This window comes from Castanea sativa, chromosome 1 (assembly GCF_040712315.1).
Source record: "Castanea sativa cultivar Marrone di Chiusa Pesio chromosome 1, ASM4071231v1".
NCBI classification, from domain to species: domain Eukaryota; kingdom Viridiplantae; phylum Streptophyta; class Magnoliopsida; order Fagales; family Fagaceae; genus Castanea; species Castanea sativa.
The window spans coordinates 63,663,244-63,734,207 of NC_134013.1; the positions used below are offsets into that span (position 1 = coordinate 63,663,244).

Consider the following 70,964-nt stretch of genomic DNA (forward strand, 5'->3'; position numbering starts at 1 on the left):
TTGGAGTCAATATCTCTTATATTTGCTAAGGGCTCGGCCTCAACCCAATTAGTGAAATAGTCTGTTCCCACAAGAAGCCATCTTTTATTGCCGGCAGCTCTCGAAATATGGCCCTACAATGTCCAAGCCCCATTGTGCGAAAGGCCAAGGGCTGGAGAGAGGTTAAGAACCCCTCCGGCTGGTGAATATTAGGAGCAATTCTCCGACACCGATCACACTTCCCGGCATAGTCTTGGGCCTCCCTTTGCATATTGGGCCACCAATAACCCCGAGTCGAGCTCGTGGGCCAAGGACCTTCCCAGGTGTGGGCCACAAATCCCTTCATGCAATTCTTCTAGAAGCCCCTCCGTTAAATCAGTGTACACACAACAAGTACGGTCCCGAAAAGGATCGTTTGTACAATTTTTGATCCTCGGACGGCTGAAACGTGGCGCCTTTCGGCGTATCTTATATCCGCCGGATTTGTCCTCGGGAAGGACATCGTCCCTAAGAAAAGATACGACCAAGTCGATCCAACTAGGTCCAGGCCTTATTAGATGGATACGAGGCGCGTTGGTAATGACAGAGAGGGCTCTAGCAAATCTTCAACGAGGATAACCCTAGGTAAACCTTGAGCCGAGGACGTTGCCGGCGTGGCTAAGGAGTCTCGCATGGGTGTTTGGCTCGAGAGATATGAGTTAAGGCGAAGGAGCCAAATTGAGTTTGCTAACGCTTAACCCGGGCCAAATATTCCCGCATCCTTGGATCTCTAGCCTCCATGGTCCCCGTGACTGTCCGACCACCGATTGAGAATCCTGAGAAGATGTGGATTTCCCTTCCACCCATCCTATGCACCATTTTCATGCCTACCAAGACTGCCGTACTCGGCCTCATTGTTAGTAGCCGAGAACGCCAATCTCAAAGATTTTTCGAAGACAATTCCCTCGGGGAGATAAGAACAAGTCCAACACCGAGATCCTCTCCGATTAGCGCCCCAATCCCCATACATTTTCCAAATCGGAGGCATGGCAGTTGTAATCACACCAACGATTTTTCATCCATATGTGCTCCTTTTAGAGTTTCTTCCAAGAATGGCTCGGCAAATTCCGCCACCAAGTCGCGAGGACCCTGGCCCTTCACCGAGGTGCGAGGCTTATACTTTACATCAAAAGCCCCAGGATGGTCCCCCACTTTGCTATCCTTCCCGAGTAATCGGCGCTACGCGAAGCGCTTTGAGGGGCAATTGGGTCAGAACGACCACTGTGTGGGACTGAAAATAATGGGGAAGCTTTCGCGTGGCATGAACCACAGCTAGGAGCGCTTTCTCTAAGGGTTGATAACTTACCTCGGCATCACCCAAAGACTTACTAACATAATATACCGGTCTTTGCACCCCGCTATCATCTCTTATCAGGACAAAGCTGACCGCGTGAATGGCCACTGCCAGATAAGCAAACAAAATCTCATGTGCCTCTGGACGAGAAAGAATGGGTGGTCGAGATAGATATTGCTTAAGCTGTTGAAAGGCTAACTCGCAGTCCTCGGTCCATTGAAACCCTTTCCACTTATTCAGCAGTTGGAAGAAAGGACGACAACGGTCAGCTGACCGAGATATGAACCTGTTCAAAGCGGCAATCATTCCCGTCAACTTTTGAATTTCTTTTGGGTTCCGAGGAGGCTGCAAGTCCTGAATAGCCTTGACTTGCACCGGGTTTACCTCTATGCCTCTATGTGTAATCATGTATCCTAAGAACTTTCCAGATCCCACGCCAAAAGAACACTTGGAGGCGTTAAGGCGCAACTTATACCTCCTTAGCACCTGGAAGGTGTCGGCCATCTACCATGTGCGAAGGTACCGTCTTACTCTTCACCACCATATCATCCACGTATACTTCTATGGTTTTCCCCGATTCTTTGTTCAAACATTCGGGTCATCATTCTTTGGTAAGTAGCCCCGCATTTTTTAACCCAAATGGCATGACCTTATAATGATAGTTCCCGGTTGGAGTAATGAAAGCGGTCTTCTCCTCGATCCTCCAATGCCAAGGAATGCGGTGATAACCCCGGAAGGCGTCTAAGAAACTCATCCGAGGATGTGTGATGGCATCCACCGGTTGATCAATACATGGCATTGGGAACGAATCTTTGGGACAGGCCTTGTTCGTATCGATAAAGTCCACACATACCCTCCACGTTCCATTTTTCTTTTTAACGACAACCGTATGGGCTAACCACTCAGGGTAGAAAACTTCTTTGATAGCCCCACTTTTGAGTTTAAGCACCTCTTCCTTCGCAGCCTCGGAATGTTCACCTGGAAGATCGCCGAGGTGGCTGCCTTCTCGGAATGATAGCCGGGTTGACATTTAGATGATGACAAATGAAGCACGGATCCGAACTGGAGCTTCATAAGGATCCTATGCAAAAACATCAACATTATCCTTCAAGAACTCTAACAACTCCATTTTCTCTTGGTGTGGTAAAAGTACACCGACTTGGAAGAATCTCTCCGGGTCATCGGCCCCTGGAAACTTCTCTAATCCCTCGCACTGTGGCTCATCTCCTGTCACCACTCCAGATGAATCAAGAGCCGTTAACTGCTATAAACCCTTGTTGATCAAAGCCGAAGACTCGCACGTACGATGCGCACGGCCGATATGCACCTTTGCCCTGGCTACGGATTGGCGAGGATTTCCTAAACACCGTCCCCCGAGGGGAATTTCACTGTATCATGCAAGGTAGAGGAATCGGCTCTGGCGCATGCAGCCAAGGCACTGGCAAGGCATGTATGGAGAGTACGCATCAACCACGATGAAGTCCACCTCCACCGTTTCGAGCCGGACTGAACGGCGCAAATGGATCTGTCCTTCGGCACAACGGCTCTCCCTTCGAAGCTTATAAGTGGCGAGTCATAAGGAGTAAGGTCTTCCAACTTCAACCTTAACCCCTTAAACGGATCGGGGGTACATGATATCCGCACCATTGCCACGATCTATCATCACCCTTCTCACATCATGGTTCCCGATTCGAGGGTAACCACGAGAGCATCGTCATGGGCTGGATAGTCCCTACCTTATCCTCCTCCGAGAAATCTAAGACGGGCAAAGTGCCCCTTCAACCTCTTCGGCTGTGACCCATGTCCTCGGTCCGTTGATAGGAAACCGCCATCACCCTGATAGGACACACGGTCCTGCCCGGCGAGCGGAAGATAACATTAATTGTTCCCAAGGCTGGCCGAGATGTATTGTTCCTCCGGTTGTTTGAACCAACTTGGACCGACCTGCCAGTGAAATTGACACTGAAATCTGCTTGACTTTCCCTCAACCGACGAGCTGCTAGATGGTTCCACAGTGGTCCGAGTTCTCGGTAGTGTGGCCTACATCCCGATGATACCGACAAAAGAGATTTTGGTTTCTTTTCGCAAGGTCCCCCTTTGCCATCTTGCACGGCCATACGAAGAAAGGCTCTTTACGAACTTTCTCTAGTAACCGATGCACCGGTTCTCGGAACACGGTATTTGCTCGAGGTGCCGAGCCGGATTGCCGTAATCCCCTCCTAGGCTTGTTGTTGTGGTATCTATCCGACCTGAAATCCCTTCTCTCCTGCGGGATAACCTTTTCCTTTCCCTTCCCTTGCTGCTGGTCTTCTTCTACCCTCTTGTACTCATCAATACGATCCATAAGACGGCGTACCATCGGACGGGCTTTTTCGTCAAAGACTTCCTTAGGGTCGTGGTCGGTAGGAGACCTACCTTAAAGGTATTAAGCGCCACCTCATCAAAGTCGCCATCTATCTCGTTAAACATCTCCCGCATCGGTCGGAGTATGCTTTCGGTGTCTCCCCTTCCTTCATGGCCATGGATAGCGGATCCAATGGCCGAGGGACTCAGCTACACGTAATGAACCGCGAAGCGAATGCCCTAGTCAGCTCCCCAAACGAGCCTACGGACCCAGATTTGAGACCGTTAAACCATCTCATAGCCACAGGTCCCAAGTTGGAGGGGAAAACTTTACACATCAGAGTCTCATTGTAAGAGTGCACCGCCATCCTCTGGTTGAAGTGACTCACGTGCTCCACCGGATCAGTCCGGCCATTATAAATGGTGAAGGTGGGCTGGGTGAACCTCCTGGGAAGCCTCCCCCTCTCAATCCTCCACGAAAACGGAGATTTAGAGAGTTGGTGCAACGCCCTACTCATGGTATCGTTACCTAAGCCCCTAGAACGAGGCTTCTTACGTCTGCGAGTTGGTTGGCTGCCCTCCTCACTGGAGATTGTTGCACTGGTGGAAGTGCGCGACCTTGAGCTGTGGCCAGCTCCCCTATCCTCCTCTGAGGAAGAATTAGATGAGGATGATGAAAACCTATGCTTAGCGCGGCGTAGCTTTCTCTTTAGACGGTTGATTTCTTTCTGCATGGATTTAGAACCCTCATCATGGGTGGTGCTACCCCCTTCATGAATATGGCCAGCACCTGGATACTCTGTATGGACACTCCCCTCACGATCTCTTTGATGTTCCAGACGTTCAAAATGATCTTCCGGGCGTGATCCCCTGTGACTCGGCATGGTGAGCACCCAAGCCTCGCCATAGTACCTCCGTCGCTTCTAGACTAGATTCCCCAGACGAGCGCCAATTGTAAGTGCACAATTGCACCTGGCCCCAAAGAACAAGATTACGGGCTCGAGCCCAACGAGCCTTAAACAATGTAATTTGTAGAGTGTGGGCTTGAAACCCAGGTTAGAAGTGTTTGAGAATTAAATAGCAAGCCAAAGATTATAAACACTTAAAAACAACAAAGAATGCTATAAGTCAATCTGCTCGGACGTAAGCCGAGAAACTGTTCTTATATAATTTCTCTCTCTTTTTCTCTTTCCTTTAGGTTACAAAGAGGGAGCCCCCTTTTCGTCTTAGATTGCTCTTTAAATACTACTCTTTTGAATACTTTGTACACGTGTTGCCCCACCTCCCCTTAGCCTAGATATTTCCCCTCTCAAGTGCCTTTGAATAGTAACCGAAGTTTCTCTCTTGTTGAGGTGTCACTTCCCCATAAATGCGGCCAGGGTGGTAGGTGCAGGGTCTTTAATGTGGAGGTAGCAGCCTTTATCTTTGACATTTCTTCAACATCGGTACTTCTGGGGCGTTCTAGGGTTCCCCCCTTTTAACCATTGGCCTTAACCATGTCATCCCCTAATCTTTACTATGAAATCCCGAATTCTTCGGTGTTCATCCGAGGATAAGGTCACCCTCGGCTGTATCCTCGGATCCTCGGCGTATGGGCCGACCCATAGTACTAACAATTTCTAACCCCAAGATCAGGTCGGCCTTCCTTAACACGGCCCAAAAGGCCCACGTTCCCATCAGGATCTTTTTGCCCCCCACAAAAAGTATACATAGATAGTCTCCAAACCAATTCAAAGCTAAACTTTTTCTAATGTATATTATCTTAAGATTCTTGGACGTTGCCAAGAATCTCGTAACTCAACTAGCACCTTTTGATAGAAACATCCAGAGTTCAAATCCCTTTACCTTATTGTAACTATTGAATTTAAAAAAGAAAAGAAAATTAGAAGATATTCTTGGACAAAGATCGTATGTTTTGATCCAACTCCAATTCAAGAAGTCTAAAGTCCAAATGGAATTATAAACAAGTTGAGCCGAGTATTAAAAGTTTAGATTTCTTTATTTAATTTTATTTCGAACATGATCCAAGTTAGAGCTTATTACCAAACAAGATTACATGTTTGAGTTTGGTTCTTTTTTTTTTTTTTTTCAAAACAAGCTCAAGTTTGTTAACGAGCTACATGATTAACTTATTCTTTTTCTATATATTAAAACTATGACTAAAATTTCTTATCATTTCACAAATCTATGAATTTTACCACGAAAGATTTGTTTATATTATCAACAAACTACATATACAAATTTGATATTATATGAATTTAGTTTTAGACTTAACACATTCCATTCACAAGTACACTTTTAGTCAAATATACATATAAAACTATAATATTATATTATAGTTAAATCTGTTTATGTTCACACATACATTTTTACATTTGAACTAAACTTTATTTAATTGACTTTAAACACAACCTATCCCAAATTAAGTTTGAGATGTTTATAAATAATTTGGTTCATTTACTGCTTAGTTGACACCCAAACCTAGTGGAATGATCTTAGAGACTAGGGCCCGTTTGGTACGTGTATTTAAACAATAATTTTCAATTTTTTTAAAAACACGTATAATATTATTTAAAAACTAAAAGCATGCCATTAAAATCCAGCGCTATACCTCTTTAATATGTTTGTATTTTTCTGAATTGGCTCCTCGCCTGTTACTTCAACGCTAAAAATCCAAAGGAAGAGACACACAGAAAGAGACCCGGCGTTTGGCAATTACTCTAGCTTTTTGCCCATGGTCACCACAAGTGAGCTGCTTCTTTTACTTCTTATTATTATTATTGACACACACACTCTCTCTTTTTTTGTTTTGTGTGTTGTTTGTAGTTTCTAGATTCTGGAATAGTATCTTTTTTCAATTTAACGTTAATTTTCTAAGAATATTGTTAATTGTCCTCTTGTAAAAGAAAGTGGGAAACTAGCATCTTGAGTTTTAAAAACTCGAGTTCAAGGTTGAACTCGAGTTTTTAAAACTCGAGACTCAAGAGGTAAAAGCTGAGGTGGAAAAAATTCCACGTAGAAATCGAGTTTTAGAAACTCGAGTTCCACATTTTTTGTCTTTCACGTAGAACTCGAGTTTTAGATACCTGAGTTCTACCATTTTTCCCTTTCGTTTATGGGTTTCTTCTTCTTTTCTTCATCATCTTCCATTCTTCCTAAGTTCGGGCTTCATCTTCTTCCTGGGTTCAGGCTTCATCTTCAACTGGGTTTCTCTCTTCTTCATGTTCTTCTGGGTTTCTCCTCTTCAACGAAGAATGTTCTGCATTTCTGGGTTTCTTCCTCTTTTCTTCATCATCTTCGTTCTGAGTTTCTTCTTTTCTTCTTCGTTTTCTCTCTTCTTCGTGTTCTACTGAGTTTCTCTCTTCTTCAACGAAGAATGTTTTGCCTGGGTTCTCTTCGTTGGTCTTGCATCTGTGGAACTCGATTTAGATCTCGAGTCTTACAGACTCGAGATCTTTGTGGCATTTTCTGGAATTTCCTGTCCACGTCATCAAGTATAAAGCGAGTGTTTGGGACTCGAGTTTTAAAATGGAACTCGAGTTTCTAAAACTCGAGATGCTATTTTGTTAATACTTTTCAGATGTGTGTTAACTTACTATATTGCCCTCCCTCACACTGTTACTTTGAAAATTGCCTCTTCTGGAATAATTTAGGCTCGTCAATTTGAAGCTTACCTTTTTTTTTTTTTTTAATTATGTATTTATATGAACATGACTTGTGCAAGAGAGAAATTAATATAATATCAAGGATTTATTGTTGATTAGCATATGACGTATAAGCCTTTCCCAACAGTTTCATTACAACCCATTGGCCTAAGTTTGCTCTTTTGTTGGCTTGTTCATGATTTTGTTGGGTTTGTTCATGGTTAGGTGTGGTTTCTGAGAAAATGTAACCAGTGTATATATATATATATATATTATGACACATGGGAACTTCCCTCATATTAGTTGCACATCTAGACAATAATACTCACTATTAATCAAACTCAAACAGGCAACTGACCTCACCTGCCAGAATTAGTTCCAGGTAATTTAGGGGTTTTTCACCCAAATGGGCTAAGCAGTTTATTCTCATGCCTAGGAGGCAAGAAAATTTAACAAAAAATGATTATGGGTTTTAGAGTTTTGTTGGGTTTGTTCATCATTAGGTGGACAACTCCATCCTTAGCAAAATTCTCTGTGCAAATTGGGGTATACTTGGATGAATTTGACTGTGTTGTTCTGCAGTGCAGTATTTGAACTTGTGTCTGAAGTTGAGTTTGTTTAGACTCTTCATTTGTGTTCTGTTGGTTTGGATTAGCTGGCTCCCAGCCCTGGAGCCAGTTTAGTCTTGGGTTGTAATCTTTGTCCTTAGTTCAATGAAATTCTGAATGGTTCAGTATGCTAGGTTTAGAAGATTGAGTTTGCCTGTGTTGTTAGTTGTTAAAAAGCAAGTTATCATTAAGAAAAGTGGTTGGAAACATTGTTATTTGTATTATGTTGTTTGTTTGGGACATTATGTATGCTTGTGGTGTTAGATTTTTATTTCATTCATATTATACAATAATGTCATAATCAAATTTTTACCTTTATCATTATAAAAATTTAAAAAAAAAATGATAATTTCATTGAACAATGAACATCAAGTTTTGTTTAACTTTTAGGGCAAAAAAACCTGTTTGGTTCAGAGGCTAACAATGAAGAAAACTGATTACCCAGTTTCCCATTCAACCAAAACAAAGTTCAAGGACAGTGATGAACACAAATTGTCCTCTTCTGAACATGTGAGAAACCATAAACACCTGCATATTTTTATTTTGTCAATAGTCCAATTTATTTTACTTCTCAAAAAAAAAGTTCAATTATTTTTAAAGAATTTAGAAAAGTTTTCATTAATAACGCTTTGAATATTGAAAAAGTTTGTTTTTCTTTTTTGAATGATAGGAGGATAGAGATAAACATGAATTTTCGTCTTTGGAAGATGTGAGTAACAGTAACCCACACAAAAAGTTTTTAGATTTCTAATTTAAATTATTTTAAGTTTAATTATTGAAAATTTTTAGTTTTTAATATATTCCTTTCTTCTTTAATAATGATTTGAAGACTAGGAGGAGGAGATAGAGTGTGGACTGGTAGATGCGACATTTGAACAATTGCAAAAAAGTGCATTCAGATGGGTCGCATTGGGTCTATAAAAAGCCAAATCAAGAAAAGAAATCCGAGCAGGCAAACAAGAATAGGTAATGATTTGCTTGTGGCTTGGTTGAATTTTTATTTTGCTATGTTGGTTTGGTCATTTTTTAAGTAGTGTGTAGAATCAAATGCTTTTAGGGATTCTAGTTGTTATCCTTTGTAGAATAAGTTTGTGTCAATGGTAAAGATTCAGCTAGCAGCAGCAGGGCATTTAAGGCATGTCCACCATTGATCTATGTCTATCCCAAGATTGTATATACCTAAATAACTAGTAGGCTGTCAATGGGTAGCATTGTTCTTGGATTTTTTACGCCTGGAGTCTAATGCTCATTGCTCAAGAGCTTTGGGTTTGCTGTGGACTTGTGGGTTATGCCAAGGGGTTTGCTGGAGCTTTTAGCTAGTTGGCAAGGCAGGTTTGGTAGAAGCGGTGGTGTGATTTGGAATGTGATCCCTCACTGTATCATGTGGTGTCTTTGGTGGAGAGAAATGCTAGGACCTTTGAAGGATGTGAAAAATCTAGTCCAGATCTCAAGCTTTCCTTCCTCAAATCTTTATTTAAGTGGATGAATACTTACTCTTTATTTTCTTTTGCTAATATGCTTGACATGCTTGATAGTTTGTTTTGCGCTTATTGTTGGTCTTTCTTTTTCTAATATGTTTGAGATACACATCCTGGGTACATGGGTTGCCTCTTTTATTTATTTATTTAATGAAGTATTTAGATATAAAAAAATGCTTACTTTTTAGCATGCCCGTAATGATACATGTTTTACTAGTTTTTGTTTCTATAAAGGGTCTTACTCTCCTTATTGCTATGATGGGACTGGTAAAAATTTGTAGTCTTGAAATATAAGATGGACATAACATCTCATGTTCCAAATAAACATCTTTTAGTAAATTAGTAGTTATGTTTATAAATGCTCTTCTACATTGATGTATGCCAGATGACACTGATATTTCATTATCTTCAGGTTGTATGTGATCCCCGTTTTGAATCTTTATGTGGTACTGGTACGTTTGATGATAAGCAGTATGCCTCTGTGTGTGTGTTTGTCTTTTTGGTTTTTTTTTTTTTTGTCAAGTAGGCCATGGTCTTTCATCCTTCTCCCCCGACGGTGGGCAATTCAGTGACTAGGCTCTAATTAAATATTTTCTGATGTGAGGTTTTCAGTACTTGCTAATTTTTTATTGTAGATCATGCCTATAAGCTCTTATGCGAAGGAAACCTTCTCCCTTTTAAGAGCAAGGTGAGTTTGTGTGTTCAAGACCCCTTGGTTATTTGTGTAGTTACCAATAAAGAAAATATTGTAAATCATTTGTGTGCTGGTTGTCTTCTTCCAAGCACTGTATTTTTTTTACTAAAATGGAAATCTACATTTCCCAATTATTTCTTTAACATTTCTTTGTAAGAACTTCTGTTGTATGGATAATATATATTGGATCTTACAGGTTTAGGAGCAAATATAATTTTATGTTTAAGAAATATCTTCCTGATGAAATAAAGGTAATCTTTTTTTTTTTTTAAATAAATTTATGATGAATATGAAACTTTCTCTTAATTTATTCTGCTTCTTGATAATTACTCCTCCGTGAAACTTTATTTTCAGTGTAACAGGAAGAACAGAAGAAATTAGACAAATCCAAGGATCCATATGCCATCAACAGATTTAAACACAGCATAATTTGGATAATAAGTGCCTAAACCTTTTGGAAAATATGTAACTCTGATTCTAGTTATTTATCTCACCATGTTTTTCGATTAGTAACTCACTCCATAGTGCTTGATCCCATGATCATACCCCATTTTTATGGGTGGTGGAGTGTCCTTAATTTGAACTAAAGATCATTGGCCTGTCATTTATCTCGCCATGTTATATATTCCTTTAAATTTCAATTTGTCCCCTACGACTTTTAGTGCATTTACTAATATCTTCTTACTGTTCATCATGTGCTGAAAGAGAGGTAAGATTTTGAATTTATGAAGTATGGGAATTTTGATTTCAATTTCTTATCCTTGTGTGTAAATTTCTCTTTTTTGGATATAACAGAAACTGCGGAAGCAATTAGCAAAATCAAATGATGCAGAAATCGTTGATGAATTAAAGAAAAACATCTCTTGGATTGTAAGTGCTGGCCCTTTCGGGAAAAAAAAAAAGTTCCACTGATTATGGTTTTTCATTTCACAATTTTATAATTCCTCTAAATTTTGTTTTCTCTCTAAAAATATTGTGCATTTAAATATTAATTTTCTTCCTGTGGCCCTGTGGATCACCTGTCTTTTCAGGATAAGCAGTTGAAGTCTGAGTCAGTTCAGCATACTGATGCAGCAATTCTGGCTGAGCATAAGAAGAAACAAAGAGAAGCAGCAAAGAAAGGGAAACAACCATTTTATCTCTCAAAAATTATAGTCATCCTTCTATCTCCACCTCTCTCTCTATAAATATATATATGTTTGTGTGTGTGTGTGTGCGCGCGCATGCATTTGTCTATGCTTCTTGAAAGGATATCTAATTCAATCAGGAGTCCAATGGGACAAGGATTCAATTTGATTGTACATTGAAGCCTTAGTTTCTTACAAGGAAATAGGGGAAAAACCTCTTCTTGGGTTCTTACTCAAACAAACCCCAAGTTCTTAAGAGAACCTTAAACCCAAAAGCAACTTAGTCCTATGATTTAAGCCATTGGCATATGTTGATAATTCAAGCTTGTGAATCAAAGCTTTCAGACTGGTTAATCTGAACTCTTCTCTTCTTTATTGCTGAGAAATAAATAGTTTGATGAAAATGCATGTGATGTGAGCATGGGTCGAGTAGTGTTGGTGCTGATGATGGTATTTTAATGGCAGTGTGGGGCATTGCGCTGGAGATATGGTGGTGGTTAAGATGTTTATTGTTGAAACATTTTGTCTTTGGTTTTGGAAAAGTGTTAGCGGTGGCTTTGGGGTTGGTGATGTTAGTAAGCTGTGCCAAATGAATAAGTTCTGTTTTCTGAGGCAATAATTCATATAGTAGATGGAGAGAAAATATGCAGTGGTGCTTAGTTACTTCCATGTTGAAATACCACATGAATGTATTTGTATTTCCTCCTCCTTTTTATATTTTTATTTTTTTAACACTTCTAAGATGATGTGCTAATGGTGCGCACTAAAACGAATAGACAAGCCTACCAGTGGTCTATTTAATTTGACTTGGGTCTGTTATTTGCAGGTGTAATCCGGAAGCAAAGCAAAGGCTTATCGGAAAATATGAAGATCTAAAGGTACCTTTTATACTTTTTATTATGATATGAAAAAGAAATTGTATGAAAAAGATAGTTTACTAATTATTACTATTTTTTTGGTCAGGCATCTGGCAAGCTTGGCACCTTTATTGAGAAAAGGAGAAAGAAGAATGTGGCAAAGGACCATAGATACATGCCATTGCCATATCATAGGTCGTAGGTCCAACAACAGCGAGCAACGAACTTAATGGTCTCGCAAGCTTTGGAGATGTATATGTGTATATCCTTCCATCTTGGTTAAGGCGGTAACATCTCCACTCTGCAGGGGGAGTTGGGTTTAGGTTTTTTAGGTTTTGTCACTGCAATTTAGGTTCCTTTTGCTCCTTAATTTTTTTCCCTCATAAGTTGGATTGATGCAAGAATCATAATCTAGTTACTAAGTTGTTTTTTTTTAAATGTTTTTCCAAATTTAATTTTTGAGTTATAACTTGTTTTCTTATTCAATTTTAGTCTTTGTTGAGGATTTTAAAGGATGTAATTTTGGTTCAATATAATCCCTTAAGTCCATTAAAATGAGGCTCTAGGAATGGAATAAAAAGATGGTTCTCCAAGCTTGGCAGTGATTCCAACTTCCAAGTACCCTTAGGTAGTGAAGTCTAGAGTTTTAGGTAGACAATTTGGTTTTAAGGATGTAAATAAATGCCATAATGTGAAATTTTGATTTTTAGTGTAGTTTCAATTTGGTTTTAAGGAAACCAGAAAAGAATAATATTGATGAAGTATAAATCGTCAGTCGAGTGGGTTCGTCGAGATGATTCCGAGACTTCATCACTGTTCCTGCAAAATGGGACTAAGGCTTTCTTGAGATGGACACCGGTGTGGCGTCTGTCATAACGTCTCCGATGCCTAAGTTAGTATATAGAAATCATTTAAGAAAAAATGAGAAGAGTAAAAGTATTTCTTTAGGTCGGAATTATGTACCTTCTGTGTTCCTAATGAGTGTGTATATATAGCTTTGTGGTTTCTAGCCGTTGGGGCCTTTGATTGTAGTTTTATTGCTCTTCTTGTAATGCCTTAGGGCTTATTACTACAGGTCTTGATGAGGCTCCAACGGTCTGACAACTGGTTAGTAATTGTCCGTGGCATTAAATCTGTCCGTGGCATTGAATCCGCTTATTAATGACTTGCTCTTCCTCGTCCATGCCACTTTGTGGGTGGACGAAGGTGTTTCATGAGCTCGTCCAAGGGAAGGTATCTCGTCAGTCCTATTAACTGCCCTCCCAGGTTCCGTGGTCATCGTGGTGTGTCAGGACGACCATTGGAACAAGAAAGGTTTTCTGACTAGACGTGGCTCTTGAGGTTTTGCTTTGCATTTAATGCGAAGTGGCGGCGCCACACACATCGTGGCCATGTGGCGCGCTCTGGTCAGTGCAGTTAATGTGCCAATTAGGTGACTCTTGGTTTTCCCGCTGAATTTCAGTTTTTTGTGCCTAGTTTTTAAACTTCTCTTCTTTTCACTTTCCCCTTCACTTTCTCCAACTCCCAATCATTGCTCTAAGCTTCTTACTCTCCAAATTTTCTCTGTGATTTTCTCCGGGCTGGTGCGTTCTGTGGCTGAGCTTTCTACATTTTCCTTTGGAGGTATGCCTTTTTTCTCTTCCCTCTTTTATAGCATGGACATAGATTATGACAAATTTCTGATTTTCCTTTTTCGCTCTTTTTTGTGTGTTTGTTTTTGGTTTTCTAAGGTTTTTTAGGATTCATCTCTTTCCTTCCATTTTCTGGTTTTCATGGTCAATAGTACTAAGGTGAGGGTAGCTTGCCCCTTGGTTTCCTTCTTTTTTGCACGCTTGGGGGCTTCTTTAGGTACTTCCTGTGCTTTTCTCCCTTCGGTTGAGAATTTTGTTTTTGAGGGTAGTGGTTTAGGCGTTGTATTGGGTGAGTTATCCCCAATGCTTTGTCAATCGATCAATTGGTTTGAGAGTTTGGTGAGTGAGAAAGGGGCAATGTCTGAGGTGATATCGAGCGAACTTGGGACTGGACTGTCATCCAATGACGACCCCGTGGAGGGGAATACCGCCGTCTCCATCCCTCAAGTAGTTAGGGTTTTTCACGCCTTTGAGGAGGTGTGTGGTTTGGACAGGGAAACACTCTCCAGATTTAAGGATAAATTCCAATTCCTAGATAGGGTTAGGGTTCGTCTACCTCATGAGGAGGAACAAGCTTGCCACTTCTCGCTTGGGGAGATGTGCTTCTATGAAGTTGCCTTCCTGAGTGGGCTTAGATTACCCATCCACCCCTTTATTATGGAGCTTCTAGGACATTTTGGTATCGCTCCTAGGCAATTTATGCCTAATTCGTGGAGGATAGTGGTTAGCTATATGGAGATATGGCTGACTGCTACAGACGGGGACATGATTAGGGTGGACGAGCTTGTTTACCTTTACCGTTTAAAGCCGTCTAAAGAGCATAGGTACTACGAACTGGTGCCTTGGGAGAGGAGGACTAGGATCGTCCGGGAACTGCCTTTGTCATTCAGATACTGGAAGTCCTAGTTCTTTTTTGTGTCTGGGGATGACTGGGAGACTCCCTCTAACGAAGTTTGAGGTGATCTCCCTAGGCTACTCTGTCAGTGGAGAACCTCGATTTTAGGTGCGTCGTTATTTCTTCCAACCTCTTAATCTTTAATCTTCGTGTTCATTTTATCGTTACTAACTCTTCTGTTCATTGTCTCGTGTAGTTAAGAGACGGCCCAAGCTTAAGAGCAAGTATAAGGAACGGGTTGAGAAAGCCATCGAGTACGCGAGGACGATCGAAGATTTTGACAATCTGGTTGATCCGCGGACCCTAGCTTTTTTTAGCCTCGGCCTAGAGCTGTCTGCCTTTGTCCTGCGAAACATAGACATCGAGCAGAAAAAGAGTAAGTGTTTGTTTGAGCTCGTCCATGTTGACCTTTTTTCATCTTTCTTCCATTTTTTTTACAAGTATTTTCCTTTTGCAGGGATGATGACGAAGTTTAATCAAGGGATGTATGCACGAATAAGGGCCAAGAAGAATGAACCCCTTTCTAACATCAGGACCAGGGCTGTGTGTGTGACGGATAATAGGGCCTCTGTCACTTTAGGTACCCCAGTCACTCCCGGAACTGAGACGATGAGGACAGCCTCCCCGGCTACCTTGGTCGAGGAGATCATCCCTCAACGAAAGAGGTTGCAGATTGGCGACAAAGGGAAGGAAAAAGCAGACTCTCGTTCATCTAGTGTCTAGGACGATGCTAGGGTTGCGCTGGCAAGGGCGCAAGAGACCTTTACTACCGAGGATATGAAAGTATTCTTTGGCTCATCTCCCAACGAGGTTATGCGCTGTCACCTCCACAAGCTCGTCCAGGTAATGTACCTGTGCAAATTCATCCTTTTTTTATTTTTTATTTTACATTGTCTTAAGATCTGGCTCCTCTTTTGTAGGTACTGGGGGAGAGCCTTCATATTACCTCGGAGTTTCTTACTTAGGAGGCGAAGGTGTCATCAGCGGTGTCACGGGTGGAGGCTTTAGAGGCATAAAGTTCCAAACTAAAGAAAGATTTGATCACCGCTATGGGAAAGGCTAACACCGCCAAGGAGCAAGTTAAGGGTCTTTCCGACGAGTTAAGGGTGGAAAAGCAGCTAGTCTCGGAGAAGGACGAGTAGCTCTTGGCAGCGAAGGAAAAACTCAAAACAATTGTTACGAAGTCCATGGAAGCCTTCCAAATGACAGAAGAGTACAATACCGTTCTCTTCACTTGGTACTTCAAAGGCTTTGAGCTCTTGAGACAGTATCTCGTCATGCATCCAGCTAGAGTGGACTTAGAGAACCTAGACCTTGAAGAGGTGGACAAAGGGATGGCAGCTAACGAAGCTTCTCAGTCCACTGCTCTTGAGGGTGATGCTTCTGGGGATGTCCTTCTGCCTCCTCTAGACGCTTGAACCTACTTTTTCTTTATGGCTTCTTTCATATATATATATTGGGTGCTCAGTGTGTTTTGAGCTTTTTAATTCCATTTTTAGAACAATATTTCTAATTTAAGAACAATGTTTTTAGCCCAGTGTTTATGGGGTTTTAATTTTAGTATGAAAATAATGGTGTTTGCCCATTGTTTTTAGGCCTTTAATTACATTTATGATTGTATACTTGTCTGTACTCTTGTTTTTGCGTGATCTTTGTTTGCCTCATTCCTTTAGTTACTTTTTTTGCGTTAGCACCTTGTGACTGCACTCTTATTGAAGGGGTTTTTGTCCGTCAGTATCTCATCTTCGTCTAGGCAGAACCTAGTTATTTGGCCATTCTTCGTGATTTACCCTCTTTTAAGGGATTTTGTCGTTCATTTGCCTTCGTCAGTAACTTACATCCATTTAGGCGGAATCTTGTTACTTAGTCATTTTTCTTTTTGTGACTTACACCCATTTAAGGGATTTTATCATTCTTGGCTTCGTCAGTAATTTACATCCGTCTAGGCGGAATCTTGTTACTTAGCCATTTTTTCTTTTTGTGACTTACACCCATTTAAGGGATTTTGTCATTCCTAGCGTCGTCAGTAACTTACATCCGTCTCGGTGGAATCTTGTTACTTAGTCATTTTTCCTTTTTGTGACTTACACCCATTTAAGGGATTTTGTCATTCCTAGAGTCGTCAGTAACTTACATCCGTCTAGGTGGAATCTTGTTATTTAGCCATTTTTTCTTTTTGTGACTTACACCTATTTAAGGGATTTTGTCATTCTTGGCTTCGTTAGTAACTTACATCCGTCTAGGCAGAATCTTGTTACTTAGCCATTTTTTCTTTTTATGACTTACACCCATTTAAGGGATTTTGTCATTCCTAGCGTTGTCAGTAACTTACATTCATCTAGGTGGAATCTTGTTACTTAGCAATTTTTTCTTTTTGTGACTTACACCCATTTAAGGGATTTTGTCATTCCTAGCTTCATTTGTAACTTACATCCGTCTATGCAGGATCTTGTTACTTAGCCATTTTTTTTGTGTGACTTACACCCATTTAAGGGATTTCATCATTCTTGGCTTTGTCAGTAACTTACATCCGTCTATGCGGAATCTTGTTACTTAGCCATTTTTTGGGCTTTTAGGCTGCTAGGTTTGCTTGTATTAGGTCATTGGCTGAATAATCCTTTTATTACTTCTCAAAAATGAATACAGTTGTTTGTTACATCTATTGATGGTACTTCTCCAAGTGCTCAATGTTCCATGGTTATGGAAGTTTCTGTCCGTCTAAGGTTTCCAGGTGGTAACTGTCTTGTCTTGAGTAATGGACAACCCGATGTGGTCCTTCCGAAGTTGGGCCGAGTTTCCCTTGGGCTGGGTCCTTGGATGCCGGGGTGACTTTGCGCAGGACGAGGTCCCCTATGTCAAGTTGTTTGAGCTTCACTCTTTTGTTATAGTACTCGGCTATCTTCTGCTGATACTTCGTCAATCTGTAGGAAGCTTCATCTTTGGTCTTGTCCAAGCAATCCAGGTTGACCTTTAATTGATCGTCGTTGCTTTCTTTGTGGAATATCTCTCGTCTGATGCTGGTTGTTCCCACCTCGACCGAGATCAACGCCTCAGTGCCGTAAGTGAGTCTGAAGGGGGTCTCTCCTGTCGGGGTTCTTGCTGTAGTCCTGTAAGCCCACAAGACATTGGGCAATTCCTCCGACCAGGCTCCCTTAGCATCGTCCAGCCTAGTTTTGATGATTTTTAGTAGTGTTCGGTTGGTCACCTCTGCTTGTCTGTTTGCCTATGGATGTCCTAGGGATGAGTACTAGTTCTTGATCCTTTGGCTTGAGCAAAAATCCCTGAAGCCTTGACTATCGAACTACCGCCCGTTGTTTGATACGATCATCTATGGAATCCCGAATTTACAGACTATATTGTTCAACACGAAGCTTTGGATTTTTGCTTCAGTGATGGTTGACAATGCCTCTACTTTAACCCACTTTGTGAAGTAGTCAATAGCGACTAGTAGAAACTTTACATGTCCCTTACCTTGTGGTAGTGGACCGATGATGTTAATTCCCCATTGTGCAAATGGTCACGGGGAGGCTATCGTCGTCAGTCTCTTGGCTAGAAGGTGTTGGACATTCTCGAATCTCTAGCACTTGTCGCACTTCTTGACGAGCTCCCTTGCGTCTACCTGCATAGTAGGCCAGAAATAACCTGTTCGGATAACTTTGCTTACCAAAGACCTGAGACCTGCATGATCTCTGCAAACCCCTTCATGGATCTCTTCCAGAATATACTTGGCTTCCTCTTCATCGACGCACTTCAAGTAGGGCATGGAAAAGCCTCTCTTGTACAGGGTATCATTCAGGATCGTGAATCTGGCTGCTCTCTTCTTGACCTTCCTGGCTTCCTCAACGTCTTGAGGGAGGTGTCCATCTTGGAGAAAGGATATGATCGGGGTCATCTAGCTATTTGTACTCTGGATTGCAAATGTCAAGACTTCGTCAATGCTGGGGTGTTTCTGGACTTTCATCTCTATATCCATGCTCGTTGATCCTTCTCCCGACGATGCTAGGTTCGCAATCTCATCTGCTATTATGTTCTAGCTTCTTGGGATCTGCGCGAATTCTACCCTGTCAATCTCGTGTTAAGTGCTTCATCAACCGAAGGTATTTTTTGCATTCTCTCTTCCTTTGCTTCATATTCCTCCTTTATTTGCCCTATTACCAGCTTAGAATCACTCTAGAGGAGCAAGTTTTTTGCTCCTAGTGCTTTCTTGACCCTTAGCCCCGTTAATATTCCTTTGTACTCTGCTTCATTATTGGTGGCTGGGAATTACAACTGGACTCCATATTTAAGCATTTCTCCGCCTGGGGTAATGATGACAACCCTTACTCCTCCCCTCTTTTGGGCTAACGAACCATCGATCTGTATCGTCCAACGTTCTATATCGTCGGGGTGGTTGTCCTCGTCTGGGAGGGTGAACTCGGCAATGAAGTCCGTCAAAGCTTGCGCTTTAATTGCTATCCTAGGGTGGTACTCAATGTTAAACTGACTAAGCTCAATCGCCCACTGGACCATTCTCCTTACTGCCTCGGGCTTGTTCATAAACTTTTTAATGGGTTGGTCCGTCATTACCAAGATAGGGTTCGCCTGGAAATACGGTCACAGCTAGCGCGAAGCTATTATCAATGTGAATGCAATCTTCTCAATTCTTGGGTACTTGGCTTCTGCCCCTTGGAAGACTTGGCTGACGTAGTAAACTAAGAGCTATTTTCTGTCCTCTTCTCGAATTAAGGTTGTTCTTACAGCTGTAGTTGATACTGCCAAATACAAATACAGGTTTTCTCCTTGCTTGGACGGGCTTAGGAGGGGTGGATTGCTTAGGTAACGCTTAAGTTCTTGAAATGCTGCCTCTCGTTCGTCAGTCTAGGCAAAGGCTTGCTTCAATGTCTTGAAGAAAGGTAAGCAATTGTCCGTCGCTTTAGGGACAAACCTGTTAAGTGCCGCTATCCTTCCTGTGAGCTTCTGGACTTCTTTAACGGTCTTTGGTGATGTCATGTCGAGTATGACTCGCACCTTCTCTAGGTTTGCTTCTATTCCCCTATGGGACACCATGAACCCCAAGAACTTCCCCGAGACTACTCCAAAGGCACACTTACTAGGGTTCAACTTCATCTGGTACTATTTGAGTGTGAACAATGTTTCTTTGAGATCGTCCAGATGAGCAAGTTCTTCCTTTCTCTTGACGAGCATGTTATCCACATGTACTTCCAAATTTCTCCTGATCTTCTTGCTGAACATTTTATTCACTAGCATCTGGTAAGTTGCTCCTGCATTTTTCAGTCCAAAGGGCATTACCTTATAGCAATAGAGCCCTTGGCTCGTGATGAAAGCAATTTTCTCCTGGTCTTTCTCAGCCATCTTTATTTGATTGTATCTCGAGAATGCATCCATGAACGTCAATAGTTTATGCCTCGCTGTAGAATCCACTAGCTGGTCTATCCTGGGCAGAGGAAAAATGTCTTTCAAGCAATTTTTCTTTAGGTCCGTGAAGTCCACGCACATTCTCCATTTTCCATTCGCTTTCTTCACTAGGATGACGTTGGCGAGCCAATCTGGATAGTAGACCTCTCGAATAAAGCCTGCTGCCAACAACTTGTTGACTTCGTCTATAATTGCTTGGTTCCGTTCTGGAGTGAAGACCCATCTTCTTTGTTGGACGGGCTTCTTTTCGGGGTCCAAATTTAGCCTATGCTGGATGACCTTTAGGGATATGCCTGGCATGTTCTCGTGACTCCATGCGAAAACGTCCATGTTCTCTTTAAGGAATTAGACAAGTCTTGTCCTCATCTCGGGACTCAAAGCTGTCCTTATTCTGGTCGGTTTTGCTGTTTCTCCTTCGACCAACTCCACTGTCTCTAGGACTTCCACTTTATCTTCCTCCCTCTCCTTGATCATCCGTGTATGGTTTTTTTTTTTTTGCAGCTAACACGATTTGGTAGCATTCCTTGGCTAGTACCTGATCTCCCTTCACTTTGCTTACACCATTTTCCGTTGGGAATTTCACCTTCAAGCAATACGTGGAAGTGGCAGCCTTCTAGCGGTTGAGTGTGGGCCTCCTAATAATCACATTGTATGAAGAGGGACAATCTACCACCAAGAAATCCAACTGACGGGTCAACTGTCATGGATAAGACCTTACTGTGACTGTTAGCATCACTATGCCTTTAGGATATACTCTGTCTCCGCTGAAGCTAACGAGGGGTGACTTAAAGGGGCATAGTCTTTTCGGATCTAGCTTCAATTGTTGAAAAATGGGGAGGTGAAATGATGTTCGCAGAGTTGCCATTGTCCACGAGGATTCTTTTAGTGTTGAACCCTTCTATCGTGAGTATTATGACCAAGGGGTCGTCATGAGGTTGCTTTACTCCTCTAGCTTCTTTTTGAGAGAAAAGCATGTCCCTGTCCTTTCGTCTCTATTTCAAGGGGGGTATCCTATGGACGCTATTCACCTGTCTCTAATATGACTTCTTGAGGGATCTGAATGATCCTCCTGTGGATGGCACACCTGTGATTGTCTTTATCTCCCCGATCACACTTGGTGGATGCTGGGACGCGCAATCCTTGTCCTTTGGTGAAGCTTCACGATTGCCTTTGTCATCGTCCTTGGTCCTACTGGGCTCTCCCTTCTTTACAAACCTCTGCAATTTCCCCTTTTGTATAAGCTCCTCTATCTGCTCCTTTAGATCTCTACAATCTTCTATATAATGACCGTGATCCTTGTGGAAACGGCAATACTTCTTCCTGTCATGTACGTTAGGCGACGAATGCAATGGCCTAGCCCATTTGAGGTAGTGTTCATCTTTGATCTAAGCTAGAATTTTGTCAATAGGCATAACTAAAGGAGTAAATTTTGTCGTCCGAGGACCCTTCTCATCTTTCCTTTTACCCCCATCGTTAGTCTGACGATCTGAGCGTTCCCTTTTCCGCCCTCTCCGATCGTCCTTTTTCCTTCCCCTGTCACTGGTTTTCCCTTTATCTTTTATCGTGGCTAAAGCATCTTCGGTGTTCATGTACTTCTGTGCCTTTAAGAGCATCTCAACCTTCGTTTTTGGAGGATTCTTCGTGAGCGAAACCACAAATTCCCCGGATTTCAATCTAGCTTTAAAGGTTGTTAGTTGTACCTTGTTATCAGCTTCGTACACCTCCAAAGTCTAGCGGGTGAAGCATTTCCCGTACGACCTCAGGGTCTCCTTCTCCCCCTGTTTGATGGTGAGTAAATGGTCTGCTAGTCTCCTCGGGCGCTAACCACCGACGAAATGACGCAAGAAGGAGTTGCTCAATTTTTCGAAGCTATCGATGAACGATATGGGTAGCTTTGTGAACCATTCCTTTGCAGCCCTTTTGAGAGTAGTAGGGAAAGAGTGGCACAGTGTTTCGTCGGGAGGCTGTTGGAGACCTAGTGTTGTCATAAAAGTATTGAGATGATCCAAGGGATCCTTAAGTCCATCAAACTGTTCGAGTTAAGGCAGGCAAAACTTTGACGGGACTGGGCACTCAAGAACTGTTGCTGTGAAAGGGGAGTCCATCGTCCTGACCATCTTGTCCATGCTTCGATCCATTTTCTCTTTTATGGCGTTCCTTAACTCATCCATCTCCTTCTTCATCTCCCGAAGAAGCTCTGAGCTCGGTTCATCTAGAGTAGTTGGCCTTCGATGGTCACTCCGTCTTTGGCTATTTCCCTCGTTTTCCTGATTGTCCCTAGATTGGTTGGCCTCTTGCTGGAGCTGCTGCCTCATCTCTTGGTTTTGTCTGGTGAGTTCTTCTATGCTAGCTGTCAGTGCTTGGATTTGTAGGGCCAGTGTAGCAGGGTCTTGATTGGACTCCATCTGAATTTTGAAAATGATTGGAACTATATTCTCGAACCGTAGTACGAAAATGTCGTCCCCACAGATGGCGCCAAACTGATGAAGTCTAAATCGTCAATCGAGTGGGTTCGTCCAGATGATACCGAGACCTCATCATTGCTCCTGCAAAATGGGACTAAGGCTTTTTTGAGATGGACACCGGTGTGGCACTTGCCACAACATCTCCGATGCCTAAATTAGTATATAGAAATCCTTTGAGAAAAAATGAGAAGTGTAAAAGTATTTCTTTGGGTCGGAATTATGTACCTTCTATGTTCCTAATGAGTGTGTATATATAGCTTTATGGTTTCTAGCCGTTGGGGTCTTTGATTGTGGTTTTAATGCTTTTCTTGTAACGCCTTAAGGCTTATTACTGTAGGTCTTGATGGGGCTCCAACAGTCTGACAACTGGTTAGTAACTGTCCCTAGCATTAAATCCTCTTATTAATGACTTGCCTGTCCTCGTCCATGCCGCTTTGCGGGTGGATGAAGGTATTTCATGAGCTCGTCCAAAGGAAGGTATCTTGTCAGTCCCATCAAATATATATATATATATTTTTTTTTTTTTTGAGATGTTAACAGATTCCTTATAATGGACATTGATTTAAAAACTATTTTAAGAAATTTTTATGTAAAAAAAAAACAATGAATTATTTTGATGGTTATTTACATTTCTCATGAAAGTAGTGTTAAAAATTTTCTAAAATGATTTATTAACAATTATCTAAGGAAACTTGTTAATACGACTTTTTTTTTAATAAAGAATAATTCTTGTTTGGTGGGAAAAATCTCTCATGTGTCAGGCGCATGAGTGTGGGGCTCACCTACCTGTGAAAGACAAGTCTCATATGCTTGACGTATGAGATACCAACTCTTATTGGTAAGAGCATTCTTAAGTCTTAACAAAGGTTGTAAATGCTATAAATGCTATTTTTTAGCATCTAAACCCATAAAATGTGCTCCATCAAACATGCTGTATTGTAAAAATTTTGCAATCTTACTACAGTGCGCTCTCATTTTTGAGAGCGCACTGTAGCTCAAATCTTATAAAAAATTAATTTTTTATTACTTCTCTCATCTCTCTCTCACTGTACTCTTCTTTCTTTTTCTTTACCGGTGTCATTCTTCTCTCATTTCTTTTGCCCTTTTCTCTCACTGGTCTCACTTTTTTTCTCTATTCTTCTTTCTTTCTCTTTTCTTCATTCACCGGCATCCACAACTGAAAACCACGGCATCCACAACTGGTCCAATTTGTGTTTTTTTTTTTTTCCTCCAGTGGTGGTGGCCGGTTGCAAGGGTTGGTGGCAATGGATGTGGGTTCTGATCGGAGTTATGGCAATAATGTAGTGGTGGTTGAGTGAGTTATGTAGCTAGTGGGTTGTGGTGGGGGGTGGGTTTTTTTTTTTGGTGGTGGTTGGTGGTTGAGGATGTGGGTTTGCGTGGTGATGGTTGGCAGTGGCGCCGTGGGTCTTGGGTTTGATGGGTTTTTCTTGCCGTGGCCGCCGTGGGTCTTGGGTTTGATGGGTTTTGCTTGCCGTGGCCACCGTGGGTCTTGGGTTTGTGGGTTTTGTTCGCCTCTCTATCCTCCGCCTTCCTCTCTTCCTCTCACGGTGAGGCTTCTTTCTCTCAAGTTTAGTTTAGTTTTTGTTGTTGCTGTTTTTTTTTTTTTTGGCTATGAGGTTGATTTTTGGATAGATGCTGATTGTGGTGGCAGTGGGTTGGCCATGGGGCTGGGTTTGCTGTTGATGGTTATGGTGGTGGTGGCTGACAGTAGTTAGCACTTGAGAAGAAAGTGGTGGAAAGAGAGAGAAAGTGGTAAAATAAAAACAATATTATTTAAAGGCGAAAATGGGAATTTAACATTAATTTTTAAACATTATAATTAGTAGGTACTGTTTATAAATTATATTCTTTACTAGCATCTCGAGTCTAAGAGAGTCGATTTTGGGCCTATAAATCGAGTCTCAAAGACTCGATTTTCATGGTCGGATCAAGTCAAGTTAGCACTTGAGAAGAAAGTGGTGGAAAGAGAGAGAAAGTGGTAAAATAAAAACAATATTATTTAAAGGCGAAAATGGGAATTTAACATTAATTTTTAAACATTATAATTAGTAGGTACTGTTTATAAATTATATTCTTTACTAGCATCTCGAGTCTAAGAGAGTCGATTTTGGGCCTATAAATCGAGTCTCAAAGACTCGATTTTCATGGTCGGATCAAGTCTATGTGGCACTTTTTCCACGTGGACTCCACCTAGAAATCGAGTATCTGACACTCGATTTATATCTTTCACTATTTCCCTTCTCCTTTTTTTTTTTTTTTTTTTTTTTTCATTCTTCTCCTTCTGAGTTTCATTTAAAATCCTCTGTGCATCTGTTCATCTTCTTCCTGCGCTCAGCCACCACAGGTCCATCGCCGCCGACCCAGGCGCGCGACCCAAGTCACGATTTTTGGGATTTTTTTTTTTTGGTTTTTTGGGAGGGTCTTGTAATTTTTTGGGTTTGTAAATCGAGTCTCTAAGACTTGATTTTCAGGTGGTCACCACGTGGATAAAATGCCACATCAGACGTGATAGACCATGGAAATCGAGTCTTTGAGACTCGATTTTGGCCCCCAAAATCGATTCTCTTAGACTCGAGATGTTAGAATTATATTTACTTTCGAATCAATGCCTACTAACTATATTCTTCAGCAACTATGGCTAATTGCCCATTTTGGCCTTATTTAAATGAAGTTGTAAAAAAAATAGATGGGCAAACTATATAAATGGTCCTTATCCTTTACACTATATTTCAATTTGGTCCCTAACCTTCTAGTGTCGTGTCAACTTAGTCCCTGCCGTTATCTCATGGATAGAAAAGTCTGACATGTCAAACGGCCTAAATAAAAAATTAATTTATTGCCACGTTAATGGACACATGTCCTGCCACGTTGACGGACACTGATATATACACACACTCAAACACCCAATATATATGTATGCGGGTGATTAAGATCCCAAGACTTTTATTTTCCCCTATCCTAGCTGATTGATTTGGTTTAAGTGTCCATCTTCAAGTTGTTGGCCTTCAGTTCTAGAACTCATGTATGCTAATCTCTATATTTCTTTTTTCTATATGATTTATTGTTTAAGGAAGATAAGATAAAGAACTCGTCTTTAAATTGTTGGGCAGAGGGTTATTGGAGAACCAGTAGTTTTTAGGTTACCCATTGATGAATCTGGGGTTTGGGATCCTCTCTTCGTCATTGCAGCAAAGTAATTTTGCAGGGTCCTATTTCATCGTTAGAGAAGATAGTGCAATCATAACCGCTGGGAACTTAAAGAAACGACTTAGGGATTTTTGTTATTTTTTGAGGAAAGGGATTTTTTTAAATTTTTTGATAGACGTGAGTTTTATTTTTTTTTGAAGCCTTGGTAGACGTGAGTTAGGATTCAATTATCTATTTTTTTTCTTTTTTTCTAATTTAAAATTATGCTGACATTTTATAAAATTAAATTAAATTAAAATTGTTGACATGTTAGCCTAGGTGGCAGATGATGTGGCAATTTTTTTTTTTTTTTATTTAGACCGTTTGACATGTCAGACTTTTCCATCCAATAGATAATGGCAGGGACTAGATTGACACGACATTGAAAGGTTAAGGACCAATTTGACACAAATGAAAGATTATGGACTAAATTGAAATCTGCTGTAAAAAATAGGGACCAAATACGTAGTTTACCAAAAATAGAATATTTAATATTTGGAGGATTGTAAAATAGAATATTAAAATTGATAAAGTTAATTTTTGAGGTACTAAATGCTAAAATATTTATCATTCTTGATAAGAATGTTCTAAGCAGCTAGGAAAAGCAACATGGCCATCAAAAATCACAAGTCCAAAAAAAAAAAAAAAGGGAAAAGAAAAGAAAAAGTTAAAAACCTTGAAAACGACAACGCTTTATACAAGTCCGGACCAAACCCTTTTCTCACCAAACCCAGGACTCTCTCACCAAACAAATCTCGTTTATTCTAATTAAACGCGCGTTTTCGGACAAACACGCTAAAAAAAAAAAAGTAAACACAAGCAGTTGCGTTCTTAAAACCGCGTTTTGATTTCGCAGGTCCAACTACACAACACAAGGCAGCTTTTTTTGAATTTGGGAAAACCAAAGTCGCACTCACACGTTCTCGAATATTCGTTTAACGACAAAGAACATCAGACAGAAGAAGAAGTGAAAAACCTCCTCCGATCCCCTCTCATTCCTCTGTTTCTCTCTCATCGCCGCACCAGGTTGCTGAATCCTGAAATGGGTGTAGCGGCGAAAATAGCACCGTCGATGCTATCATCGGACTTCGCCAATTTGGCTTCCGAGGCTAAGCGCATGCTCAGTCTAGGTGCCGATTGGCTCCACATGGACATCATGGTACTTTTACTACTATGTTTATCAATCAAACACATATACCTCACTATACTTTAATTTCATTGCTTTTAGCTGATTTCTGTTAATTTTTCGCAGGATGGGTAGGTTTGGCTGTTTTTCTCATGCCTTGTTATGCTTGCAATCGAATTCGCTTCATCCTACTTTTCGGTTTGGAATTGCGTTGTTTCTTTTTTCTTTTTTGTATTTCTAATTTAAGGTTCTGATTATGATGAGAGGATATAAATGTAGATAAGTTAGAAATAAGGATAATTGTATTATGCCCTCTATGATTCCCAATGTTCGTTCTGGACTTTCATTTCAATTGCTGTTTTAGTTAGAGAGTTTAACTAGATTAAAAAAAAAAAAAAATTAGATATATTTTTTTCCTTATAAATAGAAAAGAGCCTTTGAGCTTACTTGGATTGGGAGGCTAGTTTTCAGATTATTGATACAATGATTCAGCAGGAGTTGATTTCCTTCAAAATGTAATTCTGTTTGCCAATGAAAGAGCAAAGTAGAGGTGTGTTCAAAATCCATCGAGAGTGTAAAATTTTGGGCATGCTTAAATGACTGTTTGTGTGCAATAGTCTTCTTGAAAAATAAAAAGGTATGGTTATCAATGAAAAAGAGGTGTCGACTTTGGTGGTTGTTATTGCGAATGATGTGAAGGTTATATTGTAAATTGCAGAGAGAATGGGGTTTTTCTACATGCTGAAATCAAGAGGGGTATTGGATTTTGAGAAAGACGGAGATGTAACATGGGACAGGATTGTGGCTCAGGGCATTAAGAAGTTCCTTTAGCAAAATTATGAGTTTGGGTCATTTTTGTTTTAAATTGTCAATAACCAGCGCGAATTTTGGGTGGGCACTTGGCCTTTTTTAACATTAAAAAGGAGCTGTCTGGCCTGATTGAAGGAAGATAGTTCCAAGTGGTTTCACGTCCTGTCAATATGCATTTCTTGGATTTCAGTATTGCTAGTGCTAACTTGGGATTGAGGCTTTATTGCTGTTGTAGTGCTAACTTGGATGGTTAAATCAAATTGTGCGAACTGGTAGTTGTTGCAGATGATGATTGCATTCTTGCTGATAAGACACAAGAAATGAAATGATGTTTATTAATATTCTCTAGTGATTTCCAATTTGGAATTGGTGAATTGCTCATCATTATCGTTATCTTTTTTTTTTTTGTTGCTCCTGTAGGCACTTCGTCCCAAATCTAACTATTGGTGCTCCAGTCATTGAAAGTTTGAGAAAACACACAACGTAAAACTTCTTTTAGCCTTCACTTTAAATCTTTTTAACATCAAATTTTCTTGGCCACTAGTTTACTAGTATAACTAGATGAAGTGAGGGTTTTCATCTCTTACAGCGCCTATCTTGATTGCCACCTCATGGTCACAAATCCTCTTGATTATGTTGATCCTATGGGAAAAGCTGGTGCTTCTGGTTTTACGTTTCATGTTGAGGTCTCCAAAGGTGGGTTTTAACTTTTAACGTCTGCCATGTTGTTGCCTTCCTCCTTCCCTTTTGTCTTTTTCTATTTAGTTATTTTCTTTAAAGGAGTCTTATGGTACTTTTTGCAGAAAATTGGCAAGAACTAGTACAAAAAATTAAGGCAAAGGGCATGAGGCCTGGGGTGGCAGTAAAACCTGGGACGCCTATTGAAGAAGTTTATCCACTGGTATGCCTTCCTGTGATTCTCATGCTCTCAGATTGTGTAGCTGGATTTTATATTGTTTGGAATAATCTAAACATAACCACATCCAACCTTAGCTTAACCAAATGATATAAGGTTCCCTGGTATTCTGTCTAATGTTGAATATTAGGAGCATATTTATACTTTTTTTTCCCCTTAACCCACAGGTTGAAGGTGAAAATCCTGTGGAAATGGTCCTTGTAATGACTGTAGAACCTGGATTTGGCGGACAAAAGTTCATGCCAGAGACGATGGAAAAGGTTCCAATACATTTTTTTTTAGTTCCTCTTGTGACTAGCATCTCTTGTTCATTCCCATGACTCTCTCTCTGGTTTTCTCTATCCAGGTTCAGGTGCTAAGAAAGAAGTACCCATCACTTGATATAGAGGTGAGTCAATCTCTTACTTTTGATTTATAACTTTCTGCTAGCAAATCATGAATTTTTCATCTTCTTGGATTTATTGGTAATTTCTTGTTTCAGTTTACTGTTTTTTGGTAATGTTATTTTCATGTTGCATTTTGTGTTGTCTATGTTGGGCTGTTAAGTAGCAGTATATTCATAAAATGAGTGCAGCTGAAATGAGAATGTTAAGATGAATAAGTGGAAATATACGAAAAGATAAGATTTGAAATGAAGAAATTTGGTTAAAGATAAGGGTAGCCTGTAGCCCCTGCTAATGAAAAGATGAGGGAGAGTCACTTAAGATGGTTTGGTCATGTTCAAAGGAGAGTGATTAATGCACCAATAAGAAAGAGCGAGTTGATCCAAGTTGAGGGAATGAAAAAAGGTAGAAGAAGACTACAAATCATATTAGTAGAAGTGATAAAAAAGGACATGACAATTAAGGAAGTAACAGAGGGTATGACTATAGATAGAGTAGAATGGAGGAATAGAATACATATGGCCAACCCTAAATAACTTGTTGAGGATCCATAGCTGACTGTTGTATATTGTGTTGTCTATTTGTTCAGCATAGCAACTAAATCCTGTTCTACTGAGGAATGTTAGGTAATGCTAAAAACTCTGAAATTTTATAATTTTGGGAGCATTTTTTTGAAACTTTTATAGACATTCTGGTAGTACTGGACACATTTTTTTTTCCTGCAGATTACATTTTTAAACAGTTTACTAGATGTTATGTTTGATTCATTCTTAAAAATGGTTTTAGCCTTCTATATGTTTCTCTTGATTTCACTCTGTAGCTGTCTTGCATTACTTGTGGTTTCCTTAGTGAATTTTAAATCTTCCATCCCACTTCTTCACGTCTTTTTTTAATTGATTCCATCCCACCTCCTGTTTTCCATATATGTAAGTCACTTGGATTTAACCCAAGGGGTTGGCCTAGTGGTTTTTCCTAAGGCCTCATGAGATCCATGCGGTTTTGGATTCAAAACCTCTAGTCAACATTTTGAGGCTACCCAGGGGATTATTCGCTTTAATTACTTGGTTTGTGGGACGGGGAACTACACACATTTAGGGGAATGGTCAGGTACTTAGAGATCATTGGCCACCCTCATTACATTTTTTTTTTTTTTTTTTTTAACCCTTGGATTTTGGAAGTTAAAAAATGGCTCTATCATAGGAAAAAGTATCTTATGAGATGGTCTCATGAAATCTCTTTCTTACAGTCACAGCATGTGTGGGCCCCACATACTCTAGAGAGTGGTCTCTTGAGACACCCTCTCCTATTATAGAAAAGCATTGGTCTCTGTGCATGTGGGAAGGGACAACTAATTGAAAAATATGCTTTATTTTGCAGGTTGATGGTGGTTTAGGGCCTTCGACCATTGATGTGGCAGCTTCAGCAGGGGCAAACTGCATTGTTGCAGGAAGTTCAGTATTCGGAGCTTCTAAGCCAGGCCAAGTAATATCCCTCCTGAGGAAGAGTGTACAGGGAGCCCAGCAAAACAATTGATATGGTACAAGCCAAATACATCATGATTGGATTGTATTAAACTTATTTACCGTGTGTACATTACTTATCTGTTTGATGAATTAAAATTGCGAGAAGGCCTGTACTTTCTTAAGTGTAATAAGTGACACTCGCAAACATTTTGGAAATAAATTTATAGGATACAGTACCATTTATTTCATTTACAGCTTTTGTCTTCAGCCCTCAAGTACCATCACTCTAAATTGTTCTGGCACATGATGACTTTATCTGAGCTCAACTAAACGGGACTTCTGTAAAACATAATGAATCACTGGCTTTACGATTCCTTTGTACATCTTTAGCCTTGTTTTTTAGCTCCCATCTTATCCTGCTGTATATATGGATCCTACTCTAGCTAGCACCTGGCAGTTATGTTTTTCCTGTTTAGTTAAGATGATTTCACTGGCTGGATGCTATCAAATGTATTTAGCTATTTGCCTTCATGGCAAGCCATTTCCCTTTACATTAATGTCTGCCTATGTCTTGATGAAATAGATAATAATTATTATCCAACGCATTTTTCCTTAGTTGGCTTGGATTCTGGCTCTAGTTCTTTGATGTGTTTAGCAGTATTGTCTTCCTGAATTGTGTAACCAGTTGGGTTTATGTTGCTTCTGTTTGCTCTAATATCTGGATTGTGCTTTGTCTTAAACGGTTAAACCTGTTGGGGTGTGCCATTTTTTTGTAACGCTGTATCAATTTGGTTTGTTGGCTCAATTCAAAATTTCTGATTTACCCCAAAAATGTAAGAGTTGTGGAGTGACAAAAATAAGCTTAACATGTATCTCAATTAATTTGCTGAACTTCTCGCCCTATTGTGGACCCAAGGCAGGATATTGTCACTAGGCAAGATATTGTCACTTGCTATATATTATCGTGATTAGAATCTGCCAGATTATTTCCTTGTCACAAAAGGAACAAATTGCTAGATTATAAATGTCACTGTCTTATACAAATAAGGGAAAATTTAATTATTCGAATTGACATGTTTGTTTCCCCTATTATAGATTAGCTTTTTTTTGAATGCAACAGAAGTTTATACAGGCTTTAGAGCACATGGATGATTGACCTCATATGCACCCTTAAACATGAGTTTGCATTGTACCTTGTTTGCTGCTTCTTTCTTGACAGATTCATTCTTTAACATTTTCAATTTGTCAATAATTGAATAATCTTGCAAATTTTCGAAACTGGTGCAAATGTATCTTGGTGTAAGACAGCTCTTACCCAATTTGTCTAATGTCTACCACAACAGCACGTTTTTTTTCCTTCTCCTGATGCATGACTTAGAACACTATGGTTTTAAAATCCCATTTTTTGAAGCGCAGAAACAGGATTATGTTCCACACCATGTCAATTTTTTCTTGAGCATATGCATAGGAATATGCGACCCACAAGATTGTGGCACATCACATGCATGGAAGTTTAAAACTTCTTTAAATGGATGGATCTTGATCTGATGTTTCTTACCTGGATCTGTCCAAATCTCACTCTTTTTCCTTTCCTCTTTGAATATATACAATTAATTTAACACCAAATAATATATTCCTTTGCCTTGCTTCTGCCCCAAGTGTCGCATTGCCTTTATCTAGTTGATGGATCATTGGATCTAGATGTTTGGAGACGAATGAGGATTGGTCACATGGTACACTATTTCTAGTTTTCCATGCTTTGGCTCCAACCATAAGAGATTTTTTGGAGCATCCTCGACATGAGAAAAATATATTCATGCCTTAGCAAAGGCATGCTCCAAACTCCAAAAATTGTGTTTGTAAAAGTTAGAAAAAAAATGTCTGGTAGCTAACATAGGTGGTTAGCATGTGTTATCACGTGCATGTAATCCAAGATTCAAGACTTATTTAAAAGATAGATTCACAAGGGCAAAAATACCATTGATGCAAGATAGAGGAGGAATTAATGGTTACAACTTACAAGTGAAGTGATAACTTTGTGGTAATGACATTATTGGAATTGTCTACTGTCTATGGACTCTGATATAAATCCCGCCTCACCCTTCCCATTATCTACTTATAAAAAAACAGAAATATTTTCTCTTTTTGTTGTGAAATGATAGAAATAGATAAAATTACATAAGAAGAAAACAAGAAATATATATTGATCAGCTCTTGTATTCAAGTGATTATCCACAATCCTTTTGATATCTCTAGATGTGTACAATAATAGTAAAGCAATCTCACATACATATAGAACCTTAGAATGCTTGTAGAGATCATGAGATAAGGTTGCAATAATGATTACAATTATGAATATACATCTCTCCTATAGTCTTTACATATTTCAGCCTTTACATATCCCAAATAACCTTTTCATTACCCAAACTTTACACATTCCAATTAGATTTTATTTCTAACACTCCCCCTTCGATAATAACTTTCTAAGAATATGCCTCGTTAAAACCTTACCAAAAAAAAAAAAACCCTGTGGGAAAAAAATTTTGGCTAAGGAAAAAGAGTAAAATATTCTTGTATAACTTCTAGTGCCTTAGAATTGCCTCATTAAAACCTTGCAAAGGAAAACCCAGTGGGAAAAAACCTTAGCGAAGGAAAAAGAGTACAATCAACACACATCCTTTAAAAAATTTACTCCCCCTCATGAGTACATAAAACTTCCATTGTTCATAGTAAAAATATCCTTAAGTTGACGCATGTCAATGTTGTGCACCATCTTCTTAAAAGTTGTAGCTGGTAAACATATTGGCCAAATTGTCACATGATCGTATATGCTTGACATCAATATCGCCATCCTTCTGGAGCTCATGTGTATAAAAGAATTTTGGTGCAATACGCTTGGTTCTATCACCCTTGATATAGCCTCCTCTAATTTGAGTGATACAAGATGCATTATCTTCGTATAATATCATTGGACTATTTATGATTGATGATAATCCATAGTTCTCACGAATATGTTGAATTATCGATTTCAACCAAACACACTCACGACTCGTTTCATGAATTGCGATAATCTCTGCATGATTTGAGGAAGTAGCAGAAATTATTTGCTTAATTGATCTCCATGAAATAGCAGTATTTCCATAAATAAATAAATATCTTATTTATGATCTGTCTTTGTGTGGATCAGAAAGGTAACCTGCATCAGCATATTCAACTAACTGTGGTTTTGATCCATTTGGATAAAATAATCCCAAATTAGTAGTCCCACGAAGATAACGTAAAATATGCTTAATTCCATTCCAATGTCTTCGAGTTGGTGCAGAACTATACATTGCTAGTAAGTTAATTGCAAATGATATATTAGGTCGTGTGTAATTTGCAATATACATCAAAACACCAATTGCACTAAGATATGATACTTCAGGACCAAGAGTTTCTTCATCATCTTCTTGTGGTCGAAACGGATCTTTCTTGACATCAAGTGACCGACCCACCATTGGAGTGCTCAAAGGATGAGTTTTATCCATATAAAATTGCTTCAGGACTTTTTCTGTGTACGTTGATTGATGAACAAGAATTCCATTTGGAAGATGTTCAATTTGCAGGCCAAGACAAAATTTTGTCTTACCAAGATCTTCATCTCAAATTCATTCTTTAAACAATTTGCTGTTTTTGTTAACTCTTCTGGATTCCCTATAAGATTTAAATCATCAACATATACTGCAAATAGCAAATCCGGATTCTAATTTTTTGATAAAAACACATGTAAAAATTGGATTATTCTCAAATCATTCTTTCAAAAGATATTTACTAAGGTGATTATACCACATGCGTCTGGATTGTTTTAACCCATATAAGGATCTTTGTAGCTTGATAGAATACATACTTCAGGATGTAGGATTATATGTTTCAGGCATTCTATATCCTTTCAGGATTTTTATGTAGATATTATTATCTAATGATCCATATAGATATGCTGTAACAACATCCATTAATTGTATATCCAAATTGCATCCATTATAGGAACATATGTTTCTGCATAATCAATACTAGGTCTCTGCAAGAAACCTTGTGCTACAAGTCGCGCTTTGTACCTTATAACTTCATTTTTCTCATTTTGTTTACGTAAAAATACCCATTTGTATCCAACAAGCATTTCACCTTTAGGTGTTCAGACCACAGGTCCAAAAACTTCACGTTTACGTAGTGAATTTAATTCTGCTTGAATTGCCTCTTTCCACATTGGCCAATCATTTCTATGTTAACATTCATCAACAATTTGTGGTCCATATTCATTATCATTACTTCTGGTAATATCAAGGGCAACTTTATATGAAAATATGTTGTCGATAATAATTTTATTTCTATCCCATATTTCTCATATATGTGCATAATGTATTGAGATCTCGTTATTTTCAGGTACCTGATCCTCTTCAGGATCTTTATTTTCAGGAGATTTTTGTTCATAAGTTTTGTATAGATCAATTATTTCTGTGACCTGTTCCTTGGGTATAGCCTTTTTATAGGTTGCAACTTGTTTTTCTTGTACTTTTCTTTTTCGGGGAATTTTATTTTTAACACCGATAGATCTTCCACGCTTTAGGTGTGACTTTGATTCACTGTTGTATTAACTGATTGTCCTACAGGGACTTCAATCCGTACTGGAGTATTAGTAGCTGGAATGTGATATTTCACTATTTTCTTATTGTCGGTGAATACATCCAGTAATTGATTTGCAATTCCTTGCAAATGAATAATCCTTTGAACTTTCAGTTCACATTGATTTGTACGAGGATCAAGATGAAATATTGTCGAACATTCCAAGTAATCTCACGTTGTGCTTCAGGCAACGACTTTTCTCCCCTTAATGGTGGGAAGATTATTTCATTAAAATGACAATCCTCAAAACATGCCTTAAAAACATCACCAGTTAGAGGTTCAAAATATCTAATGATAGATGAGGAATCAAAACTTGTATAAATTCCAAATCTACGTTAAGGATCCATCTTAGTGTGTTGTGGGGGTGCAATAGGTACATATACAGCACAACCAAATGTACGCAAGTGAAAAATATTTGGTTGTTGGCCAAGTACAAGTTGCAATGGTGAGAATTTATGATAAGTAGTTGACCTAATGCGAACTAATGATGCAGCAAGTAAAATAGCATGATCCCAAGCAGAAACTGGTAATTTTGATTTCATAAGCAAAGGTCGAGCAATAATTTGAAATCTCTTGATAAGTGATTCAGCTAAACCATTTTGAGTATGTGTATAGGTAACAGGATGTTCAACATCAATTCCATTTGACATGCAATAGTCATCAAAAGCTTGATATGTGAATTCACCAGCATTATCTAAACGAATATTCCTAATTGGATAATCAAGAAATTGTGCTCGTAACCTAATTATTTGAGCAAGAAGCCTAGCAAATGCAACATTTCTAGTAGAAAGTAGACATACATGTGACCATCTGGTTGATGTATTAATTAAAATCATAAAATACTTGAATGGACCACAAGGTGGGTGTATTAGTCCACATATATCACCTTGAATTTTTTTTAAGAAAGATGGACATTCAACAACAATTTTTGAATGTGATGGTTTGATAATTACTTTACTTTGAGAACATGCACTACATGGATAATCACTAAGTAAAAGAATCTTCTAGTTCTTTAATGGATGTTTGTGAGAGTTTTTAATAATTCAACGCATCATTATTGATTCTGGATGTCCAAGACAATTATGCCAAAGCGTAAATACCTTTCGGTCCGAACACTTCTGGTATATTGTAACATTTGTTTCAACTGTTCTCATTTTAGTATAATATAACCCAGAAGAGAAAATAGATAGTTTTTCTAATATGAGCTTTTGGCCCAATACTGTTGAAGTAATATAAAGAAATTCTTTATTGCCTTCGTTATTGGTTTCAATATGATAACCATTATAATGTATATCCTTAAAACTAAGTAAATTTTTGCTTGATTTAAAAGAATACAAAGCATCATCAATAAAAAGTTTTGTGTCCTTTAGCAACATGATAATCGCTCTTCCAGAGCCTTCAATTAAGTTCGATAAACCCGATATGATATTGACATTGGCTTTGCATAATTTTAAATTTTGAAAATATTTTTTATCTTTAAGGATCGTATGAGTTGTTGCACTGTCTGCTAGACAAAAATCTTCCCTAGTCATCTTGGAATTGATTTTACCAGTAGGACCCATGCATCTTCATATATGCAAAACATAAATTAAACTTTATTACTTTAAACGTAAATAAAACATATCAAAATAAAAATACTTATTATAATGCCATAATACAATGAAAGAAAAATAATTAATTGTTATGGACATTTCCATTTCCAATCATACTTATTAGAATATGATAGTATAATAAAAGAAAATAATTAATTGGTATGGACATTTCTATCACCAATCAAATTATCAAATTTTCCATCAACATCCTCAAAGAAATCAGAGACATCAAGATGAGTGATATGATATGCATATCCACTCCATTTGAAAGGTCAAGATAATTCATGGGATCTTCAAGATCATTATGATCAACAAAGTTTGTTTCAATTCCCTTTCCCTTTTCTTTTATGGCGGTTTGGTACAGATCTACCAAATGTTTAGGAGTACAACAGGTACGTGACCAATACCCTTCCATTCCACGCCTATAACACTTATTTTCATGACCGTTTGATGGTTTATTTTGTAAACCCTTGCCATTTTGATTCTTCTGATGGTAAGGTGTGTTATTCATTTTTGAAGAATTATGAGTACGATCCTTTCTATATTGATTGTTCCTTCCACGACCACGACCATGACCACGAACATAATTTCCTCTATGTTTATCAAATGAGGTTCCATTTGCTTCAGGGAATGAAGTAGAATCGGTCGGGTGAGATTGGTGGTTTTTCAGCAAAAGCTCATTATTTTGTTTAGCAACTAGAAGACATGATATCAATTCAGAATATTTTGTGAACTTACGCTCTCGATATTGCTGTTGCAGGAGTATATTCGAGGCATGAAATGTAGTAAATGTTTTCTCCAACATGTCTTCATCAGTGATTTTTTCCCCACATAATTTTAATAGTGAGATTATTTTAAAAAGTGTAGAATTGTACTCACTCACACTTTTAAAATCTTGAAACCTTAGGTTCAACCAATTATAATGAGCTTTTGGGAGGATTACAGATTTTTTATTCTCATATCTTTCCTTTAAATCATTCCATAAGACAAGAGGGTCTTTCACTGTAAGGTACCAGATTTTAATTTTTCATGGAGATGATGGCAAATAAAAATCATTGATTTTGCATGATCTTACAGGGATGCTTGATTGTTAACCTTAATTGTATCTCCAAGGTTCTTTGCCTCTAGGTGAATCTCAGCATCAAGGGTCCATGACAAGTAATTCTTGCTCGAGATGTCGAGGGCAGCAAATTCAAGTTTTGTAAGGTTCAACATCTATATAAATATATAATTACGTAAGAAATTAAATAACTATATATATTTATCATACACAATTTTAATGAAACAGTACTACATATGCATATTCAAATTTAATTATAATGAAACAATACTTACATTTTTAAAGATTATCAATACACGTAATATATAGGTATAAATAAATGTAAAGACAATATATAACAATATATTACTAACCATTTTTAACAATTTTTTAAAACTAAATAAACGTGAACCTCATAACAATATATAACAATAGGGTAATATGAATCTCATAACAATATACAGCAATAGAATAACGTGAATCTCATAAAATTTTTAATCAATTAAAAATCACTAAAATTATGAGCATAAAACGTAAAAACAAACAAATAGGATAATTACTAATTCCTTAAATAGAAAACTTACAGTGAGTTGAGAGAACTACACAAATAATATTTGATGTTTGAAGAATAATGGGATTACAACTTCCTTAGAAAATTGGGTAGAGACTTGTGCTGATAAAGTGTTGTGAAATGATAGAAATAGATAAAACTACATAAGAAGAAAACAAGAAATATATATTGATAAACTCTTGTATTCAAGTGGTCATCTACAATCCTTTTGATATCTCTTAGATGTGTACAATAATAGTAAAGCAATCTCACATATATATAGAATCTTAGAATGCTTGCAGAGTTCATAGGATAAGGTTGCAATAATAAATACAATTATGAATATACATCTCCCCTATAGACTTTACACATTTTAGCCTTTAGATATCTCAAATAACCTTTTCATTATCCAAACTTTACACATTCTAATCAGACTTTATTTCTAACAATTTTGTCATTATTTTTATCCACTGAATTTTAATGGACTCACCTCATTCTTGGATTATTATCTTCCACTTTCGGTTCATTCGTACTGGATCCTAATGCTGGTTTCGTTTTCAGAAAAATGCTTTTACTTTCGGTCATGGGATGCTACAAATTACAATCATTCTTTCTCCTCTTTGAGATTTCTTTTAGAGACTTGCATAAAGGAAAATATTTTAGTAATATTTTCTTTTAAGAGAGAGAATTTTTGGTACTTGTGCTATAGGGAAAGAAAAATCTAGTGAATCCTCCAATCTTTTGGCCAGAATGAGCTAATGTCTCCTAAAATGATGGTACCCACTTTAGTCAAACTTTCTGGTTTGCTTAAAAACTTAAAAGGCCATTGTTCTTCTATTTTAATATTTATTTGATTAATTACTGTTTTTTTTTATATACTAAAAATCAATTTAGAACTGTTACTTTAAGCACAAATCTCAAGGAATTTTTTCTAATTGAGAGAGCTCAAGGTAAGGGTATCCCATGCCCTATGGGTCACCTTTCTTAAACATAATGCACTGGTCATGTATTAAACCCATAATTTTATACTTGTTGCAATCTAGTTAATTCGGCGGTAGTTGAAAGATATGATAGAAAGATTAAGGTAATCCCTTGGACGAATGACATTTGAATTGAAGTTGTGTGGTGTGGGAACAATTGACTGTAGCTGGTACTTTTAAAAGTTATTGGTGCTTGTCAACTTAGGATATTCATGGCCAGTGTGACCTATCAATCCCTAGCCTTTCTTTCATGCCTCAACTTTGCCATGCATTAGGTCTCTTCAACTGTGTATGGCCATTGTCCGTATCTTCTCGCACTTATCTACATTTTACAAAATCTACATCATTTCATTTCTATCCATACTGCTTGACAAATCAGCAATTCTTGCTTTCATCTTTTCCTTTTGGGTTTTTTTTTTATTATTATTATTTTTTTATTTTTTAAAAAACAAACTATGACCATACTCTCTTGTGTCACAATTTTGTTACAATTCTGATGTGGCAGACTGTAAACAATGAAGAAAAAGTAATGAATTCAAGTGAAAGTGATATATAACTAGTCACAATCTGTGACGTAAGATAATTGTAAAAAATGATGCGGTAAAGAGTTTTGTCTTAGAATTACTATTTTTTGTACATGACATCTATAGGTGCATAATGTTGTATGTACGTGAAAGCACTATGCCGTCATGTGATTGGACCTTAGAATGCAACTGACATATGTTCTCTCATGCTCATATTGTCTGAGAGGAATCAATTGCCCCATGAATGCGAGGAATTATTCTTTACAGCACATCTCTCTCACATAAGCGTGAATTTTATGTGCGAAAACTTATGCGTAAAGTCAGTCTTTATATAAGTAGAAGGTATAATACATTGGACATACTTAATAATTTCATGGTAAATAGAACAGAGTTGTCATGGATTATTTTTCTGACTTGTGCATAAGCTCTTTCATAAGATGAAGGGATTCTGGTCATGGAATCATGAGTTGCATGGACAACTAGACCGACTTATTTATAAGGAATGTGAGAATGATGTAGGCAGATTTGATGCTCTTACTGCTGTCTGCAATATCCTGAACGAGGGTACTTTCTTTGATCTTCTAAAGGTACAATGACGCACTAAATCTGAAAGTTGAAATTGTGGTGGTTAGAAGCATCATCGAGGTGGATTCTTACTTTCTGGCTTCTGCATTTATAATAAATAAAAAAAAAAAAAATCCCATTTTCCTTGTTCCTATTATGCCTAAATCAGGAAAATGTTGTCATGTGCCAAATGAATGGTATCTGTAAACAGATAAGGTTTATATACCGAACTACTATGGTTTTGTCATTCCAAGCCCACATGAGAGCCCTAAAATATAAACAAAATTTTGGAAATCGACTTGAACTCTAGAATTTAGGATTCCGTTTGGTACATGTGTTTAAACACATGTTTTTCATTTTTAAATAATATTAAATGTATTTTTACATATTTTTTCACTCACACGTATTTTTAAAAAATATAAATAACGTTATTAAAATAACTTTACCAAATGACCTCCTAAATTACCACAATTTGCTTAGACTCCTAACTTCCAATATGAAGTTAGTTCTTACTAGACAAATACTTTAAATAAAAATGTATGGATGTGAACACAACTTTAAAGGTGTGGTTGTAACTCATGAAAAAAAAGATGTTGGGAGTCTATATGAAAATCGTCGCACTCGCACGTATTATCCAGTTATGATAAATGGCGTGACCCTAAAACAATTGAATGCTCTTACATTAAAACCAGTGCAATATTTTATGATATGCACGTGATATCTGCATGTGTACCATTTGCATCTATGAGACATATGCCAATGAACTACAGTATGTCGGTACACCAAATTCAATATGTTGAGATAAGTCTAATCACACATTGGAATGGACTAGCTATAACACATGTTGATGCATGTAAGAAAGGATTTGAGCCCAATGAGTCTTCTGACGTAAATTAAGAGTGGTGATAATGATTACTGGCAAAGAAAACTTGGGATAGATAGCCAACCCTTCGAGAATGAAATAAAGCCCAAGATAAAGGGGGTTTACCAAACAGCTGGAATATGACTAAAAATATAAGATAACTTTGTAAAACCCAAGAATCCTGTCCAGGAACAAATTTGAGAAATACTCTTATTTTTAAATTTTAACTCCATTTCTGTATGGATCCAAAATATTCATTTTCTTGGAATGAGAAAGCTCTAATCAGTAAGCTCCACTTGAGAGTTTTAGTCTTATTCATTTGGCTATTTGTCTCTGCACTCGGACAGAACCTGCTAAGTTGTGACATTACATCTCCAGATGCTTCTGGCTACCACTGCAATATTGGAAATGCCTCACAGGTTCAGTGTGAGACATTTGTAATTCTTCGCACCAATTCCTACTTCTCATCTCTTTCCAACCTGAGCTTTTACTTGGGCATCAGTCGTTTCGTGATTGCGGAAGCTAATGGATTTTCAGCAGAGACAGAATACCTTCCAAAAGATCAGTCTTTGTTGATTCCAATTGATTGTAAGTGCAAAGGTGGTTTCTTTCAGGCTGCAGTAACAAAAACAACCACAAAAGGAGAGAGCTTTTATGCTATTGCTGAGTCTTTGGAGGGCTTGACAACCTGCAAAGCCATCCAAGAGAAGAACCCTGGAGTGTCACCATGGAGTCTTGGTGATAAAGTTCAGTTACTGATCCCACTGAGATGTGCCTGTCCTTCATCTGAAGCAAGTCCAAAGACGAGGCTTTTGCTGTCTTATCCGGTAATTGAAGGTGATACAATTTCTAACTTGGCCATTAAGTTCAATACTACTCCAGAAGCTATTATATTTGCAAACAACAAATCTTTACAGACCTTTAGACCTCAAAGCCTAATACCTCTTACATCTCTTCTGATTCCAATCAATGGTGAGCCAGAGCCTGTTCTTGGTCCTCTTGCAAAACCTCGAGAACCCAATTTACATTTTCCAGCAACTAGCATCCCAGTAGTTAGTCGCCACAAGAAAAAGTCCAAAATGTGGAAGATTGTTTTATATATTGCACTCAGTGGGGTTTTAGTTTGTGTGAGCATTGGTATTGCAGTAGCCTTTGTGGTGATCCAACAGAAAAAGAAGAAGAAACAAAGTTCCTGCAAGGGAGTAGTAGATGTGGAGTTGCAACAGCTTAGTCTCAGTGTAAGAACCACAAGTGATAAGAAAGTCTCATTTGAGGGGTCTCAGGATCCTCTAGATGGTAGGACCGTAGATGCTACACCACGTAAGATGCTGGTCGAGACTTATACTGTTGAGGAACTGAGAAAAGCAACTGAAGACTTCAATTCAAGTAATCAGATTGAGGGATCTGTGTATCATGGTCGTCTCAATGGGAAGAACCTGGCAATAAAGCAAACGCAACCAGATACAATCTCAAAGATTGAGCTTGGACTCTTCCATGATGCAATTCACAATCACCCCAACATACTTAGGCTGCTGGGGACATGTTGGAGTGAGGGTCCTGATTCTGATTCGTTTTTGGTCTTTGAGTATGCCAAAAATGGGTCCTTGAAAGATTGGCTTCATGGTGGTTTGGCAATGAAAAACCAATTCATAGCTTCTTGTTATTGTTTCTTGACATGGAGCCAGCGGCTGAGAATCTGTCTTGATATAGCCATGGCCTTACACTACATGCACCACGTAATGAACCCGAGCTATGTTCACAGAAATGTAAAGAGTCGGAACATTTTCTTAGATGAAGACTTCAATGCCAAAATTGGGAACTTTGGCATGGCAAGTTGCATTGAAGAAGATATTGGAGACCCTCAATTTTATTCAACCAATCCAGCCTCTTGGAGTAAAGGCTATTTGGCTCCTGAGTATGTTCACCAAGGTGTAATTTCTCCAAGCATTGATATTTTTGCTTATGGGGTGGTTTTACTAGAGGTTTTATCAGGTCAAACGCCAATTACAAGGCCAGATGATAAGGGAGAAGGGAGTATATGGCTCTCAGAGAAAATCAAGTCCATATTGCAGTCAGAAGATGCAGATGAGCTAAGGGAATGGATGGACAATGCACTGGGAGAGAATTATTCATTTGAAGCAGCTGTCACATTGGCCAATCTTGCAAGAGCTTGTGTAGAAGAAGACCCTTCTTTGAGACCAAGTGCTGGAGAAGCTGTGGAAAAGTTATCAAGATTGGTGGAAGAATTACCAGAAGGAGAGAATATGTTAATTTGTGAAAGCTCCTCCAAGCCTTTAGTAAAGGCATCAGCAAACCATATGTGAATAATCATCATCCAGTGAAGTTAGTCCAACCAATTTAAAACCAGTTATTCTACTCCTAGTGTTTTGTTTAAATGTTTTTACTTTTAAGGTTTGACACCTCTTGACAAGGTCAGTGGAATCCTGTATATATGTCACTAAGAAACTCAATTCGAAACAAAAAGTGCAGGTTTCTACTCTGTATTCTCTGTTTCGAAAATAATAAATTGCTGTTATTCTATAAACTTAATCTAATCTGCCACAAATTTGAAAAGCTGCAAGGATTACTCAGGGGTGCGTTTTGTTTAACATAATTTGCTTGTGATGCTTCTTCGTAGCAAGCGCTGTGTTGACTATTTCAGTCAAAAAGGTTTAGGAAATCTTATTGTAAAGAAAAATTTTCAGGTGCTCTTCGTGGCACAGCTCACGTCCATTGGATTACCAAAGTTAGAATCCTCGGGAATTGTTTAAGTCAAACAGAGTTGATCAGTCTGTTTGCTTGATTTTCCAACTCATAAAAGTAAGGAGAACAGACAAAGAGCAAAAGAGGGAAGATTAGGGGATTGAGGGTCATTACACCACGTTGAAGGGTTGAGATCAAAAGCACTTTTAATCTCAGCCCTTAGATCAAATAAGAAAATTAACCTTTTAACCTTTACCTTTTTACATCTTTACTTTTATAAACTTCCTCCCTCACATTAAGGGGCAATATTACACTATTATATCAGATCTTAATCCGAGATTCAGAATAACATATATAACAAAATGATGTACACATCACATTGTACACTCTACCTCACTCGCTTATTCATTAAATAACAAAACTCTAGAAAGCTCTATCTTATTTGATTAAGGATAAAGTTTGGATACAAATTTGATTATAGTTAATGACTACAATTTTCACTAAATAAATTAACATTACTATATATTTTGAAATCAAACCATTAGATTGGATATTTTTAATGTTTTTAATACGCGTGTCAAATTTTATGTCAATCGGATATTATTTACTATTTGACTCATAAATTTATGTTTTATTTGTAATTTTAGCCCAAAAACTTTATATTTAAATAGTTGATTAATAATATAGTTATTAATTTTTAATATTTTAAAAATTTTGCAAATATGAAAGATATAAGAAGAAAATATAATCTAATTATGGATTTGTCAAAATTTACATTCAATAAAAAGATATTGAGTGGAGTTGTAACCATTAACTACAACCAAGTCTGTAGCCAAATTTTGTCATTTCATGAATGTTTCTCTATTAACCATAACTACTAACTAGTATTATTATTAGTATAGGTTTTAACCTACTATATATATATATATATATATATATATATATATATATATATATATATATATATATATCCATGTTGAGTTAATTGTAACACATAACCCAACATTAGAGTGTTTGTAACACATAAGCTAATAAACTCTATTAATTGTAACACATAACCTAACATAATAGTGTTTGTATTATGCTATTAGTGTTAATTGTAACACATAACCTAACATCATAATAGTGTTTGTACTATGCTAATAGTGTTTGTAACACTAGAGTTTGTTAAGTTTTAACCTAATAGTGTTTGAAGGCAAGTCAATAGAGTTTATATTCTATTAGGAGTATGTTTTTAAGTTTGATTTATTTTATTTAATTTATTGAAAAGAGTATTCCAACACTAACTACGAAACATTCATTTGTTGTAGGAGTTCTTCTAAATTCTATCATGTCACTTGGTTTGTAAAAAAACAGATCCAAAAGAGGTTCATTCCAACCGGATGAATTCGTATTTCAAATTTTTGATAATTATATTTATTTATTTAAATAACAGAAGTTTTTTTTTTTTTATAACTTTGTTTGGGTAGTTTTAGAAACTTATATCTTTCAATGATGTTTCCTTAAAAAATGTTGTCTTTTCTAAATAAGACTAACAAGTTAGGAAAGAATGAGTGCATCATTAACAACGACAAGACTATTCCTTAAACTTCGATTGTAAACTCGATCTCAACCATCAGGATTCATCACCTACATGATGATTCCCTCATAGGTGTGAATATTTTCTTCTCTATGTTTATTTGGTACTAGTATTGAAAACATTGACCATACTTATCACTACAAAATAAAATTTAGAACGTTAGTTAATATACTAAAAGAATCGATTAAATTAGAAATATCTAATGTCGAGAGCATAATGCTCCGATTATTTTTGAAGTGATATATTTTTCAAAAAATGCTTTCTCAAATTTTAAGTGTTTGTTTGCAAATAAAGTGTGGTTAAACTGTAAAATATTTTCCTTTAACCATAAAATCCTTACGAGACAATCCATCCTTGAAGTTGTTCTAATATAACCTCACCAATTCTCGTAAAACCTACTTCTCTTGGCATAAACATTTTAGAATTTAAAAAAAAAAATAGTCCATGAGGATGCAACACCATATTCTTTCATCAACAATAGATCAACATGTTTAGTAATGAGCTCCACTTGAAACACAACAACGGAATCCCCATATGACAAATATAGCTATTAAACAAAAATTGAATCTTATCACTATTATTATTATTATTACGAGGATGTTTAGGCAGTGCAAACTCGTTGAAAACGTCACCCCAAATGGACAACCATAACGAAATGGAAAATCTCGTTAGTAATGATTCTCGAAGCAAGCCAATGCAGAGCCGCATTGATGAAAGTCTATGGGCTATTATAATTAACTAGCTAAATTCCTGCATGATATGCAGTGCAACTTATTATTAGTTTTTTCCAATATTTCAATAAGTTTACCAAGAATCTTGCACCTTAGTTGGTTGACACCTCAATTTCCAATAAAGACATTTATGATTCAGATCTCCCAACTATTGATGTATAATTTTTTTTTAAATAAATTTTCTGTAAAAATTTGTAATATTTAGTTATTTTGTAGACAAAATAGGAATCACACTATATATATGTGTTCACAAATTGAAAATTGCATGATATAGTGGTTAATATAGATAAGCATGTTTCATGCCTACTAAAAAAAATGCATATATCCTTCAATTATTATTATTATTACATGTGACCTTTGGTGGCCAGGTCACATGTCTAGTGTGCTAGGCAGCCAGTGCCGACAGTTTGGTGGCTGGAGTTACCACTCTGGTGACCAATGCCAAGGTCTGATGGCCAAAGCTACCAATCTGGCAATTAGGTGGCCGAAGCCACCGCTTTGACAATCGATACTTGTAGTTTGATCATCGGAGATACTGTTTTGATGACCGTTGTCGGATATTAGATAATTGAAGTTGTAATTTCTGTAGCTGGAGACACAATTTTAGCCACTAGTCCTAGCGGTCCAGTCACCAATGACACTGCTCTAGCAGTGATCGATGGAGCCACCGTTCGAGCTGCTAATCCTAGTGGTTTAGTCATTGGATCTTCGACACTAGTGGCTCTGATGGCTGAGCCATTAGTTTTGGTAGTTTGCTTGAAAAATTTTACTTGTCATACCAAATATTTTATTGAAAATGTTTTACCTATAAAATATTTTACTTCAAAATAAACAAAGTGCTAGTGGCATAGCTTTTTTTCTTCATTAGAAGAATCAGGGTTCGAATCTCCCTTTCCTATTGTGTTAACTATCAAATTAAAAAAAAAAAGTCTAGATTAGTTGTTAGACATTGCTCAAGTTTGTTCAAGTCAAGTTTCAAGAACTGTCAAGCTGCAAAAAGAAGAAGCAAGCTATTGCGAAGCTCGACCAATCGAAAATTGTGTTCTGTAGAATTTTTAAGTCAAGCCCAAGCCCATGAAAATGTTTAGAGTTTCAGTCCAACACTACTAGGTATAACAGGAAAACCCTAATTATGTTTTAAAAATTATTAGAAATTTTGTGAGTTACTTCTGTGAAATTTGTGAGGTTTTTGTACGTTCTAACTCAATAAGCATCTATCAGAACAAGAGATTTACAATCAAGAACTGGTGGAAATAAATTTCTGAATTATATTACTGATAGTGATATGAAACCTTTGAGTGAGATCTCAAAGTCATAAGCGTAAAAGTTTGTGTTCAGCAAATCCAAGATAGAAGAGTTCGTAGAGTCGGAGCTACACGTGGTCGTGTTAGTAAATTCTACAAGAGGTAGATTTAGATTTAGGGTTTAAATCTATTGTAATCTTCCATTCTATCATAGTAGATTTGTTTACCTTAAGAATAGTTAGGTTAAATTCTTCCATAGTTTTTACCTTAAAATGGTTGATATCATTAGTTTTCCTAGGTAATCATATTATTTTCTTCTTTAATTTTCCGCACTAAGCGTGTTTGGATTGGGCATTTTGCCCAATCTGCATGTTCAGCGTTTTTTTAGTGGGTCCCATGGGTACTCTTCACGTACCACCAAACTCAGCAAAACACAGATTTCTAGGTAAATTTGGATCCAACATCACATTTAAAAATTATTTAGCTACAGTGTTTTCAGTAATAAGTTTTCAGTTTTTAGCAAATAAGCGATATCCAAATTAACCCTAAGTAATATGTTTGCATGTGTTTAACCTAGATCTCATAATTAACCTAAGTAACTACTTGGCTAATTCATTAGATTAAGCTAATTTGGCTTTAAGGGGTCTAAACATAAACAAACAAAATCAATAAACATGGAGAGATATTTATATTCTAGAAAATTCCAGAAGATACAAAATTAAAAATAATTACTTCTAATTCTAATAATTAACAAGCGGCTACATAATAATCAATGAACAAGGATTTTTATTAATAAAAAAAGAATCTGAATATAAAGAATTTTATTAGATATGAAAATGGAAGAGGCGCTAGGCCCTAACCATTTCTATCTTCGGCTAAACGAATTATAAATCTTTGAAATAGACATAGGCCATGCCTCATTACAAAAGAATTATTGTGGGTCGCCCCACAACGTAGCTATTGATCTAGATTATTATACAACGAAGTTAAAAGAAGCATCATAACATCATGACTCTAAATTCATCAAAATTAAGGACCCCATCACCATTGAGATCAAATTGAGAAATCATCACCTTACAGTCATCGATAGTTCTGGACTCACCCAGTCTACTAAGCATCTTCTTAAGGCTCTTGGGTGTAATACATCCACTACCATCCATTTCATACATCTTAAATGCTTCTTTCAAATCCTTCACTTTCTCTTCCTCTTCCCCTCCTTCAAGAAACCTCACGAAGTCCTCAAAACCCAACAACCCATCTCCATCTGAGTCCAGCAACTCCACCACCGCCTCTGCCTCCGCCAGCAAAAGCACCCCACCTATTGCCTCAACACATTGCTGCAGCTCCGAGGGTGATATCTTTGAATCTCCATTGTCATCAAAGTGATTGAACACACGCTCATATTGTGTGAGTTTGTCCATACTGCTGTGTTATTGAAGTTTATGTTATAGCCTATTTTACTTCTAAAAAAAAAATATGTACTCAAACCAAATTAGCTATAAAACTAAAAATACAAAACTTAACCAAGCAAATATACAAGGGTTTGGCTAGCACTTATATTTACCATAAATGAACTAAAAAAACTAACCCAAAAACGCTATAAGAAAATAGACAAGGGTGAAATATATGCCCTGAGCAATGGTAAGAACTAAGAACTTGGTATTGCATACAAGTTAATTACAAAGAAATATTTGGAAAGTGTGAGCTTCTTTGAAAGTAGAAAAGTGAACTGTTTTGTCGTGAAAAATGAATCTGAACCTGCTTCTTGTACGAAATGCGAGGTTTAAATAGATGCTATGATGCCGCGTGTCGTGGTTGACCAACTAACTTTTAAGACTGGGAATTTTCAACTGAACTTGCAAGGTGATTTCGTAATTACAACGATTGAAGACCGTGGACCTGTAGTTGTCTTACGTCACGACTGAGCTCTTTTCTTTGAGATTGTTCCAAAATTTTCAGTAAAGCTCTTGCCCAAATTGATAAAAGTGATACAACAAGAAGTTTCTCGATCTTATCTAATGACAAATGTAACTATTAGAAAAATTAAGACAGAATGGCCCAAATCAGTTGTAAACTCATGTTTCTATAGAACAAATAATTTTAATCTCCCCCATCAAAAAAAAAAATTAATCTCAGGTTAGTATTTTTATAGGACATAAATCCTAGCCGTCAGCATAGTAGTCAAGCGTTTTTCCATATAGTATTTTTTGGTATATAAATTCTATATTGTGTTTAGCCTTTGTCAAAGCATTTCCACACCTTACGTTAGATTCATTGTAAATTTGATTTTGACTATGAATATGGTACACAAAAAAGTATTTTATATAAAATAATATCACGTTATTCGTAAATAAATAAAAAATATATAAAAATATTAACTTATCTCACACTTATTTGAATTTTAATAATGTTCGCAAGATATAATTTGATACTAAATACATTCTCCTGATACATGGCCCCCACAAAACTCACCGTCTCCTTTTTCTTGGGCTGCTTCAACTCCAGCGAGAACAACATTCTTCTTCTCCATCAGGCATCAAGCCACAGCAGGGCGGGCCGCCCCCCATCGATCAGTCACCATGCACCCACCAAACCATGCCGGTTCAACAATCGTCTCATTCTCCGTCGTGCTGTCAAGGAAGACGACCCAATAGCGACCCAGCCGAGTCAACTCACGTGGTCCTCTCAAGCTCTAGATTTGCGACATCCAATAAGTCGACCACCACCATCAAATCAAAAGTTGATTTACCGAAGATCTGTATCCACGCCGTTTATGGGTTTGAGATCCACAAAACTAATGACTCAAGGGTTGTTAGTCATGTGATTACTAATGACTCATGGGGTTCAAAAGCTTAGACGAGGCAGTCACTCTTGGTCGGAGGCAATTCACAACCCAAACCGAGTCCGATGGAATTGCTTCTAAAAAAATTAAAAAATAATAATAATAAAAGGAAGGCTCTGTAGACCTTCCAGTGCTCCTTCACCAAAATGCAAAGTGGGACACAAGTGGGCTGGCCCACTTGTTTTGTATGTTCAAATTTTGGACCTTCGTCTCAAAAAAAGGAAAAAAAAAAAGCCAATGTGGAATTTCAATATGTTGCAATGTTAGCCCTATCCATGTAAAGTATTGACATAGGAACTTGTGTCAGCCACATGTTAACTTCGTCATCAATGCCGTGTTAATGATGCAAAGCCTTCTGATGTCAATTGAGTAGCGTAGTTGTCATACTAAGCTATACGTTTAAGACATTTTAAACTAGTAAAATTTTCACTATTAATTTCACCCTAGAAATCATATTAGTAGCCCTAGGGTTGTTTTTCCTATTTAAGAGCATTTTAAGCTCCAAGACAATTTAGTTTTCTCATTAATAAAATTTTAGAGGATTTTTCTCCTATATATTATTTTCAAGTGGATCTAGGAACTTACAACTTAGAGCAAACGTGTATTGTTTCTTGTGGCTTTTTGCTTGTGCTATCTAGATTTATACTTTACCTGAATCCAAAAAACAAAAAAATTAATTGGTGTTTTAGTTTACAATAATGAAGAACAATTATCATGAAACAAATTACATAATATCTAGAAAAATAATATAAAAATTCCAAACACAAAACCCTTTCTTCTTTAGTTTTGTTCATTTTGATTTTTTTTCCCCTTGTAGGTGGCTTTGAATCACCACAAACACTAATATGATGGACTGGACTTGGACCCCATGGAGCCACGCCCAACAACTATGCATGGGGCATGATGATGAAGAGTCGCCCCAAAGTCCACAATTGAGAATGAGCTAGAAGGCATTGTGCGAAAGGAATCAAGTTATAAGAAGAAATATCGGCTTCGATGTTCTAGAAGGTAGATATCCAGCAACCGTCAAAACTACCTCAACCATATGAACCAATATGAATTACGTACCAAAAAATAAGTGGCATGGACAAAAAAAGCATCTTCCCCTAATTCGATTTTTCATTGACTTCTGAAATTTTGTGGAATATAAACAATATGGATTGCTTTTTAACTAGAATTCCACGTTTTTGAAGCCACTTTAGTACCGCACTTTGGCCATGTTTTTCAAGCCAAACCGGCAATCATCATGACGATGATATGAAATCATATATAACATAAATTACTTTATATTATGTTTACTAATTAATATTGTAGCCAATTTTTATTGTGGTTCTCAACTAAATTCATCGTTAACATTTATTTTTTATTTATCAATAATTATTTAATACATAAATAGTTTGTAAAATAATTTATATATTTAACATTTTTATAAAAGATTTTTGCCAAATTTTGTTAACAAATATTATTATAAAGGGTAGTTAGGTAAGTGAGAGTGCATTATAAAGGTTTCTTTTTATAAAAAAAGGAAAGTATTGTAAAGGGTTGTTAGGTAATTGAGTGTATCCCAATTCCCACGTATGTTCCTTGACCAAGGAGTCTCACATTTGTTGAGGAGAGGCAGATTAATTTAGTTTTATTTTTTATTTTTAGTAAAAATTTAGAACTTTATTGAATAAACTTCAAGATATTACATCAGCTGTCAAAGCAGCAACAAAAATCAAAGGTAAGTGCTCCAACCAAACAGAAACATCTTTATAGATGGCACTAAATGAGAAGCTAACATAAAAGCAACATTAATATTATTGGAAGCTCTAAAAACAAAATCAAAGTACAAGAACGAGCATGTTATAACATTTTCTAGAATGTCCTCTAACAAATTACAAATGACCATATGTTAGTTGTTGGATTGCTCCCAATCCCATCCTTCAAAACTTTGACAGAACCAAACGCAGTACCAAACTTTGACAGAACCATGCTCTCATCTTCAATCACAGCACCAAACAAACGCAGTGAATCCTTGCATGGCAAATTAAAATTTTATTCATATTTCCAGAATTCATGTAAAATGTAAAGTTATCTTTCTTTCTTTCTTCTTTATTTATTTTTTATTTATTTTTACTTCTTCCTAGGTTTTTTCCACTCACTTCTCATATTGATCAGAACTGGGCCATGCAACTTTTTTGTGATGAACTGGCCCAACTAGCATTATATTAGACAAGAAATGGTGGGCCATTATATTGGGTTAGATATGAGATATATGTTTTTTTTTAATAAAAGGCCTTTAACTTATATATAATATATATAGTAGTCAATAATCCAAATAATGCATGGTAAATTTTTATAAAATACAATATTTTCTCTGTTTTATTATTTAAAAAATATATAATTTGATAATTATGATAGTTATTAATATAATTTTATCATGATTGTATTTATATATGAAATTATTAATTTGTGGCAAATATTCTATTAGAATTTATAGATATATGAAGTTTTATAGGAATTCCTTATAAAATTTTAAACTCAGTTAATATATATCATCATGAAAAAATGTGGGCTTTCAAAAACTTATGAATTAATATTAGAACAAGTCAACAAAAAGTTAAAAAACTTTGTTCTATATATATAGTGATAATCTTGAAATAGTAAACTAGTATTAGTTGACACTGAAATATTTCGTTTCTCTTACTATAATGGCCTTGTATTGACAACTTTGCTCCAAGCCTAAAATATTATCATCAATGGGGATTTTTTTCAACGTTATCCTCTTCCTCGCAAGGAGACTGGAATATAAAAGGCTACATCCACTTGGGCTTATCTAGCTTTCAAGTTTGGACTGCTTCCCAAAGTCCTTGGGTTGCAAATACAGCGGCCCAGGGTATTTGAAAATGGGCTTTTACTGTCATCGTATATGGGCCTCTTGTCCTCCTATCTATACTAGCTCTTTTTTTTGTTCTCTTTTACTGTGAAACGGTGCGTTTAATACCTTTTAACGTATTCCTCTTTTTTTGAAAGGTCAGTTCAGAGTTCAGGATCCTGTGGATTCTCTCTCTGAATTCACTCCAGCTGAGGTACACTCTTCGTTCTCTTTGTGAATCCACTTATGGGTCCTTCATTTCTCAGCTTAAATTTAACCACTTTACTTAGCTTCCTTTTACTTGCGGTGCTTTTGAATTTGAAATTTGTGGGTTATACTTGGGTCTCCAATTCAATTATGTATCTCAACCAGCTAAGCTTCTGGGTTTATATACTGCTACCAAACTTTGAACTTTAGTGTTGCCAAAGCCTATTCTAAAATGAATTTAATGGAAGCCTTTTTTTTTTTTGGGTGTGTGGCTGGCTAGTGGTTAGATATTACATTAATATGAAGATGGGTTTTGATTTAGGCCTTCAGCACTTGGCTGAGGAGGCTTTATCTGCCTGGATAGGGAGCAATCACCAATGGAAGAAGAATACTAAGGGATGTAGTTTGAAGTAGAGCTTTTTTTGCTTTGTGTACAGAATGCACTATGTACTACCTTTCCATATGATTTTGCCGACTAGATTCGAGTGGCGAAAATAATGTTGTACCATATCAAGGTTGAAGCAATTATTTTGATTACGAGTGTGTTTTAATCCACGATCAGTAAAGTAGTTCAAACAATAATTTTCAGTATTTAAACATTAAAAACTGTAAACTGTAGGCTAATAAAAAAAAAACGTACATAGTAAGGGACTTCATTTGGGAGTGTTTGAGTTACATCTCTCATTTTAGGGTGTTTAAACACTAAATTTAAAGAATTCCTACTAATTTTCAATTTTCAAATAACATTACGTAATGACATTTTTGTAAATATTTAAAAAAGTACGAACCCATTTGATAAGACTTAACATAAGTACAACTCTCTCTTTCTCTCATGTGCAGACCTCATCTTTTTTTCTTTTCATTTTTTCCCATTTTTCTCTCTCTTTTCCTCCCTTCTCTCTCACACGTGCACTCCTCTAATAAATATTAATAAAATAATTGAATATGTCAACAAGTTACAACTTAAAAAATATATATATATACATACACATATCAAACACACAATTATATAATACCAAAGATATTTTTGCAATATGAATACTTTAAATACATATTTTTACAACACTTTTTAAATAAGAGCTTTCACATCATTTTGAATAATAATACTTGAAAGTGACTACCAAACAAGCCCTTAGCATTTATTGTATTTGCAACTCTAAAGGAGAAAAAGGAAATTTGCATAAAAGAAACAAAGAAAGATTAGCAAATAAGACTAGAGAGTTTGATTGTACTAATTTTTTTTGTTTCGGGGCTTGTTTGGTACAACCGTACAAGTAAAACAGTATGAACTTTATTTCCACATTGGACATCAGGGGACAAGTGCACCAAAAAAGGATCTGTATCCCTTTTAAGGATATGAAATACCACGTGGTACATTCAGTGCTGGGATAAGAATACAAGCCTCTTAGAGTCTAGGAGCAAAACACAAAATGTAAGGAGAAAATACACCATGTATCTGGTGTATGTTTCCTTCCTCTCACATTGAGGTGAACTTCACATGTGTGGAGTCCACCTTCATATGAGAGGAGAGATACATGTACCGGATGCATGGTATACCTCTTCAAGTGTAAGACCGCAACTGATTAAAGTAAATCGCACGTTTTTAAATATATTATATAATAATTTCTAATAAAAAGTTGCATAGCATATTCTAATAAAAAGAAGTTAGTAGACTAAAAAAAGTAATGTATTTTTCTATTTAGCTAAAATTGATGGTGCAATTGCACAATTTGTAAGTTCAAATATGATATAAGTTATTTCCATTTCTTAAATTTTTATAAAGTAAAAGTGATAACAATTATTCATGGACAACAATATGATAACAATCTTCTCATAGAAAGTTTAAATAAACATTTTGTATAATTGGGATAGCTATGATCAAATGAAATATATGGTTCTTTAAAAATAAATCCAAAATGTAAAGACCAAAAACCCACAAGAATAATAAATAATCCTTGTTCATGTAAACAATATATATATATATATATATATATATATATATATATATATATATATATATATATATATATATATATATATATATATATATTGTGTAATATAACACCTTAAGAACAATGTTTGTTTAAAAAATCAAAATTCATATCATTTCCTTAAAGATCAAGGAGTTAATTTTGATGATTCATTATATAGTTTTTAGCAAAAAATTAAAAGCGCACATAAGCGTGCTTTACTTTCCACTTTCACTTGTATCAAAGTTTTGATGATTCGCTAATTATTTTAACAAAGTGGGAAGGGTTGATCTTTCTTCCAAAATTGATGATTTAGTAGTGCCTTACTTTGTGGTGGAAGTTGTTAGGTAATTTTGAATAATACACGATTATGTGTCAAAGCATTGTGTAAGATTTGCAGAAATGTTTTTTGGAAAATATTTGACAGATCGTGAAATCTTATATTCTAACATGTAGCATAATCATGACATGTTCATTTTATCGATCAATATATGATTGATCTATGTGATCCGCCTTAAAAAAAGTAATGTATTTTTCTAATTAGCTAAAATTGATGGTGATAAGCACATAATGTGCTTCATTATAATAGGGTTTAACTAATGAGAAAACATTAGGTTTGGAGCTGGCATAAAACCAGTGTTTTACGCCAACCAATAAATTGCCGCCACGTGGACATTTTTATTAAATCCCTCTCCAAACAACCAAAACTCATGCCATTCACTTCAGACAAAACAGAAAATAGAAAAAAGCTCACGCCTCTGCTTCCTTTACACCGAACCTCCACACCGCCACAACCTGATCGCCGGAGCAGCCCTCAGACTAAAGCTCACGCCTTCACCTCTGCTTCCTCTCCTTCCTTCACGCCGAACCTCCACCACTGCCACACAGATCGCAACTCACTTAACCCACTAAACAGTACAGCTCACTTAAACCCCAAATCAGAACCAGAACGAGTTAGGCAAAATTTATGGTTTCCTTTGCTTCCTACCTCTCCCATCCTCTACTTCCTCTTGCCCAAATCTCCACCACACCACACATCGAAGCATACTGCCACATAAGTCACCAGATTTGTTGCTAGAGCTTGTAAACATGTTGGAGCCACCGTGAGCATGGTGTTGCGATGCAAAGGTTTGTTTTTCATGATTTGCCCTTTTCCCCAATTTGGATTTCGAATTATTGATGGGTTTTTCTGTTTTCTAGGTTTATGGGTTTTTCTGTTGTATGTTCATACCTTGTATTGTTCTAATGAAAGATGCTCTGTTGGGTTTTGATATGATTTGGGGTTTGTTTGGTTTTTGAATTATTATAGAAATTGGAAATGACACAAATTGTCATTTTTCCAAGTTCATATTGCAAAGAAGAGAGCAGATATTCCTCAAAAACAAAACAAGAAGAGAGCAGATAATTTCTTTTAAAGGCTCAGAATAAAGCAAATTTTAAAGAGGCATAATTCATGTGAGTGGTGATCACACATACATGTCCTTGCCCATGTATTTATAAGGAGGGAAGATCTGTGTGGCGGTGTGTGGCAGTGGTGGAGGTTCAGGCTGTGGCAGTGGTGGAGGTTCGGCATGAAGGCTGAGGAAGCAGAGCTTTTGTTTAAGGGGTTTTTCTTTTTTCTGTTTTGTTGTCTAAGGTGAATGGCGTGAGTTTTGGCTGTTTGGAAAGGGATTTAATAAAAATGACCACGTGGCGGCGATTTATTGGTTGGCGTAAAACACTGGGTTTACGCCAGCTCTGAACCTAATGTTTTCTCCTAATTAATCCTCATATCATATCTTCTTCTTGGCTTGCTTTATCATTGCAGTCGCTCAACTAGTCGTGCTGGAAAATCTGCCATAACATGGGAGCAAGTTTTTCATTCAAACTTTTATAACTCTTATCTTGTTCAGACTGTGTTATAGGTGCAAAGTTGGTTCCAAAATAGACCAGAACAGTTGCAAGATAAAGTTACTCCCTCAACTGGTGCCCTAAAATTATTTGATGATCTTTCAGATGCACCTATTTCAAGCAAAGCCCCTCAAAGCTCTTTAAATCCTGAAGGCCTTTCATTTTTTCAGCATGGGTGCAAATTGTTGACAAGATAGTCATGATTAATATTCTGTTCAATACTTGTTACATGGGTTTTAAATCCACTGCTTCAAATAGTGATTGCATACAAATATATTATTTATAATTAAAAAAAATTGTTTAATTTTTCACAAATTATTATTTTGGTTTGTTTACTGCAATCTCAACAAAAAAAAATCTCTCCCTTTTAAGTAAAAATTAATACTTTGTGGTTGTTAGTGTATAGCTTAGACTAGATTAGCCCATTGGGCTTGGCTCAGTATACTGTACTTTAGTTTACTTATATTACTAGTACTACACACATACCTAGCCTATATAAGGCTCTCTATTGTACGTTATTATTCACACAGAATATACAGACTTTTAGACTTCCTCTCTCACTTTATATTCTTAACATGGTATCAGAGTCATTCCGCTGACTTTCTGGTTCCTGTGGATATCTCCGGCGTTTTTCCGCTGCCCTCGCCTTCATCTAGTAGTCACTGTCAGAAGCGAATCACCACCGTCACGCCCACAGTCACTGCAACTCTTGGATCTTAGTGTTTTGTTCATCCAATTGCCAAAGCAAAGGCATAGACTGACAGAACAGCCAATCTCAAGAAAAACCCAACCAAGAAAAGCCAAAAAAGGACCTGACACGGACCCACACGCGCTACCTGAAGCTTCTGACTGTCGAACACGCGCCGCCATGTGCCACTAGATGTGCACACGCGCTCCATGCGTCGAACACTAAGCCACCATGTGCCTGAGACCATCAGCATCTGTCCACGTCAGCCTTAGGCTGACGTCATCCTACACACGTCAGCACCTCGCATCATCCACCTACGTCAGCACACGCTAGCAGTTGACTTTGATCGTTGACTTTTTGACCAAAATCAAAAATTTTCAACAGGCTTGTCTTGCTCAGTTTTTCGCGTAGATTCTAATTTTGGGCTCCGTTTATACATTTGAGGTCTCTAAATCCTACTTTTTGGTCATTTACTTCATTATGGCTGAACAAAATGAACGAGATATCATACGTCCTATCACCATTATGTTGGATGGTCCTACTAGCTATCATGCATGGTTTCAGAATATGACTGTCTTTCTCAAGGGTCATAAACTGTGGAGATATGTGACTGGTTCAATTCCTAAGCCAGTACCAAACCCTAAGTCCAAAGCCATAGCTGCCGAAGATGCCTCCAAGATTGATGTTACAACGGATGATTATAAAGAACGCCTAGAGGAATGTGAGAGTATTCAGAGTAAGATCTTGTCTTGGTTTATCAATACCTCTATTCCTTCCATACATTTTCTTCTTCCTCGTCTTAAAACTGCTGAGGCTACTTGGAAATTTCTGGTCGATTGCTATAATTGTATTAATGATTCAAGCCTGAAGTTCCACATTGAATCAAAACTTTATCAAATGCGCCAAGAGATAGGTCAATCTATTTTTGATTTTTATTCTCAGACTTCTACTATGTGGGAACAACTCTCTGCTGTAGATCCTCCACTAGTGTGTTCTAAGGACATTGAGCTCTTTGTTAAATATTGGGATCGCTGTAAATTTATGCACTTCATGATGGGTTTATGTGAGGATTTTGAGCTTACTAGGGCTTTTCTGCTTAGTCGGTCTCCTACTCCTTCTTTTGATGCTGCAGTCAAGGAGCTCATTTTTGAAGAGAACCATCGGCCTACTCATCACATGTCATCATCTGATCATGTATTGGCTACACCATCTCCACAGCCTCCTATTGCAGCATTCACTGCTCCTCCACGAATAAACTCTCAGTGTCCCACCTCTCAGTCTTCCTAAGGTACTCACTGCGAGTTTTGCCGTGCCAAAGGCCATGACATCTCAGTTTGTCACAAACTACAAAAATTTATGCAAGAGCAGAATAAAGCTTCTCTTCCTCGGGCAGCTGCTGTATGTCCTTCGAATCCATCGGTTCCTACAGGTCCATCTTTGGCTTCCTCACTTGCTACGACTGATATTGAGGCAATAGTTCAACAGGATTTATCCCGCACTTCCACTACCCTTTTTGTCACCTTAGGTAAACAACCTTGGTTTTTTGATACTGTATGTTGTAACTATATGACTCCTAATGAATATCAATTTTCCAATAAGGCACCCTTAGAACATCCAATCACCATTTACACTGCTAATGGAACTATTATGCCTATTAGTCATAAAGGAACAATCTCTTCTCCTTGTTTATCCCTTAGTGATTCTTTCATATCCCAAAGTTATCCCTCAATTTGCTTTTTGTTGGTCAACTTTATGAATTAGGCATAGATCTTCTATTTACTAATCATGGTGTGGATGTGCAAGATCCTCCGACAGGTCAAGTACTTGGGACAGGCCGTAAGGTTGGTTGCATGTTTGAGGTTTATGATCTAAAGATTCCTTCACAAGCTATTTCTACAACTGCTACCACTGCCACCCCCTCACCTGATCTATGGCATGCTCGTCTTGGTCATCCATCCTTATCTCGTCTTCAGTTGTTAACTCCTCAAGGTCATTTAGGTTCAATTCAATTTCAAAATTTTGATTGTACTTCCTATCCTTTTGGCAAACAAACAAAATTTCCCTTTAATAATAGTGACTCCTTTTCTTCTGCACCTTTTGATCTTATACATTCTGATATTTGGGGTTTTGCACCTATTCCCACTAAGGGGGGAACTAAATATTTTATCATATTTGTAGATGATTTTTCTCGATATACTTGGATTTATCTGCTTCACCATAGGTCTGAATTGTGTCTATTCACCAAACATTTCATAAAATGATTAAAACACAGTTCAATCGCACTTTCAAAGTCTTTTGATCAGATAATGCTCAAGAATATAATGATAAATCTTTCCTGTCCTTTTTAGACAGTCATGGAACCCTTCCTCAGCGGTCTTGTCCTTACACCTCTCAACAAAATGGTCGTGCAGAACAAAAACTTCGTCACATTCTTGATGTTGTCTGCACCCTTCTCATTTCTGCCTCCCTTCTTGAGTGCTTTTGGGGTGAGGCCGCACTCATTGCTGTGTACACCATTAATCGTATTCCTTCACCAACTACACACAACAAATCACCATTCGAGCTTCTTTATGGTCAAACTCCTGACTACTCCTCTCTTCAGGTTTTTGGTTATGCTTGCTTTATCTCTCTTCCTCCTCATTAACGAACAAATCTCCAGCCTCGTACTCATCTTTGTTGTTCCTTGGTTATGGTGTATCTCGAAAGGGTTTTCGTTGTTATGATCCCATTTCTCATCGCCTTCGTGTCTCCCGTCATGTTGAGTTTTGGGAACATTGTCCTTTCACAAGTCTTCAGCAGTTTCCTGCGTCCTCTTCCTCAGAGTCTCCTATTTTTACTAATCTTTTCCTCCCTCTCTATCCTGAACTTGTGGAGGATTCTTCAACATCAACTGCCTTTCCAGATGACTCATCTCCAATTATGTCCCCGGAATATGACCTGCCTGTCTTGGATCCTGTGGCACCACCCTCTCCAGAGTCTCCTGTTGGTACTGAACTTCGTCATTTTACTCAGGTAAGCATTCCTCCCCCTTATCTCATTGATATCATTGCTTTTTTGCTCTTGCCACCCTTTATGAACCTCACACCTATCATGACACTCATACTAACCCTCTTTGGCAGCAAGCTATGAATAAAGAACTAGATGCCCTTCATAAGAATCACACTTAGGTTATGGTTGATTTGCCTCCTAGTCAGGTTGTAGTAGGTTGTAGGTGGGTTTACAAGATCAAGACCAAGGCTGATGGATCGGTTGAACGATGCAAGGCTTACCTAGTTGCCAAGGGCTTTACTTAGGAGTATGACATTGACTATGAGGAAACATTTGCTCCAGTTGCTCACCTTACATCTGTCAGATGTCTCATTGTTGTGGCTACTGTTCGCCGTTGGCCTCTTTATCAAATGGATGTGAATAATGCTTCCTTCAATGGAGACCTCTAAGAAGAAGTGTACATGCAGCCACCCCCTGGCTATCCACACTCAGGCAGTCAAGTTTGTCGCCTTCACCGTGCTCTTTATGGCCTCAAGCAGGCTCCACGAGCTTGGTTTGAAAAGTTTAGCTTAGTTGTTGCTCAACAGGGTTTCACTTCGAGTCCTCATAACACTGCTCTCTTTATCTGAAGATCCTTTACTGGTATCACTCTTATTCTTCTTTACGTTGATGATATGATCATTACTGGAGATGATTCTGCAGGTATCCATTTTCTTCAGCACTTCCTTAGTCAGCATTTTGAGATGAAAGATCTGAGCACTCTCAGCTATTTTCTTGGGCTTAAGGTTACTTCATCCTCTGATGGATACTATCTTTCCCAAGCTAAATATGCTTCTGATCTTTTTTCCAAAGTCGGTATCACCGACAACAAGACTGTTTCCACTCCCTTGGAATACAATGCAAAACTCACACCCTTAGATGGTGAACCTATATCTGATGCTACTCGCTATCGTCAGTTGGTTGGTAGTCTGATCTATCTCACTATTACTCGTCCGAATATTTCACATGCCGTGGGTATGGTTAGTAAGTTCATGGATGCCCCTCGTTCTGTCCACTATGCTGCCGTTCTTCAGACTCTCCGATATGTCAAGGGCACACTTTATCATGGTCTCCACTACTCCTCTCGATCTTCTCTCGAGCTTCATGCTTATTTAGATGCAGACTGGGTAGGTGATCTGATTGATCGATGCTCTATTACAGGTTTCTGTTTCCTGTTGGGTACTTCTCTTGTCTCGTGGCATAGCAAGAAAGCAGGATGTGGTTTCCCGTTCTAGTACTGAGACTGAGTATCGTGCCCTTGCCGACACCACCTGCGAGCTTGTCTGGCTTCGCTGGCTCTTGGTTGACATGGATGCTCCACAGCCCACTGCCGCTCCTCTTTATTATGACAATCGTAGTGCTATCTACATTTCTTATAAGGATGTCTTTCATGAACGCACCAAGCATATTGAGATCGACTGCCACATCACTCATCAGCATCTCAAGAAAGGAAATCTCAAGTTGTTATCCATCTCCTCTGCTGACCAGCCTGCTGATATCTTCCCCAAGACTCACCTGCTTGGTCGTCTTCGAGATCTTATATCCAAACTCTAGTTGGCTTCCTCTTTGCCACCTCGAGTTTGAGGGGGGATGTTAGTGTATAGCTTAGACTAGATTAGCCCATTGGGCTTGACCCAGTATACTGTACTTGTAGTTTACTCATATCACTTGTACTGCACACATACCTAGCCTATATAAGGCTCTTTATTGTACATTATTATTCACATAGAATATACAAACTTTCAGTCTTTCTCTCTCACTTTATATTCTTAATAGTGGTCAAAATACATTGTTGGTCCAAGGTCCCTAAACTTTTGCTCATGAGAGATCTTAGTCCCTAAAGTTTAAAGTAATCGCTTTTAGTCCCTAATAAACCTAAAGTAATCAATTTAAATCCCTAACAAACTTTAAGCGATTACTTTAGTCTATATGGATTGATGATGTGTCAATTTTTAGTTTGGCCATGTCATGTATGGGACTAAGTGATCATTTTAAACTTCAGGTACTAAATTGGCCTTGGACTAAACTTTAGGGAGCAACAATATTAGTTAAGACTTAAGACATTCTTTATGCTGACATATAGCCAAATTCACTATGAAGAGAAGAAGACAAGAAGATCACAGCACCAAAATATTTCAATCTAATGAATCTCCTAATGTGGATTCGTCTGCTTGAAGCTCAACAAAATTCTTGATAGTATGATGGTCCAGGCTTGGCATATAAAGTTAGGTTTGGTTAGGGTTCAATTTTTCAATCGTGCCCATTCCTTAATCAATAGATTGTAAATTAAGAAATTTGTGCTAATGCATGGTTGTACCCAATTGCCTGTTGTTTCAACAACATAAAGTGGGCATCTTATCAGCATTTTGGCCTCAACTTAAGAACTATTGCTCAGCTTATGAAAAAGTGCTCAGAACTTTACAGTTGGCTCTGTTCGTAGATTTTGCTTTCTTCTTCTTCTTCTTCTTTTTTTTTTTTTTTTTTTTTTTGAGCTTAATTAGCTTACTTAAGTACCGTTTTTAAAGTTTTACTTTTTGTAGCTTTACCAAAAAAAAAAAAAAAAAGTTTTACTTGTTGTAGGCATAGGGGTACTTTTACCCACTTTCAACAAATCAGCAAATTAGTAAATGAGCCAAATTAATGGTCTTCAGTTCTATTATGTCAAACTTTTTTTTTTTTTTTTTTTTTTAAATTTTTCTGGATAGCCTTTAGCATGAATTGGATTGCAATTTATAAAGAGGAAAAGGAAAATCGATAAGAATCCTTATAAATAGCAAACAGGAATAGGCAAAATAAATAAAATATCCCACGAAGATACGCTACCATACATTAATACAGGAAGTTCACTTTTTTCATACTCTTATTTCTTATAGATGGTGTACCAAGTTTGTAGGAAGGAGAGGATAAGTAGGATGGCAGCGGCCGTAGTTGAAAGAATAGCCCATGGAGTGTTGAAATAATTGCGCACAAGTATAGCACGCCATTTAGGCCAGCTACGATTGCAATATATATTCACTTCCTTGCAAAGGCTCTGGTAATAGATCTCCTTGACATATGCATTGTAGTACAGCTTGTTGAAGAACGGGACCGCATCCTCTGGATTCAACCAGTTCCTAATGATCTTATTCTTGCAGAGTATGTCCATGTCCTTGGTAGTGTTAACAAGGTTGTCTAGGAGTATTGCATAGGAAGTGAACCTAGGTTCACAATTTGGGTAGCATTGTTCAAAGCTGATGATATTCCGAAATAAGGATTCTGTTGTCTCATCAGTTTGTAATTGAGGGATTTCTAGGACACCATTATCAAATTTTATGTCCAAGATGCTGCTGGACTTACCCCTTTTGATTTTCAGGCCGGCCTCTATAAGTGTTGTAGCGGAGGGCAGGAGAGTCCAATCTAGTTGACCTTTTTCCCCTCCAATTGATGAAACCAACATTTTCCTAAACGCGTCAAGGATATGCTTCGTGTCTCGGATACGAGGGTAATCACAAGGCGGCTCTGCAAAGTAAATGACGTCAAAAAATATTGTGAGCAGTTTAATTAGGGATACCACGGGTGGTGTAGGACCCTCGATCTTTTTGAACAAACGCTCGAGTACCATCCAAGGCAGTTGGTTTTCTAGCAACATCAAGTCATGGAATAGAAACGTTGGCATACAAGCCATGGAGAAAATCGGGTCATTCTCCTCTCTAAGCTCCACATAAGCCAGCTTGAGTAACAGTTCAATAATGAAGCAGCCATCAATCACCAAAATTTTTACAAATTCACCTGGGCTGTAATCAATTGGCCCAGCATAACACTCACGAGCCTCTTTCTCCAATTCCATGACTGAATTGGTTAAAATTCTCAACATCTCCTCTGGAAAGGGTGATCGAGAAATAAGGCCTTGCAAATACTTACTTTTAATTTTTTCCGTTTCTTTGAACTTTGGATGGCCATGGTGGAAAGGCCCAATAGAAAATGCATCAGGCACATAAGCCTTTTCATTAAGCCCTCGAAGTGTGGTTGGGGTTTTGAAGATGCAACAATTAGGTGACGTGAAAAGACCTTGAGACATCCGAGTTTTTATGGAATACACCAAACCTTCTATATCAATTGCAGCACTATATGCTAATTCTGCTTCGTTCTCAGCCATATTTTAGAATTTGCTTTCAGTTCCTTTTTTGCCTCCTTAAATTGCTTCTTCTGCAATGAGTCAAAGACCAACAAAATAAAAAAAATAAAAAATAAAACACAACAAAGTGGTGAAGTTGCATCAGCTAAATGGCAACAGAAGCCACACAAACGCTAAGGGGCTGTTTGGATTTGTTATTTTTCATCACCCATCACTCTGCTTTCATCGCCCATAACTCAAAACTGGTGAGTTCCACGGCAAAAGAGTTTGCTTGGATTTGTTTTCAGTTTTTGTTTCTATCACTCAATTCTTTGATTTTTGAGTGATGAGTTATGGAAACTGAAAACACATTTTAGGTGTTTTCAAGTTATGAAAACAGAGTTATGATGGCATTTTTGTAATTACACACATCTGAGGGACCCACAGTCAGGCAATAGCCACGTCCTGGCACTACTTTTGACAAACACCAACGGCTTCTTCAGTGAACACACAACGTGATCAGTTTCACACCACAACTCCAAAACTCAAAACTCCATCCAACCTCATACCTCCTCATGCACACAACCTGATCAGCTTTTTTTTTTTTTTAGTTTCTTCTTTGGAATTTTTTTATCATGGATCATGAGTAGAACATATCAAGTTAGACCCACTTCAATTTAATCAACATGAACCGGAAATTTAAGATCAAAATCCACAAACAAGGCTTAAGGAAATCCAAAATCCAAAATCCACACAAATCACTACGGAAAGAAAGAAAAAGGAAATGAGTGACAGATGAAGCTCTGAAAGTTTACAATAACCCTCAAATTTTGCTCACTCTTCAAGTCGCCCCAACTTCTATTTTGCTGCTCTCAAGCCTTCTTCGGGTCAGAGCACGTTTCCATGATCACAGATCTGCACTTCCGCGGCACGTCAGAGGAGATCTTGCGGCGGGGTGACGCTGCCCACGAGGTAGGTAGCATTGGGTGACGGTGGAGATCGGCACTGCAGGTCCAGGCCTTGATTTCTATCATTGGGTTCGTGGAGGGGTTTAGGAGAATAACAAGGGGAAAAACGAAAAGGAGAGGCAGAGAAAAACGAAGGGGAGAGGCAGAGAAAGATGAGAGGCAGGGGAAAAAGAATAAAAAAGGAGAGAGACAAGTCTTATGACATTGGGTCAGTGCGTGGGTCCCAGTTTTTTAGCTTTTTTGATTGAAATAATAACTAAGTGATGGGTGCCAGAAGGGCTGAGTGAGATATTTCCTCATTATTGGGTGATAGAAAATAAGTTATAGAGTGATAAGTAATGGGTGATGAAAACTGAGTAATGAGTGACCATTTCTTTTAACTAAACAACCCCTAAATGGCAGAGAAGCTCCAAAGAATGAGAAGAAAATGACATCGAGTAGCTTGCTAAACGAAATAGAGTTGTGAAAGAAACGACAGTGCATTGTTTAATGAAAACATGCAACCGTCACGTGCGAGGATGCGAGCCAAAGACAGTTACACGTGAGGCCAGATGTCACTCATTCATTGGTCACTATTTCAAGCCATTGCACAGTAGAGTTAGTTAGGAAATTAGTTAGTGAATTGCTTTTCCTGCGTTTCTGCTTTCCTCTGTGTTTGTATAGAAACAAAGTAGTTAATTGTTTTTGAAAACTAAAAACTAGTATGGTGAGTATTTAAAATACATGATTTAAATGCCCTCAATTAAGAACTATAACTTAAACACTCTTGATAATAAATAAAAAAAACTCCTACCAAACACAATTTTCTTTTTGGGGCCCACAATTTTTAGTATTTAAACACTAGAAAGTGTTGTTTGAGCTTACATACCCAACAGGCCCTGATTCTCTAGAAAATGATGCTTTGGCTATCCTTTCCGTGAATCACCTAACTCAAAAGTCATCATTAAAAGCAATCTAACTTCTCTCTAAAAAAATTCTAATAAAAATAACACATTTCCCTGTGGCAAACCCATCAAAATGAAACAAACTTTTGGTGTGAGCTTAAAAGAAAAACAAAAAAAAAGGAGAAAAAAAATGAAAATAGAGTATGGATCTTGGCTGGGTTTTTGAGAGAGAGAGAGAGAGAGAGAGAGACTCCAAAAGTAAAACACAAAGCAATTCTAGATCGGGGCTTTTAATGCACTTAAGCCTTTTCCTCTACCTTTGAAATTTCATAATGTTCATAACCCTAGCTTTTTTATCTGTCTTATGTTATGTTTTCAAATTAAAATGTGTTTTTCTAATTGCAAACAGAGGGGTAGGTAAGGAAGCCTAACGGAGCAGAACTCAGTAAAGTGTCAAATTTCAAACCACAAGTAAGCAACTTAAATTTGGACCAAACCACAGGTGGGTAACTTCTTGTTGGATATTTTTACAAAAATGTCATAAAATATTTTATTTTAATGCTCATGTAAGAGATTTAAGAAAATACTTCCCTTTATGACAAATTGGTTTATTTGCTAATTTTGAAATTCAAATATAAGTTAAAATTTAAAAAGTTGTTGTCAATGTTTTTAGTTAGGAACGTTTTCCTATCTTTAATGTGATTACTTAATACCATTTATTGTCAGTCTTTTAGTTTTATTACAGTATATATACTTTCCTTTATAAACTTTTGCTTTAAAACGTTTTCTTTTAAGGACAAAATTTAGGTACAATACCTTAGGTTTTCCTCTTAAGATTCAACTATGCGGCTACTTAACTAAAAAATACACTTCCATCCCATGAGAAAAAATCCACATAACGGAATCTTAAAAAGAGAACCTAAAGAACAACACTTAAGTACTGCACCTAAGTCTTGCTCTTCTTTTAATATAACTTTGTAACATTACAGATGAAAAGTGAAGGAAAGTATCAGAAACTTATTTCTATACAGCTATTTCTAAATTATTATATGTTATAACATGTTACCATATATACTAGCATTTACTATTTGGTTAAATGGGAAGTCAAATCTTTTGGCAATATTTTAAATTCTGAAATTTTCTAAATGGCTTGTATTGAAATTTCAGACACTTTATGGGCTATTAATTTCAATAGCATTATGACTCCATTTAATTGTTTTTAACGTATAGATTTTGGCAAAAGACAAGTTCATATCCGGCTATTATAATATATTATATTGTATTATATATTTATATATATATATATAGAGAGAGAGAGAGGTTCAAGTTACACCTAGTGTAACTTTAAGCAATGTTACACTATTCAATATTTTTTAATTGGATGCGAATATTGACAAATCCACCATTAGATTACATTATCTTCATATATTTTCCATGCTTACAATATTTCAAGGTGATCAAAGATTAATAGCCATGTCATCAAGCAATTGTTAAAATTCAAATTTTTATAGTTTAAAATAATGCATAAAAGATGAGTTTATGGATCAAATGGTAAATAACATCCAATTGCTATTAAAATTGACATGCATGTTAAGAACATATAGAGCATGTAATTCAATTGTTAAACTTTCAAAATATTAATTTAATAATAAATTATTGGGTGGTGTAACATTGCTTAGAGTTATATCAGGTGTAACTTGAACCCAACTCATATATATATATATATATATATATATATATATAGAAAGAAATAAAAGTTTATCATATCACCTTATTTTGGATTACCAAGCTAGAGACTTTCAAAAATCAATTTTGTTATTGTTCTAAACACTCACCATTTACTGCTTCTTACTCTTAACAAAATATTTTATCTTTTACTCTATTTTCTGGGAGAAGAAAATGCTACAGAGAGATTATATCTTACGAGCAATGTAGGCTCGCAAGGATAATCAGCAAAGGTAGCTGGGTTATTATATCCTGGGGACAACATGTAGAAATTATTTGTCTAACTACATCAGATAAACCGAAGATGGCACGATTTGTCTTAAGATAATGACTTGGTCCACGCCTCATCTCTACCACCTCTTTTCATAATATCATTTTGTATAATTTCCAAGGAAAAGTCAAAAAATATCTCTCCTTTTTTTCCAACACTTGTAATTTGCCCTTACAAAAAAATTACGTTCAACAAATATAAGACTCATAAGAGTCATGTTACATCAACAATATTTTCACAATAATTTTATAGCAAATTTCATGTGGTAAGTTATTACTAATTCTACTTTGGGCCTAATACTAACATAACTTTTTTATCCACCAATAACAGTTTTTCGCATAAGATTTATTGTATAAATGTTGTAGATGTGATATTACTCCAAAAATAATTATGGCCCCCAAACATAATCAATGGCCTCATAAATAAATAAATAAATAATAATAATAATAATAAATAAATAACAATAATAAAAATTGGCCCAAATAACAACAAAATACAAAAAGCGCTTATAAAAAATTATTCTACAAAAAACCTATTCAAAAATAAAAAGATAAAAATGTCTAATCATTTAAATTTGTAACTTGTTCAACACATTAAATAAAAATAATCTATAATTTTATTTTTTCCTTAAAAAAACGGTAAGAGAAATACTGTGATTATGAGTTCTCCTTGTTAGTGATGGCACTTATGCTCTCTTTGGCTTTGTAGTCGCAACAATTTTACTCTTGAGCAAATTACAACTTACCTATTTGTGGTTTGGCTTAAATTTAAGTTACCTACCTGTGGTTTGAAATTTGACATTTTACCCACTTGAGGTTAATTTAATTAGAGTTTTGCAATCCATCTCTGTTAAAAATATGGCTAAATATGTAATTTTGTTTCACTTTTATGTCTCTCTCCTCAAAAAACACAAAAAAAAAAAATTAAGATACAAGATAAAAAAAAAAATCTAGCAAAACACTTGCATCATGGAATTTCAAACCATAGGTAGAGAACTTAAATTTTAGTCAAATTTCAAACCATAGGTAGACAACTTAAATTTCGGTCAAACCATAAGTGAATAAGTTGTAATTTGCCCTTTACTCTTCTTAGTGACTCAACTTGCAGTTGTAGTAAATATTATCTCTCTCTTTCTCTCTCTCCTCTGTTATCATTTCAGACTTTATCTCACTTTATTACTCTCATATTAGCATTCTCAATTTTCACTTTATTTGTTATTAGTTCTTTTTTTTTTTTCTTTTTCTCTTTTTAGTAGAAAGAAATTGTAATACTTCTTGTATTAGCATGTTTTTTGTGACATTAATATATTCAAATTATCTATTTATTGGATTTTGTATAATTTAAATTTCTTAGTAACCATTCTAGAAAAACATATTTAGAGCCAGCACTAAAAAGGAATAGACATCTTTGACTTAGAGATGTTGAGCTTGTGTAAGGAAAGAAGCAAATAACGGGTGCCTTGCTCTTCACCCAACGCCATCTTCCTTGCCTTTGAAAGCACAATTTTTTAAATTATTTTTTTACTAAAAAAATAATTTTTTTTTAATAATTTGATTATTATAATGTGGAGTGAAGATTTGAAATCTGAACATCTACATTAAAAAAACTAAGAAAGTAAAAAGTGTTAATTGAGCTACAAGGCTCTTGATGTAAAGTACTTCGAATGCAAGCAAACCAAGGCAAAAATACTTAAAAGCACTAAATTACATACCAAGTAAGAACGAAACTCCTTGCGGGCATCACCACTCTTATGACTGCCTTTTGTATCCTGCAAGAGAAGTTCATGCAGACCCATCACAAAAACTGAAGTTAAATTATGAGAAGATATTTGAGAACACGTTAAGTTCTGCATAAGAAACTTATGCTTTAGTTTAAAAAATAATAATAATAAAAAAAGGGAAACTCTTACTGAACATGGCAATTCTTTCTTGAGCAATTTCTTTAGAAGTTCACTGCCCTACCCGTAACAAATGCCACTATTTATACATTGATAAAAGAATCAGAAACAACCAGCACCAGGCATTTGTTTAGCTCTCACGTGACAAACAGGTACCTTTACTTTATGCATTGTAACTTGTACAGAGCTCTTTTTTTTTTTTTTTTTTTTTTTTTTTTTGAGAAACAACTTACATAGCTCTAGA

The 70,964-nt window shown here is 37.1% G+C and overlaps 7 protein-coding genes across 9 annotated transcripts; 5 read left to right on the forward strand and 2 right to left on the reverse strand.

The window, feature by feature from the left end:
* Positions 1-6,296: 6,296 nt before the first annotated feature.
* Positions 6,297-11,289, forward strand: LOC142614842 (rRNA biogenesis protein RRP36-like). Of its 3 annotated transcripts, XM_075787501.1 has the most exons (8): positions 6,297-6,402; positions 8,298-8,417; positions 8,578-8,616; positions 8,742-8,873; positions 10,021-10,073; positions 10,276-10,330; positions 10,875-10,949; positions 11,111-11,289. In XM_075787501.1, the coding sequence occupies exons 5-8, from the start codon at positions 10,024-10,026 to the stop codon at positions 11,264-11,266; spliced, it is 336 nt and encodes a 111-aa protein (XP_075643616.1). In that variant the 5' UTR covers positions 6,297-6,402; positions 8,298-8,417; positions 8,578-8,616; positions 8,742-8,873; positions 10,021-10,023; the 3' UTR covers positions 11,267-11,289. The 3 variants fall into 3 exon arrangements, with proteins under 3 accessions (XP_075643616.1, XP_075643602.1, XP_075643609.1); XM_075787487.1 differs by lacking the exons at positions 8,578-8,616; positions 10,276-10,330 and having other exon boundaries at positions 6,304-6,402; positions 8,737-8,873; XM_075787494.1 differs by lacking the exons at positions 6,297-6,402; positions 8,298-8,417; positions 10,276-10,330 and having other exon boundaries at positions 8,585-8,616; positions 8,737-8,873.
* An 11,591-nt stretch (positions 11,290-22,880) lies between these two features.
* LOC142614863 (ribulose-phosphate 3-epimerase, cytoplasmic isoform) lies at positions 22,881-30,622 on the forward strand. Its single transcript, XM_075787510.1, has 9 exons — positions 22,881-22,946; positions 26,533-26,835; positions 26,929-26,933; positions 28,033-28,095; positions 28,202-28,308; positions 28,416-28,513; positions 28,696-28,788; positions 28,875-28,916; positions 30,289-30,622. Exons 1-9 carry the CDS (start codon positions 22,896-22,898, stop codon positions 30,442-30,444), a joined length of 918 nt encoding a protein of 305 aa, XP_075643625.1. The 5' UTR covers positions 22,881-22,895; the 3' UTR covers positions 30,445-30,622.
* A 10,761-nt stretch (positions 30,623-41,383) lies between these two features.
* Positions 41,384-43,718, forward strand: LOC142631988 (protein LYK2). The gene has a single exon (XM_075806403.1). The coding sequence runs from the start codon at positions 41,384-41,386 to the stop codon at positions 43,466-43,468; it is 2,085 nt and encodes a 694-aa protein (XP_075662518.1). The 3' UTR covers positions 43,469-43,718.
* A 4,452-nt stretch (positions 43,719-48,170) lies between these two features.
* Positions 48,171-49,171, reverse strand: LOC142621643 (polcalcin Ole e 3-like). The gene has a single exon (XM_075794955.1). The coding sequence runs from the start codon at positions 48,820-48,822 to the stop codon at positions 48,400-48,402; it is 423 nt and encodes a 140-aa protein (XP_075651070.1). The 5' UTR covers positions 48,823-49,171; the 3' UTR covers positions 48,171-48,399.
* A 9,164-nt stretch (positions 49,172-58,335) lies between these two features.
* Positions 58,336-59,142, forward strand: LOC142631995 (uncharacterized). Its single transcript, XM_075806415.1, has one exon. It carries the CDS (start codon positions 58,336-58,338, stop codon positions 59,140-59,142), a length of 807 nt encoding a protein of 268 aa, XP_075662530.1.
* A 69-nt stretch (positions 59,143-59,211) lies between these two features.
* On the forward strand, positions 59,212-61,292 carry LOC142632003 (uncharacterized). Its single transcript, XM_075806426.1, has 5 exons — positions 59,212-59,380; positions 59,617-59,844; positions 60,204-60,457; positions 60,562-60,867; positions 61,149-61,292. Exons 1-5 carry the CDS (start codon positions 59,212-59,214, stop codon positions 61,290-61,292), a joined length of 1,101 nt encoding a protein of 366 aa, XP_075662541.1.
* A 2,424-nt stretch (positions 61,293-63,716) lies between these two features.
* LOC142638251 (UPF0481 protein At3g47200-like) lies at positions 63,717-70,781 on the reverse strand. Its single transcript, XM_075812275.1, has 3 exons — positions 70,733-70,781; positions 70,535-70,591; positions 63,717-65,067 (listed from the first exon to the last, which is right to left on the reverse strand). Exon 3 carries the CDS (start codon positions 65,015-65,017, stop codon positions 63,743-63,745), a length of 1,275 nt encoding a protein of 424 aa, XP_075668390.1. The 5' UTR covers positions 65,018-65,067; positions 70,535-70,591; positions 70,733-70,781; the 3' UTR covers positions 63,717-63,742.
* Positions 70,782-70,964: the final 183 nt, after the last annotated feature.

Bases quoted from the DNA above. Each gene is read 5' to 3' on its own strand.
- LOC142631988 (XM_075806403.1), top strand. From the start codon at position 41,384: ATGGATCCAAAATATTCATTTTCTTGGAATGAGAAAGCTCTAATCAGT.
- LOC142632003 (XM_075806426.1), top strand. From the start codon at position 59,212: ATGCAAGAGCAGAATAAAGCTTCTCTTCCTCGGGCAGCTGCTGTATGT. The intron at 60,458-60,561 runs GTTTTTGGTTAT...GTATCTCGAAAG, and splicing joins CTGACTACTCCTCTCTTCAG to GGTTTTCGTTGTTATGATCC. The intron at 60,868-61,148 runs GTAAGCATTCCT...GGCTTTACTTAG, and splicing joins AACTTCGTCATTTTACTCAG to GAGTATGACATTGACTATGA.
- LOC142638251 (XM_075812275.1), bottom strand. From the start codon at position 65,017: ATGGCTGAGAACGAAGCAGAATTAGCATATAGTGCTGCAATTGATATA.
- LOC142631995 (XM_075806415.1), top strand. From the start codon at position 58,336: ATGGCTGAACAAAATGAACGAGATATCATACGTCCTATCACCATTATG.
- LOC142614863 (XM_075787510.1), top strand. From the start codon at position 22,896: ATGCCGCTTTGCGGGTGGATGAAGGTATTTCATGAGCTCGTCCAAAGG. The intron at 22,947-26,532 runs GTATCTTGTCAG...TTGATTTCGCAG, and splicing joins ATGAGCTCGTCCAAAGGAAG to GTCCAACTACACAACACAAG. The intron at 28,309-28,415 runs GTGGGTTTTAAC...TACTTTTTGCAG, and splicing joins TCATGTTGAGGTCTCCAAAG to AAAATTGGCAAGAACTAGTA.
- LOC142621643 (XM_075794955.1), bottom strand. From the start codon at position 48,822: ATGGACAAACTCACACAATATGAGCGTGTGTTCAATCACTTTGATGAC.
- LOC142614842 (XM_075787487.1), top strand. From the start codon at position 8,807: ATGGGTCGCATTGGGTCTATAAAAAGCCAAATCAAGAAAAGAAATCCG. The intron at 10,074-10,874 runs GTGAGTTTGTGT...TGGATATAACAG, and splicing joins TTCTCCCTTTTAAGAGCAAG to AAACTGCGGAAGCAATTAGC. The intron at 10,950-11,110 runs GTAAGTGCTGGC...CTGTCTTTTCAG, and splicing joins AGAAAAACATCTCTTGGATT to GATAAGCAGTTGAAGTCTGA.